At 40.5% G+C, this 72,089-nt stretch overlaps 1 protein-coding gene and 1 gene segment (V, D, J or C); both read right to left on the reverse strand.

Moving 5' to 3' along the window:
* Positions 1 to 2,992: 2,992 nt before the first annotated feature.
* On the reverse strand, positions 2,993 to 32,398 carry LOC133105256 (immunoglobulin kappa light chain-like). Its single transcript, XM_061211235.1, has 6 exons — positions 32,350 to 32,398; positions 31,871 to 32,162; positions 21,953 to 21,961; positions 6,611 to 6,619; positions 6,284 to 6,321; positions 2,993 to 3,315 (listed from the first exon to the last, which is right to left on the reverse strand). The coding sequence occupies exons 1-6, from the start codon at positions 32,396 to 32,398 to the stop codon at positions 2,993 to 2,995; spliced, it is 720 nt and encodes a 239-aa protein (XP_061067218.1).
* Positions 32,399 to 59,523: 27,125 nt separating this feature from the next.
* LOC133105017 (immunoglobulin kappa variable 3-15-like) lies at positions 59,524 to 60,471 on the reverse strand. The segment is given in 2 exon segments: positions 59,524 to 59,864; positions 60,423 to 60,471. Coding segments are annotated over 2 exon segments (390 nt in total).
* Between the last annotated feature and the right edge of the window lie 11,618 nt (positions 60,472 to 72,089).

A 72,089-nucleotide genomic window follows, 5' to 3' on the forward strand; every position in this document is an offset into this window, starting at 1 on the left:
TCATAATTTTACAGCTCGATAAAGTTTCACAAAGTGGCACACATCGCATTATCAAAACTTCATAAGCCCCTTCTTGTCTCCTTCTAGGCACTACCTCACCCCACCCCCCAGCCAAAAGTAATCCCTATCTCAATTTCTAGTTGTATTTTTCCTGGTTTTGAACTTTATATAGATGATAATATATAGGACATGTCTTTTGTGTTTGGTTTCTTTTGCTTATGTCATGTTTATGAGATTCATCATTGTTGTTGGGTACAGTTGTAGTTTATTAGTTCTCTTGTTGAATAGTATTCCAATGTGCAAACATGCTACAATTTAATGACCCATTCTCCTGTTGGTGGACATTTGGATTGTTTCCAGTTTTTGGCTTTTATTAATGAAGCTACTCTGAAAAATTCTTGCATGAGTTTTTTTGGTGGACAGGGACACAGTCATTCAGGTGTAGGATTGCTGGGTTATAGAGTATGAATATCTCTCAGCTTTATAGAACCTGACTCACATTTTAATGAACGCTTTTAACCGTGTAACGTAGTGAGAATTAAATTATGTTGTGGAAAACAATCAGCATGGTCTTTGGCAGATAGGAGGCCCTCAATACGTATTGTATGTAAAATGTAATGAAGGCATCATATTCCCATAAGTTGAAGTGCCATAATGGACTTAAACATTTCCTATTGCTTGTTCACTTACGTTGTTATCATTGTTTTGTTATTTTACATAGTGTTGCACTGGATGACTCTCTTTCTAGCTGTTCCCTTCTTTTGATAGATTTGCTTTTGGTAAATTAGATTCGGCTGGATCAAAGAATATGTGATAGTAAGAACCGTCACCCTTAAAAGGACTCCGAGGGCCTGCTGAAGAGGGGAATCAAAGAAGCAAGCATCTCAATCCCAATAAAATAGATAACTAATAAGAACCTACTGTATGGCACAGGGAACAGTACTCAATACTCTGTAATGACCTATATGGGAATAGAATCTAAAAAAGAGTGGATATATGTATATGTACAACTGAATCACTTTGCTGTACCCCTGAAACTAACACAACATTGTAAATTAACTATATTTCAATTTTAAAAAAAAAGGGGGCTTCCCTGGTGGCGCAGTGGTTGAGAATCCGCCTGCCAATGCAGGGGACACGGGTTCGAGCCCTGGTCCGGGAAGATCCCACATGCCGCGGAGCAACTAAGCCCGTGCACCACAACTACTGAGCCTGCGCACCGCAACTACTGTGCACCTAGAGCCCGTGCTCCACAACAAGAGAAGCCACCGCAATGAGAAGCCCACTTGCCGCAACTAGAGAAAGCCTGTGTGCAGCAATGAAGACCCAACACAGCCAAAAATAAAATAAATTAAATAAATAAATTAAAAAAAAAAAAAAAAAAAAGAAGAAGCAAGCCTCTCATACCATGGCCCAGGAGAGGGCTGGGAAGAAAGGTGGCTATGGGTTTCATGGAAGAGTGTCTTATAGAGGACAGTATGGTAGGGTAGAATGGAGGATGATGATTTTTATAAATGATGGTGTAGTTTTTAGCAACTCAATATTTAGTTGCTTAGAACTGCTGGCAGCGGTCCCCAACCTTTTTGGCACCAGGGACCGGGTGGAAGACAATTTTTTCACGGGGTGAGGGGGGGTGGGGGGAGGGGTTGGTGATGGTTCAGGTGGTAATGCAGGCGATGGGGAGCTGCAGACGAAGCTTCTCTCACTTGCCTGCCACTCACCTCCTGCCGTGCGGCCCACTGGGGACCCCTGCCTTGGAAGATAAACTGGGTCATTAGAAAAACAATGTTTTGTTCCTTTTTATGGCTGAGTAATAGTCCATTGTATATATGTGCCACATGTTCTTTATCCATTCGTCTGTTGATGGACACTTAGGTTGCTTCCATGTCCTGGCTATTGTAAATAGAGCTGCAATGAACATTGTGGTACATGACTCTTTTTGAATTATGGTTTTCTCAGGGTATATGCCCAGTAGTGGGATTGCTGGGTCGTATGGTAGTTCTATTTTTAGTTTTTTAAGGAACCTCCATACTGTTCTCTATAGTGGCTGTATCAATTTACATTCCCACCAACAGTGCAAGAGGGTTCCCTTTTCTCCACACCCTCTCCAGCATTTATTGTTTGTAGATTTTTTGATGATGGCCATTCTGACTGGTGTGAGATGATATCTTATTGTAGTTTAGTTTTGATTTACATTTCTCTAATGATTAATGATGTTGAGCATTCTTTCATGTGTCTGTTGGCAATCTGTATATCTTCGTGAGGTGGATGGACCTAGAGACTGTCATACAGAGTAAAGTAAGTCAGAAAGAGAAAAACAAATACCGTATGCTAACACATATATATGGAATCTAAAAAAAAAAAAAAAAAAAAAAAATGGTCATGAAGAACCTAGGGGCAAGACAGGAATAAAGATGCAGACCTACTAGAGAATGGACTTGAGGATACGGGGAGGGGGAAGGCTAAGCTGGGACAAAGTGAGAGAGTGGCATGGACATATATACACTCCCAAACGTAAAATAGATAGCGAGTGGGAAGCAGCCGCATAGCACAGGGAGATCAGCTCGGTGCTTTGTGACCACCTAGAGGGGTGGGATAGGGAGGGTGGGAGGGAGGGAGATGCAAGAGGGAGGAGATATGGGGATATATGTATATGTATAACTGATTCACTTTGTTATAAAGCAGAAACTAACACACCATTGTAAAGCAATTATACTCCAATAAACATGTTAAAAAAAAAAGAAAAGAAAAAAAAAACAATGTTTGAAAGGCTTAAATCAGGAAGGAGAGAGAAATCACAGGTGCAAAGGTTCACTTTATTTATTCATTTTCCCCCCAACATTAGCATGATTAAAGCCAAAGAGGGGGAGGAGGATGAGGTGGGGAGATGGGCTGGAGGATTGCAATAGGGCAAAGGGCCTGAGGCCTGAGGAGGCGAGGAAAGGGGCTGGGACCCAGCCCAGGTGATGCACGAGCCTGCAGGCCTCTCGCTCTAACAGTCGTTCTTATTGAAGCTCTTGACCAGGGCGGAGGCCAGGGACTGGTGACTGACCTCGCAGGTGTAGAGACTGTGGCTTTGGTAGTTGGAGCTGGACAGCGTCAGGGTGCTGCTGAGGCTGTATGTGCTGTCCTTGCTGTCCTGCTCCGTGAAACTCTCCTGGATGTTGCTGTCTTGGACAACTCCATCCACTTTCCAGCTGACTTTGATAGTTTTGGGGTAAAAGCCATTCACAAAGCACACCAGAGAGGCAGTTCCAGTTTCTAACTGCTGTTCAGATGGGTGGAAGAGGAAGGCAGATGGCTGGGCATCAGACCCTGAGGAAGGAAGCACAGAGAGTGGTGTTTAAGTAACAGGGAAGTTCTCCACTTGGGTGCATTGTCTGTGGGTGAGCCTGGAACTGTAAGGGACAGACATGTAGAGAGCAGCATGCTTATTCTGTGGCATCCAGGGAGCAACTAGGGAAGCCATGAAGCATATTTCTCATCGCCATGGTTTGGCGATTTTCCCTATAGCCCCTACCCCTTAAGAAAGTTCTAAATTGCTTTGTTTGAACTCTTTGCAGCCTTTCGAAGCTCTCTGCATGTTCTTCTGACCTTACCTTTCTCTCCTTCATCTGTGTTCTCTGCCTCCTGCAGGGAACCCAGTGCTTCAGGCCAAGAAACAAAACCACTTCATTGGACCCCTCAGAGTTTAGAAGTGAGAACAGGACTTGCACAGATCATTTCCCCTGCGCCTCTCCTAGTTCTGTGCAGTGATATCAGGCTGCCTTTCACTTCCTGGGCTTCCTTTGGGCGTGTTGGGGTCAGACCCACCATGCAGGGTGAGCCCCAAACTCAGTCTGGGCCCGGGTCGGTGGGGGGATCGGCCCCTTCACCCTCTGTGATCAGGCCAGCAACTCACCCACTCCTCGCAAAGGCCTCAAAGGGAGACCTGGGTCCTGGCCTGATGGCTGTCACCATATGGGGCAAGGTTCAGCCAGACCAGGAGTGTCAACTGTAATTTTGGCCACCTGCCCAGGAGGAACTGGCTAGCTTCACTTCTGACCATGAACAGCTGCCAGATGGCCTGCTGGAAATGCTCTTTGTGGGCCTTCAAGCCCTCAGGTGGGAGAGCGTGAGTTAAATAACAAATCAAGAATCTTCTTTTGCTGTGAGAAGTCACAGACAAGTGAAGAGATTTTTATAAAGCTATAAACCTTCATAAAGCTATAAGCCTCCATGTTAACCAAGCAGTTTAATATAAGATACTGAATTTTTAATGTTTTGATACTTTCTTCTCTTTTGACCATCATCACTATTTTTTTCAGAGAATTTTATAAAATAGCCTTAGTAGCAAAATAATATGAATTCTAGAAAAAAAGGAGAGGAAATATTCTATGAAGATACTCCTATTTGGGTCAATTTTTGATAGCTTTAAACTTTCTATCTTGCATTAACCAATTAGCATATTTGATATGGAAACTCTTGTAAGACCTCTTACTAGCTTTCTAATGGAGTTTAAAATTTATTAAAAGATGTTTAAAAGGCCCTAAATACAGTTTTAGAACAGTTTAAAATACTTATATAGTTTAAATAGTTTGAAAAGAGTTTTAAAATGGCCCTAAAATAGTCCTGTCAGGTTGTCACAAACCAAAAATAATCTTTTTCAAGTATTGCTTTTGAAATTACCTGGCGTAAACAACAATGACAATAACAAATAACTAAACTATTTTAAAGGATATATAATTAAAATAGCCAGATTAAAAATGTTCTAATCACAGAATGAGGGGATTGGAAAACATATTCTATTACGTTTTTATCAATGGCATTTATATATGGTTAGATATTTTGTACACCTGAAATATAATCCTACTGAAGCCACTAAATTTCTGAAAATTAAAAACATGTCACAAATTTATCTTATTTTTTGTCAGCGAATATAGCTTAATGATATTTATTTTGAACTCAGTAAAAATTAATTGATCAAAACCTGAACGGCCAGATTGCTGGCCTTCAGTTATATTTTTGCTGGTGTCGATTTTGCCCTAAAAGAATTTACATATATATATATATATATATATTTCATTTGGATTGAGCTTTTATGACGTAAATACATTTGATGAGAAGATATTTAAAAATTACATATCACTGCGAAAAAATAGCTTTAAGTTCTTTGTAGTCTTCTACTGGAAATTTTTATTAAGAGGATATAATAATGTGAATTTCATTTCTGGAATCGCTAATAAAAATCAGGTTTCTCCCTGTTTTCCCCATGTTAACTCATGCCCATCACATTTCTGTTCTCTTCCGTTAGCGACATTATTTGTATCACTGTGTCAGGAAAGAGGGCCACAGCACAGCTGAACGGGCGATCGCGGGGTTGCCGTGGCCTTTGGCGGCATTTAGCGGCCAGGTGCGCCGTCACCAGAGTCCTGGGACCCGGCCGCCAACGTCATTCAATCACGAAAAGAGACCGCCAAGAAGTCTACAGACCACCCTAGCTGTGCCACGGCCTCCTCTGCAGTATAAAAACACCAGCAAGTAATAACAAAGAACATACTCAAAATATTTCCTATTTTTCTACATGTCCGTGGGCATCTAAAAAACGCAAGTTTTAAATTTTCCTTCACTTAAACAAATCACTTCAAAACTGAGCTTTTGGGGACAACCGTCTTTCCTCCATTATGATAAGAGATCATTTCCAGTTTAGTATAATATAGAAATGTGGCTTTTTAAAAAAGAGTAATCTGTCAAGGTATAGAATCTCTATAGAATTTCTAAATATTGACAGTTTAGCACTCATTTTAGCCTCTAAAAATGACATTGCTGCTGATTCGCAATTAAGCGGCAACTTTATCACAAATAAATATGCTTTTCTAACTTCTTACTGATTTTGTAGTGCATCCTATTGATGTTTTTTCTTATAAAATAATATATCGGACAGAAGAGAGAAAACAGACTAAGAAATACATTTCTCTACTTTTCCGTGTTGTACATACGAGCAAAAATCAATACAATATTTGGCAAATTTCAATGAAAATTAATTCGCTTTTGCTCTTTTAGAGCTGCAAGGATTTCTTTTTCATCGACACTATTTTTTTTTCCCTTTGAGTCATTCGGTGTAGATTAATCTTTTTGTCTACAAATCCAGGTTTGGAGCTGAGTTTAACTTTTGAAACTGATAATAAATCTGAAATGTTCTCATTTACCCATCTCCACAAAACTCATACTTAAGCCTCTAAAAGTCAACACTGGCATTTAGACCCAGACACATTTCAGAAGGTAGTAGAGAAAAATTACTTACGTTTAATCTCCAGACGTGTCCCTTGGCCAAAGGTGATCCTCAGCATTAACTTAATTACTTTCCCCTTAACAAAAACCTGTTTTTGCTGCTAAAGTCATTTGACTGCCGGATACAGAGAAAATCTGGCCATTTAGATGCCACGTCAACTAACTAGCTCTTTGCTCTTCCGAGACAACCTGATTTTCAGTCCCTTTCCGATCTAATTTTCAGAAGAATCCCATTCTCTTCGAAAGTGACCTCAACTCATATCCCAAGCATGAAAACCCCCAAATTTCACGACTCTATAAGAAAAAGGAGTAGAAAAGTGCACTTACGTTTGATTTCCACCTTGGTCCCCTGGCCGAACGTAACCCACAGTGAGTGAGCTAACACACCCCCCTGATCAACAACCTCCCTCTGAAGCCACTCACAGGAAAAAGGCTAATTCACAGAAAAATCCAGATTTTTCTTCCCCTTTCTCTCCACAAACCCTGCTCTCCTTACAAATTCAACAACTTTTCTGTTTGTTCAGCTTAAAAATTGACTATCTTCTGGTTTTCTGCCTTTTACTTTTGGGTCACCAGGAATGGCTCATTTAACCAAAATGTCACAAATTTGCACAAATGATACAGCAGGATGAAAACCTCACAAATAACTGAGCAAAAATGTACTCACGTTTAATCTCCACTGTGGTCCCTGGGCTGAAAGTGAACCACAGTGATTCCCCTTAACTTCCACTTGCACAAAACCCTACCCTGAAAGGGCAGCAAGCCCCCTTCCCCAATTCAGTTATTTTGGTTTGGAAATCTTAAAAATTAGTCATCAGTTAGCCTCCTGTAGAACAATTTCCCCTCCCCTGTACCTAATCTGGGAATGAAATTTGTTTTATCCCTGACACCTAATGAATGAAAACATGCAAAATGGAACAAAAAGCAAACCAATTAGACAGAAATGGCAAAGAATCAGTTGAAAAAAATACTTAACGTTTGATCTCTATTTTGGTTCCTGAGCTGAAAGTATACACACAAAGTTTCCTCTTAACCTCGCTCCTGTACAAAAACGGTGTCCCTTCCTGACCATTGAGCAAAGCTCTGTTCAAAACATATGCTTTGCTCCCCAATAAATTTCTGAAACTATCACTCAGACAAGTTATTCTCACCCAATGCCTGACTCTTGTTCTTCATAGAAAACGTGCAATCAATCCTCCAGTTTGATTACGGACTGTAGCTTTGCCCTGGAGGATCTCAGAGTCTGGTTTCAAAGAGTCAGCATACGGATCACTTCAGAGACACAGGGACCATAAGACACAGACAACCGAGAAAGGAAAGTTTAGATTTTACTCACGTTTGATCTCCAGCTTGGTTCCTCCACTGAACGTCCACCACAGTGATAGCTGTCCATTGTCTCACTGTGTAAAAACCCTTCTCACCTAAGGCGAACAGAGCCCTGGGTCAGCTACTGAAGCTTAACTCCCTTCTCAAGCAGGAGTGGAGGGCCTGCGGCTTCCCTGACAGAGAATGTTTGTCATTCTTAGGTGAGCTCTAAAATCCTAGAAGATGATTTATTTATGTCTATGGCCTGATGTCCCATATTTTAGCAGTCTCCCACACCTGGACTGCTGCTTATTTATTTATTAATTTGTTTGTTTATTTTTTGGACAGTAGGTTGAATATAAATTACAAAGAAAGATAAGCACATTAAAAAAAAAAAACCCTGTACTTTTAAGCAATTGAAATATAGTTGATTTACAATGTTGTGCTAGATTCAGGTGTACAGCAAAGTGATTCAGCTATATACACACATACATATATTTTTATATATATATTCTTTTTCACATTCTTTTCCATTATACATTATTACACGATATTGAATATAATTCCCTGGGCTATACAGTGGGACCTTGTTGTTTATCTATTTTATATATAGTAGTGTGTATCTGTTAATCCCAAACTCCTAATTTATCCCTCCCCTGCCTTTCCCCTTTGGTAACCATAAGTTAGTTTTCTACATCTGTGACTCTATTTCTGTTTTATAAATAAGCTCATTTTAAAAAGTGCACTTCTTTATACCTTCTCATGGGGTGGGGGGCTTTTGCAAATGATAAACCTCATTCAATGTCATTATGAAACTTTTTAGCTTCTTTTGTTAATAATATTAATAAAGAATGTTTTCCTATTTGAACCTCTCCTTTGCCACCATGTTGTTTCAAAAAAGACTAAATGCGTATCAAACAAAGGCCCATGTCTTATTTTGAAATCTATTTTGGAATGAAGCTATAGATGGCCTGTGAAACAAAAACAAAGCTCAAAAGAGTAGAAAAGCAGACTTTACTTGGTTGGTTGTCTGTTGTCACAGGATAGGTAGAGCTAGAGGGGTACCCACAATGAGCTGAACCAGGTGCATGCTGTATTTGGAGCTGCCAGGGAATCATGGTGTGCCTTGGTGTTTCCATAGTAACCGCATCAAGGGCCCTGAAGACCTCATTTTGCTGTGAGTCCAGCTTTACTTGTTGCAGTCCTGTTTCCCCCTTAAACTTCCATTCCCACCTTAGCATACATTGCTCCCAGCATCTTCAAGTCCTTACTGTACTTCTGTGACCTCCAGCTTTTACAAAACTCTCCCTCTTCTTGGAGACACTTTTGCTCACCTCCATGAGCTTGTGAACAACAAATTGTCTTTCAAGACTCAACTCAAGAGAGACCTTCTGTTGCGTTATCTCCTAGCAAGTGACTCAACTTTGTAGAGTACAGAGGCAGGTCACTGGGCCTAGAACACCTAGCTGCTCTTATCTGCTGTCAGATTCTTTCTACCCTACTGGATTGTAAGCTGGTTGATGTTTCATTGTCTTATATTTGGAAGGCCCAGTCCAGCATCTTCACTTGGTAAATGCTCAACAAACATTTGCAGAATGAACGAAGAAAAAAAAACCCCAAAAAACAGAAATACAACCCTACCACAAATAGTTGAAAATCAATAATAGATCAGAGCTGATAAATTATAATGAACCAAGGACTAATACAGACCACTGCAATAGTAAGTTTTACAAAAGAAATTGTAATAGTAATTCTGAAGATTAGGGTAGCCTTCATTGATTTTGTCACTGAGAGCTTTGCTAGTTACCTTGAATAGCAGAATCAGCAGTGGATCTCACCAGAAGATGAAGAAAGAGAGAAAGCAAATTGGAGATAAAGAGAGTGGAAGTTAAGTGTAAAAAACAGTTGACTGAGGACACAGTCGACATGGATGTTAAAGAGGATAGAAAGTGATTTTCTCTGCAGAGATGCAAGCAATACCAATCAAAATAGTTGAAATTTATTGAGCATTTATGAAGTGCCAGACATTGTACATTGATCACCACATTTAATTATCCCTCCAAATTTAGGAACTAGAAACTACTCTATCCCTTATTTTGTAGATGAGGAAACTTGAGTGCAGAGAGGTTAAGTGACTTGCTCATGGCAGTGAGTGGCAGAGCTGAGATTTCAACTCAGAGCTCATGCACCTAGTTGCACCAGTCTGCAGATTAGACCCTGGGAATGAAGTCACCCAATGGAAACAATACACTTGGCAGAAAACACTGGGGTGAGGGGAGAAAAAGGAAACTCCTTAGATTGTCCCCGGGTTGGAAATGAGTAGAAAAATAGTCTCAAACGTATATACAAGACTGCTCATTGAAATGTTGTTTAAAAGGTAAAAAAATAGAAAATAACTGACATCTTCACCATAAACCAATTATGATAGAGCTTTGCAGTGGAGCACAAAGCAGCCAATAAGAGGATGAAGTAGGATGATTAACCAGCCTATTTGAGAGGTCTGCCTCCCACCAGTACCATAGAGTAAATCACCCAGCATTTTAGAGACACAATGACACAATTTTGCTCTTCGCAAAGTTTGAAGGATGGGGGCTTCCCTACCTGGCTCCTGAATATTTGTGTCTGATAATCCATCCTGAAGTTTGTGGTTCAAAGGTTTTCTTCGGCTCATCATTCACAGTAGAGTCCCAGGCAGGTGATTCTTCTGATTTCAGTTTGATCCCTCCCTCCTTAGGATCATATTGTCTGTCATTTGTACTTGACTTAAGCTGATATTCCAGAAAGGTAGGAGGAAATTCTGGAGTCCACATTCAGTGGTGCTCAGAATCTGATCAACTGCCGGTCTTCGGGCTAGAGTGCCACAAATGGACATCTGCCCTGCGTCTCCAAGGGGGCAAGGATGGCTCCAATAGCCTGGAAGGAGGGAGACAGAGGAGGTCACTTGAAAACTCACTGCTGCTTTGCTGCTTTGGAGCTGTGTCTCTTTCCATTCATCTCTGAAGAGAGACATGCTGAGAGAAGCAAAGTCCTTTGCCCAACCATGTGCAAACACGTGTGCCGTAAACGTGACCCAAGATTTTGGTCCTCCTCTGGAAAATGTAGACACTCATCTTGTTTCCACGAGGACATTAAGGCTGCAGGTGTTTCTTGACATTCTAGAGTGAAAGAGACAACAGCAGCAACGTACCAGGGCTTATGGACCCTTGGAGATTTACATATTGAGGCTTGTGGTTTCCAGCGGGTTTCCACTAGTGATGAGCCCTTTGAGCTCGGCCCTGGAGTTCCCTGGCTCCCTGTCTGTCTGCTTGGCATCCAGCCCTGCGTCTCCTCTCACCCTACTCAGAGAAACCCATCGCGGACCAGCTCCGCAGACAGCTGTGGAGTACGTGAATTCAGGTTTGGTTCTTCACACTTTTTGCCTTTGTTGTCGAAATCCTCAGGTCCTTTATGGACGCTCTACTCTGCTTTGTGCTGGCTCAGGGACCCTCACTGAGTGCACCTCCCACCCCTCTGACCATGCCCCCACCCCCCAGTCTTGCTCATCTTGACTAAGGACCTGGGCTCTGCATCTTTCCTGCCCACTCTGTGACGTTGCCTCATTCCCTCAATATGTATATCCTGATCCCATTTCAAAAGGATTCCAATCCCTCTCTGCTTTCGAGTTCCGCCAGCTCTTCTGTTCAGCTCCACGGGTCAGTTAACGTGGTTACCACTCAACCTAATATTTTGCTGCTGTTGACTCTGCCCTGTTCTTCTTGTCCTTGTAGGTTTGTTTATTATTATTATTATTATTTTGGCTACACCGTGAAGCTTGTGGGATTTTAGTTCCCTGACCAGGGATTGAACCCGGACCCTTGGCAATGAGAGTGCAGAGTCCTAACCACTGGACCGCCAGGGAATTCCCTGTGGGTTTATTTCTTTAAAATAATTTCTTAAAAAATTTTTTTTGCATCTTAGTCTTTTTTAATTCTGTTTTTTTTTTTTTTTTTTAAAGAATTTATTTATTTATTTATTCATTTACTTTTTGGCTGTGTTGGGACTGCTGCTGCGCACGGGCTTTCTTTAGTCGCGGCGAGCGGGGGCTGCTCTTTTTTGCAGTGCACTGGCTTCTCATTACGGTGGCTTCTCCTGTTGCGGAGCACGGCCTCTAGGCACACAGGCTTCAGTAGTTGTGGCTCACAGGCTCTAGAGCGCAGGCTCAGTAGTTGTGGCGCGCGGGCTTAGTTGCTCTGCGAGATGTGGGATCTTCGCGGACCAGGGCTCAAACCCGTGTCCCCTGCATTGGTAGGCGGATTCTTAACCACTGCGCCACCAGAGAAACCCCTTAATTTTGTTTTTAAACAAGGGGGTATTGTGATTGAATGTGTGAGTTTAATTCATCATCTTAAACTGTATCTTTCTTAAATTGGCTCCTTTGGGTTCTAAGTGGGGTTAAACTAGGCTGGTTCCTGGCTCTTCTCCCAATACTAATCAGCATCACATTTAAGGGCTGTTAGTCTGGTGCTGGGGAAAGAAGCACAGATCACTCCCTTCCCCTTAACGCACCCTCCACCCCAAAGTGCCCTGATCATCCTGGCTGAGACTAGAGTTCCGAACCTAAGAGGGAAGGATGGGAAGAGGGCAGGGTGGCAAGAAAACAAACAACAAAGAAACAAAAAGAAAAATCAAGAAACCCAACAACTGAAGCAAGGAATAATGTGGACTTCTACATTGAACATGATGGACCTGTCCACCACTCTCAAACTCCCTTTGCAATGACAGAAAAAATATTAAAATAAGAATAAATGTATTCCATGATTGGAGCATCACAAAGGATCCTGTTAGGAGAAAAAAAAAATTGGGGGAAAACTGCACAGATTTAAATTACATGATTGAAATGATGGAGCAACTAGAATCTAGAATCTTCCATTCCATCACAAAAATAGGCAGGGGTCCTTGAAGCAGCCAATACTAGTTTTTCCTACAAAGCCCTCAAAAAAGCACATGCACCTCCGAGTTAAAAGACATTGGTGCTGGAAGTGGGATGGGGGCTGGTGGAAGGTAGAGTAACACCCGGGATGCCTGGCACTTGCCCTTCAGGCCATGTGACTAGTGATGGAAATAAAAAGGGATCAAGTGACAGGCATTCAACAGCAATGGGATAAACGTCTTCCAAAGCACCAGAAGAAGAAAAACAATTAATAAACCAAAGTAGCAAAATTCAGGACAAGGAAATAAAAAATCAAGAGAAAAATATGATAAACAGAAATATAAAATAAGATGGGCGGGCCAAGTCCAAATAGAACAAACTATAATAAAAGTTAAGTTATCCAAAGCTTGAAGGTAAGGCAAAATGATGACTACTGAGAAAAATTCTCTCCTTGACCAAACTCTACTCAGGCTCCTCTGAACTCTCTTCTCAAGCAGGCCCTGAATTTTGGGCTTCTGTGTTTATCACTGCATTGTCCAGTTTTAGCAAGAATCCTGCTAAGTCAATTTAACCAGAATTCCCCATCCTGCATCCTCCTTGGTATCTAATTGAGTTCCTTATATTCCATCATCTCCCAGGTAATGTCTGAGGACCCTGGCCTGCCTTCAGCAAGGCTCCCATCAGGTTGGTTCAGCCAGAATCAGAATTACCTCTGATGTTTCCTCTTAGAAATTTTCTATCCACTGACCCCTACCCTGCTCCTTGGCTATAAATTCCCACTAATCCTTGTATTTGAAGCCCAATCTCTCTCCCCTTCTGTATAACCCCATCGCTGCATGGTGGTCCCTACACTTATGATGGTAATGGTCCGGAATAGGGTCTGCCTTACTATTTTTTTTTTTTTTGGCCGTGCTGCGTGGCTTGTGGGAGCCTTGACCAGGGGTCGAACCTGGGCACTTGGCAGTGAAAGCGAGGAGTCCCAACCACTGAACTGCCAGGGAATTCCCAAGCCTTACCATTCTTTAATAACTGTCATACATGATTTTTCTTCAAGGTCTTCAAGGTTTCTTCTTCTTTCAAGGTCCTTTGATTTGCTAGAGAAATAAAGTTTGTTTGACTTGTATTTATTACCGATTAAAGACTAGATTCCAAAAAGTTAGATACTAGCCTAGAAAAAAACTGATATCATGAAATTGACAAATGATTTTTGTCTGGGAAGACCACTCCAGGGCTTATGGTTTTATTGCTCTGTAGGACATTAACCAGTTTTGAATCTTGTTTAGCAATCTTATTCTAGCCTTGATAGGGGTGTGTGTGTGTGTGTGTGTGTGTGTATCTATGACCTCCTTTCACCAGCTTTATCATCTGGTTCTGTCATCAAAAAATTGAATGAATCTTTGACACATGCTCACAATATATATGCATGAGAACTTTAATTTTTTTGGAAAAATTTGTACCTTGACAATATAAATGAGAAAAACTTTACAACTGAAAGACCAAGAACAGTGAATGAAACACACAAATCTGGCCATATGTTGTTGAAAAGAGATGTATTTAAAACGAATACATAAAATGATTGGAACAACTAATGCAATGGATGAGGATTGTCAGGCAACTGCTAACTGAAGGAAGGACAATATGTAATATTGGAGAAATAGAATTAGAGGAAAGAGCACTTCCAGGGACAAAATCAAATATAATAAATGATATAAGACTGAAGAGCTCAGACTGTGGGAAATACATTTATATCAGATTGATCTGTTTTTGTGAATATCATTTGGAAAGCATGATAGCAAGGCAGTGGGTATTGAGACTGCCAATTTTCCTAAGGACAGGAAATGGGTGGGCTTGGGGCCCAAGGAGGGGTGTGTCCCTTGGGGCTCAGGGACCATTAGGGGCTGAGAGAGAGGCTGGTGGTGGCAGTGGTGGTGAGGAAGGTGAAGAGGGTCAAAACTCACTTGAAGTCATGGCAGTGCCTCCAAGTCTCTAACTTATATTCACGCTCATCCTCAAATGTTCTTATGTCAGGAACAGCCTGCTCAGGTCGAGTGATTAGATAGAATGAAAATGCTTTCAGTCTCTGGGTCCTTTTCCTCAAGATTCAGCAAGCAGGGAGGTTTGTTTAGCCTAGCTTGGGTCAAGGGCTACCCCTTGGCTAAGGAAAGGGTCGGTCCCATGACATCCTCAGCTGACTCCACCTAATCAGAAAGAAGTAATTCCTCAAAAGGGGAGGTTAGTTTGCTCTTAGGAAGTGCAAGGATGCAGTTAGGAAATGGAATGTCCATTGCTCTCTGTTCTTCTGTGAATTTTGAACCCTAAGCTGGTGAATTAGGATATTTTGACTATAGATAAAAGATACAATTCACCAAGAAGACTTAATAGTGATGGACTTTTATACTGAGTCAAAATGCATCAAAATACGTTAAAAATTTTTATTAGAGACACAATAAGAACTTGAGAAAATGACAATTACACCAGAAGACTTTCTATATATACAAAGAAGTTGGGACCAACACAATGAAAACTGGAATCTCTCTCCCTTCTTCATTCCTTCCCAGGCCCATCATCCTATCCTGTGTGGAATAACAGAACTGACAGTAGTGTGAAATAATTTTGCTGGCATCAATGTGTTAAAGATTATTTGCCTCTTTCCCAAGTGTGTTTATGTAATAAGGGACATTTCCAAAAGTAGCTGAGAATATTTCTGTCTAAGTTCCCTGGTTGAGAAGCACAAGCTTCAAATAGTTTCTTTCTAATCCACATACTGACCCCCTTTAGAAAAAGAAAAAGAGATATATGTCTCAATTCATTTTAATATATATATATAATACACACACACACACATATATATATAATATATATATAATATATATAATGTGTATATATATATATACACATTATATATAATATATATAATGTGTATATATATAATACACACACACACACATATATATCAGTAGATACTTGGGTATATAACATTGAAAACATAATCTTTTCAAATGCCTATGGAATATTTATAACATTTAGCTGTGTACTGGGCCCAAAAGAGAATGAAACATTTATACATTGTCCCAAAGTAGAAATCATTTTGGTCACATTATCTTTACCACAATGCAATAAACCTAGAACTTAGCCATAAAGTAGCCAACTAACAAATTACTGACTTGGAAATTAAAAAAATACCACTCTAAAAATCTTAAAAAGGAAATATATCAAATTACAGAACAACGAATTATTGAAGCATCAACAACAGCGGGAATACTGCATATTAAAATGCAGTATTTTATTTATTAAATATTAAGTATTTATTAAATACTCTTAGTATTTAATACTGCATATTAAAATTCATGGGATGGAATCAAACTGGGTCTCAAATGAAAATGTGTTTTCTTTACTGATAAAGAACCAAGAGGACTTCCCTGGTGGCACAGTGGTTAAGAATCTGCCTGCCAATGCAGGGGTCACATGTTTGATCCCTGGTCCGGGAAGCATGCCGGAGCAACTAACATGCCGCGGAGCAGCTAAACCCGTGCACCACAACTTCTGAGCCTGCACTCCAGAGCCCGCGAGCCACAACTACTGAGCCCACGCACCACAACTACTGAAGCCTGCGTGCCTAGAGCCTGTGCGCCACAACAAGAGAAGCCACTGCAATGAGAAGCACACACACCGCAACGAAGAGTAGCCCCAGCTTGCCGCAACTAGAGAAAGCCCGTGCATAGCAACGAAAACCCAACGCAGCCAAAAATAAAATAAATTTATTAAAGAAAAAGAGCCAAGAGATCAAACATAATAAACTAAGCATTAAACTCAAGAAGCTAGCCACAGAACAAGATAAACCAAAAGAAGGTAGAAGGACGTAATTAGTAAAAATAAAAAACAGAAGCACATAAAAAACAAAGCTATTTTGGTGAATAAAACCAAGAGATATTTATTTGAAAATGATCAATAAAATAGACAAATTTCTAGACAGCGTGACCAAGGAAAAAGAGAAAAACACATATAGACATTGAGAATGAGAAAGAGATTATAGAATACCAAGAAGCTTTTAACAATTAAAGCACGTGCTGCCTGGATTTCCCCCATTCTTCCAGCCTTCAGGGGCTATCCTCACTATTATTTTTTTCCATTTCTTTTTTTGGTAGTGATTTGGGGGTAACATCACTATTGAGATATAATTTACATGCCATACAATCCACCCATTTAAAGTACACAGCTCAGTGTTTTTTAGTATATTCACCATATCACACTACAAATGCAACCATCATCATAATTTGGGAATTTTTTTTTTTTTTAAATAATTAGTAAGTTTCCAGTCAATTCTTTTTTTTTTTTTGGTGAAATAGAAAGTCTTTTATTTATTTATTTATTTATTTATGGCTGTGTTGGGTCTTCGTTTCTGTGCGAGGGCATTCTCTAGTTGCGGCGAGCGGGGGCCACTCTTCATCGCGGTGCACAGGCCTCTCACTATCGCGGCCTCTCTTGTCGCGGAGCACAGGCTCCAGACGCGCAGGCTCAGTAATTGTGGCTCACGGGCCCAGTTGCTCCGCGGCATGTGGGATCTTCCCAGACCAGGGCTCGAACCCGTGTCCCCTGCATTGGCAGGCAGATTCTCAACCACTGCGCCACCAGGGAAGCCCGGGAATATTTTCATCACCTCGAAAAAGAAACTCCGTTCTCCTTCTCTATCACCTCTTAGTATTCTCATCCTTCCCAGCTGCTGGCAACTGCTAATCTACTTCCTGTTTCTCTATATTTTCTCATTCTAAACGTTCCATAAAAGTAGAATCATAATATGTGGTCTTTTGTGTTTGGCTTCTTTCACTTAGCCTAATGTTTTCAAGGTTCATCTCTGCTGTAGCATGTATCAGTGCTTCCTTCTTTTTTATTACTGAATAATATCCCACTGCATGGATATACCACATTTTGTTTATTCATTAATCAGTTAATTCACCCTTTTTTGTTATTCAAATAAAACTGCCCGGGCCTCCCTGTGACATGTTGGTGAAGGCTGCACCTTTTCAAGGATTCTCAGAAGCTTCTCAAACGTGTGGTCTCTTCCTGATTCAGATTCTTATTGCAATGGGATTATTGATCTCCCTGACTGCTGTCATGATTCCTGTACCATTGCCTTCTCTCTGCCCCTCCTCACCTCATGCTTGACTCGTCCTCTTACTTCATTTTCCAGAAACCCACTCGTCCAGGGTTTCTAGGTTAGGCAGGGTTGGTTTGATAGAATGTTTATTCTTCTCATTTTCTACCCATGTTCAGATTAAAGCCCCCATAGGCCATTGCTTTTTTTAAATTTTATTTTTGTTTTAAAATTTTTAATATTTTCTTCCAGTTTTATTGAGATATAATTGGTGTACAGCACTGTGTAAGTTTAAGGCAATCAGCATCATGATTTAACTTACATACGTCATGGAATGATGATCACAATAAGTTTAGTGACCATCCATCATCTCATACAGAGACAAAATTAAAGAAGTAGAAAACACATCCTTTTCCTTGTGATGACAATTTAGGGTTTACTCTCTTAACAGCTTTCATATGTAACACACAGCAGTGTTAATTATCTTTATCAGGTTGTACGTTACATCCCTAGTACTTATTTATCTTATAACTGGAAGTTTGTACCTTTTGACCACCTTCATCCAATTGCCCCTCCCCCCAGATAAGCTTTTGCTTTTTGAACATCTAAGTGAAGGGCACAATTCCTTATCTCCCAAAATAAATGGAATAATTTGCCCAAGAAGAGATAGACACTAATTTTAGAAGAAATTGAGGAGTTTGTCAAAGACCTACCTCCTCCAAAACAACTTAATACAAGACAGTTTTCAAGCAGTTTCTTTATAAGCTTTTTTTTTTTTGTAACTGATAATTCCTATGTCAAGGAGATACACAGATATGGAATACTTTTCAATTTATTCTCTGAGTTGGCATGACTGTGATACTGCAAGTGGATTGGAGTAGTCCTCAAAAGAAACCTAGGACCCTTACAGATTAGAAAGGCTCATCTCTAGTCCTTGAACCCCAAATTTCATGGCCCTTTAAAGTGAAGTGAGGAGAAAGGGTAAATATTTAGTCAATCTTGTAATTGACATGGCTGGGAATTTGGATAAGTACTAGACAAGGGGTAGCTGCCGAAATTAATAACGGAAACCAGGAGGAGTCCACCCAAATGTAAGGCACATACACCGGGACACATCAACCTAGGGAAAAACCAGGATCGCAAAAATAACCACGCACAACGTATCATTGACACTTGTCTCTGCCCAGGATATCATATCTTCCACTTCCATGAAAAAGAATAGTCTTCACATCCCTCATTATTTCTTGCATTGCACAGGCATCTTATGAGGGATCGCACTCACCACTGCGCTCTCCGTGATTAACAAGTGTCTGGCATACACTTGGTGTCCAATACATGTTTACCCAAATGAATGAGTGAAATGAACAAGGATTGTTCAGCAGTCACGTGGTACTTGCTGTTTTCTCCTCTCTTGCTCTGGCGCGCCCTCTGGTGATCACTTTCAGTAATTTCTGAAGCCCTGAAAACTGCTTCTGAAGGTGGTGCCTTAACTGGGACTGTCTGGGCTGCAGCTGAGTCTGGGACCATGTTAGACTGAATAGTATATAGACTTAGTGTGATCTTGGAGGGTCTTTGTAGATTTGCGGACTGTTTGAACTGGAAGAGACAAACCATGTCTAGCTCCATTCATTACAAACAGGAGAAAATTGGGTCCCTAAGAGAGGAAGTGATTCACTCCAGGCCACAGAGGTGGGGAAGATCTGGGCTGCAGGAAGAACACGGTGCCTTGCCTCCCAATTAAAGTACTTCCATTACATTTCCTGAGGCACTTGGCAAAACCTTCGTAAACCAGGAAAATTGTTTGCACAGTTGCCATCTGTTTCCCTTAAGTCAGAGGAGACATTTTAATGCATTTTCTGAAATCCAGTGACAGAATGAAAAATGAGTCTGTGCAGCATGAAAATACGTTTCTTTCTTCAGCGTGACAGCTGCTCCGGAACTCAGTCAGGATACAAACATCATATTTAATATAGAAAAGAGCCTTAACTATTGACTTTTATAACTGAGGAAACAAAGGCCCCCTTAATGATACCGTGGTTGTAGGAGCACAGTCAGGGTCTAAACCTTTGCCTTCTAAGAACCAGTTTGTGATTTCCACTAAATGCTGCCAGTTGGAATAATCTTCAGCCTGATAAGTGTATTTACTAAGAGCAATGATAGCTACTCTAATAGATATGATCCAAAGCTTGAGTGGCTTAATGCACTGGAAATCTGTTTTTCACTTGTGTGAAGTTCTAATTGGCAGTGGAGGGTAGGGTTTCTGTCCCATGCTGTCTCTGAGGGACACAGGCTGACAAAGGCCATCTTCAGCTTAAAGCTCCCGTAATGAGTTACAAGACTACTGATTATGAAAGGAAAATTGACCTCACAGTCACAGCCACTGAATCAGGCTGGAGTTCCAGACTACAATGGAGGCTTTGTGGATGATGAGCTTTACACATAATGAAGTTCTCCATTGCTACTTAAGAGATTTTGGCTATTTAAGGAGAGAGTAAAACCTGAGTGACCCAAACTCTCCAGGTAGGTAGGCAATCACTTTGGTAAAGTGGTATTTTTCATACTTCCCACATCCTGCCTTGCATCATGGAATTTTATGATCATATTTGAACAGCTTGAAATACTTCTGTATTCGCCATCGTGCCTCGATACTGAGTACTCAGTGATTGCTCTTCAAACTGAATTTGATAAATATGTGTATTTGGGAATATGTCACATTGAAACTACTTGGATATATAATTTAATTAGAAAAATTAGAATTTTTATGGATAAATCAACAAGTATCTCCTCCCCCCCTCCCTTCCTTCCTTCCTTTTTTCTCCACACTAGTATTGCTGGGGTCCACTGTTGTGCAGACAGCAGTAACATAACGTCATGAGGACATGAGGTATGACAAAAGATGTACAGATCCTTGAAGAACATGGAGAACCACATATCTTATCAAATATTCTCTAGATGGGTGCAGGGTCTCTCCTGCCCAGTGCCATGCAGGCTTCATCCCAAGGGCTGCCACATCCTATTTATACCTCCCAGGGCAGTGACTGAGGTGGGGAGAGAGATGTAGCACTTAGATTTACATGGAATAATTAAACAGAAAGGAGATGACAAATACAGAAACTTCTTTCTTCTGGACAGGTCTTTACTATTATAGCCTTAGAAAAATTACTGCTGATTATTTTGTCTTTTTGTGAGATTGACTCCTTCTCATAGTCTTGGCAAAGTGATCTACTGATTCAATACAATGCCTATCAAAATTTCAATGGCATTTTCCACAGGAATATAAAAAACAATCCTAAAATTTGTATGGAAACACAAAGACCCCCGAACAGCCAAAGCAATCTTGAGAAAGAAAAATAAAACTGGAGGCATCATACCTCCTGACTTCAAACTATAATACAAAGCTTTAATAGTCAGAACAGTATGGTATTGGCATAAAGAGACAACAAAACAAAACAAAACAAAAACAAACTATATGGAGCTAGAATGAGATTGTTTTATAGAGTCCCTACATTTAACTGGTTCACATCCTCAACTTGAAACCTGGGAAATTTAAATGACTGGACACCCTGTTATTTTTAAGGCATTCAGCAACAATGTTTAATTATTAAAACACTTTATGTTCTTAACAAACAATATTTAATTGTTAAGGAACTGATGATTCAGTTCCTAGATCAGGAATCCTGTAGTGGGTGGATGGGCAAGGGTGCCACCCTCTCTACTTTGCCCTCCAGTGACCTGGCAGCTGAACTGCTAAGTCACATTTTGCAGGGAATGGGTTTTTGCTTTCTTGTCAAGAACAAGATAGGTGTTTAGTAAATATAAGGTGTCTTCAGCTTTTACTATATGAGTAGTTATGCATATAAATTTATTAAAAACCCTGGATATTCAGTTGTCTTCACTATTGAACTGTGGATGTATATTTGGACCATTGAATATTCCACCTAAAGCTGATACTGGTTCCTTGTTTTATTGTTGCTGCTATGTTTTGTTTTTGAAAGTTTAAAAAATATACAAGGTGACTTCCACTTCCCAAAAGAAAGAAGTACTTTTCCTTATTCCTCCCACTAAGTACAGCTAAAAACCCCAGGCATCATGTTAAAAAAAATAATACTCTGAAAGGTGATGTTATGGGGTGGATTGTGTTCCTCCCAAGAGATACGTTGAAGTCCTAACACCCAGTACCTTAGCATGTGACTTAATTTGGAAATCAGGTTGTTGCAGATAAAATTAATTAAATTAAGATAAGGTTATACTGGAAAAGGGTGGGTCCCTAATCCAATATAACTGGTGTTCTTATAAAAAGAAGAAAATACACAGAAACCTAGATGGGAGAATGCCATGTGATGACAGGCGGAAATGGAAGCGATGCAGCTGCAAACCACGGAATGCTAAAGATTGACAGCTACTGCCAGGAGCTAGGAAGAGGTAAGGGAAGATTGCCCCTGACAGGTTTCAGAGGGAGCATGACCCTGCCCACACCTTATTTGGAGCTTCCAGCCTCCAGAATTGTGAGAGAATAAGTATCTGTTATAAAAGTCACCCAGTTTGTGGCTTAAAAAGCCACCCAGTTTTTGGTACTTTGTTATGGTGACCCTAGGGAATTAACACAGGTAGAGAGAATAAGGCAGACCATGTAGGGGTCTTGGGACCTGAAAAATGATAGAAAACTGCCTAAGTTTTCTTTTTGCCTCATATATCACAGAGCAGGTGTTGGAGAAACTAGCAACTTGGGAACACAAATGGGCTTAGACAAAAAAGACCCCTAACAAATGCTGGCTCTTTCTTGCCAAAGGACTAGGAAAAGGGCAGCCTAGAAAGGGAGAAAGCTTTTAGACAATAACCACAGAGACAGCCAAATGTCACAGAAAAGACAGTGGCCCCACCTCCACCCACACCAGTAAAGTCCAAGTGGTTCTGCCTGGAACACTGGAAAAGTCATCTTGTGATAAGTAAGGTGAAGGTCACAAACTAGGGTGAGGGAGCAGGAAGGAAAGGAACCTGTTCCGTCCCTGAGACCCCTGCCCTAGGTTCTGTGAGAAAAGAACACTCCCTCATGTTATCAAGATTCCCTGGTTAGATTCCAACTGAGTGCAGCCAAGTGAAATTCTAACAGATACAGCTTTCTAATATTTTCTCTTAGAGTTTTACATCGAGGACTATAAATGAGTTTGGGTTCTTTCTTCATGTTCAGTCTTTAATTTTGGTTTCAAGATTATCCTAGCCTCATGACATGATTTATAGTTCTAAATACTGGTAGTTTACTCTCTTTTACTATTCCCTGGACAATTTTCATAAAATACAGGGATTTTTTTTTTTTTTTTGAGGTTGTGGTAAAACTTAACCGTACAGTTATCTGGACCTGGACATTGACCGAAGTGAAATTTCTGTAACAACATATTTAGAGAGAATCAAGGAATTTGAATAGAAACTGGTTATTAGATATGTTAGGGAATTACTCTTAATTCTGTATTATAGTGGCATGGTGGCTGCTTGGGAAAAGCAGTGTACTGAAATTCTTAATGGATTAGCTTCAAAATATTCCAGTGTATGTGTGTTTTATATATCTTTGTATAAGGTTGACCATTTCTATAAACATTAAAAATGAAAATAATTAAAAAGAAATAGTGTCACATTGCTGACTGTGACTTGCCTCACACTGAAGTCAGGGTGCAGTTATGAAGTTCTGTCAGTAAATGGCAGTGCTGTATAAGCCAACAAGACTGCAAATGGCTACCTAGTCTTCCCTGGATCCCTGAGGTTGCTAGGTAACAAAAGCAGTATTACGAGCCACGTCAGATTTTATTGTTTTTAGTCAAAAAGTCATGGTAAGATTTGCAGAGAAAAAAAAACAGGTACAGAGCAATCTTAAATTATTTTAAAAACCATATGAGATTTATGAATGCTTTATGGAGAATTTAGGTAGAAAAGTAAAATAAAACAAAACCCCTATAAACTGGTAAACTTATTACCCTTATGTAAACATTTTGGTCTCTCTGTGTGTCTCTCTCTCTTCTTTTTTCTCTACCTCTATCTCTCTTATCTCCCTATCTGTAGTTTAACATATATATGTATATTTTAATTTAACATATATGTATTATATACATATTTGCATACTTTTGACTATGATTTTGAGCTTTGCTTTTAAAAATTGTGTAATAATGACCACCACTTTTAGTTTAATCTATAGAAAGAGCTGCATATTTTAAGAGATTTTCTGACTGTAATATAGGCTATATTTCATAGATCCTGAAATATTTGGTCAACTAATACAATTGTATTTCAACTTAAGTTAACTTAGGTTATATAAGATAGCTCTAAGGAGTGGCTGTGGAATATGATGTATAGAAATAATATAGACCCTGTCACTAGGCTAACCTGGGTTAGAATACTTTCTTGTGTAATTGTGGACAAATTATTCTTTTTGAACCCCAATTTTGTTATCAGAAAAATGATCCTGTAGTATAAGAATCATTATGTAGTAATGAAATCTAAAATTAGGCAAACAATGTAGAAGAGCTAATTTCCATTCTTAGGATTTTCTCTTTGATTTTATCATTAACCCATTGATTTTTTTAGTAGCATGTTGTTCAGTCTACATATGATTGTTTTTTTCCCATTTTTCTTTCTGTAGTTAATTTCTAGCTTCATACTGTTGTGGTCAGAAAAGATGCTTGAATTAATTCCTATCCTCTTAAATTTGTTGAGGCTTGTTTTGTGACCTAGTATGTGTTACCTAATATGACCTAGAGAATGTTCTATGTGCACTTGGAAATAATGTGTATTCTGGGGTTTTTTTGGATGGAATGTCCTAAAGATATCAATTAAGTCCAACTGGTCTGTTGTGTCATTAAGGGTCTCTGTTGCCTCATTGATCTTCTGTCTGGAAGATCTGTCCATTGATGTCAGTGGGGTATTAAGAGTCTCCTACTATTATAGTATTCCTGTCAATTTTTCCCTTTATACCTGTTAGTATCTGTTCTATATATTTATGTGCTCCTATATTGGGTGCATATATGTTAACAAGTGTAGTATCCTCTTCTTGTATTGATCCCTTTATCATTATATAATGTCCTTTGTCTTTCTTTATGGCCTTTGTTTAAGGTCTACTTTGTCTGAACTGAGTATTGCTACCCCTGCTTTCTTGTCATTTCCATTTTCATGAAATATCTTTTTCCATCCACTCACCTTCAATCTGTGTGGGTCTTTTACCCTGAAATGAGTCTCTTGTAGGCAGCATATTGTAGGTTCTTGTTTTTTTTTTTTTTAATCCAATCTGCCATTCTATGTCTTTTGATTGGAGCATTTATTTAGTCCATTGACATTTAAAATAATTATTGATAGGTATGTACTTATTGCCATTTTAAACCTTGTTTTCCGGTTGATTTTGTAGTTCTTCTTCGTTTATTTCTTCTTCTTTTTGCTTTTCCTTTTGTGATTTGATGGTTTTCTTTGGTATTATGCTTGAATTCCTTTCTTTTCTGTTTTTGTGAATCTATTGTATGATTCTGATTTGTGGTTACCCTGGTTTTCAAGTATGTTGACCCATAACTATAGCTACCTGCTTTAGACTGGTAGTCATATAAGTTCAAACACATTCTAAAAGGTCTACATTTTTTTACTCCCCTCCCTCCATTTTGTGATTTTGATGTCCTATTTTACATCTTCATGTTTATCCTTTTACTGTTAACTGTAGTTACAATCACTTTTATAAAAATTTTTGATTGTTTTTTAATCTATGTACTGGCTTATTTAAATGATCTTTACTCCTTTTATATATTTGCCTTTCCTGTTGTTATTTTCCCTTCCTTATAGAATGTTGCTCCTTTTCTCTTTAGAGAAGACCTTTCAATATTTCTTTTAGGGTAGGTTTAGTATTACTGTATTCTTTTAGTTTTTGCTTGTCTGTGAAATTCTTTCTCTCTCCTTCCATTCTAAATGATAATCTGGCTAGGTAGGGTATCCTAGTTTGCAGGTTTTTCCCTTTCAGTATATCATGCCACTCCCTTCTGGCCTGCAAAGTTTCTGCAGAAAAATCAGCTGATACCTTTTTCGGGGTTCCCTTGTAACTGACTCTTTAATTTTCTCTTGTAGCTTTTAGAATCCTCTCTTTATCTTTTAGCTTTTGCCATTTTAATTATGATATGTCTTCATGTGGGTCTGTTTGGGTTCATCTTATTTGGAACCCTGTGTGCTTCCTGTACCTGGATATCTATTTCCTTCTTTAGGTTTGGGAAGTTTTCTGCCATAATTTCTCTGAATATGTTTTCAGGAACAACTATTATGCATAGGTTGGCATGGTTTATATTATCCTGTAGATCTTGTATGTTGCTTTCTTTTTTTTTTTTTTTTCATTTGTCTTTCTGTCTGCTGTTCTGCTTGGGTGATTTCCATTATTCTATCTTCCAGATCACTTATTGATTCATCTGCATTGTTTAGTCTGCCATTCATTGCTTCTGGATTGGTTTTTATCTCAGCAATTGTGTTGGTTGGTTCCTCTTTATAGTTTCTACTTCTTTGTTACAATGATCTGTATTTCAATTGATAATCTCTCTTAATTCTTCTAGCATTTTTATTACATCCTTTTTGAACTTGGGGTCTGGTAGACTGGAGAGGTCTGTTTCATTATTTGTTCTTTCAGGGGATTTCTCTTGTTCTTTTACTTGGGAGTAGTTCCTCTGCTTTTTCATTTTACTTAACTTTCTGCATCTCTATGAATTCAGGAGAAACAGTTATCTACTCTGGTCTTGAAGGGGTGTTTTCATGTGAGAGCATCCTTGTGTAGACTATGTGAGTCCAATATTTTTGGTGCGAGGGTTGTTTTTGGCATGGATGCCAACCATACCAAAGACAGAGTGTGCTGGTCATTATCCCCTTTATCAGGGGTTTGATTGGTGTTGTGATGTCCAGAGCCTGCACTGGATGTCAGGTGGGGCCTCCTCTTTTCTCCATGGCTGTCACAGCCCTGTTGCAGGTGGAGTCAGCCATTATTTCTATAATTAAGTGTTCCACCCCTTTCTTGCTCTTACTTTTGGTACTCCAATAATGTGTGTATTGATTCGAGGGGTGTCTCATAAGTCCTGTTAGCTTTCTTCACTCTTTTTCATTTTGTTCCTCTAACTGGCTGATTTCAAATGATGTGTCTTTAAGTTTGCTGTTTCTCTCTTCTGCATGATCAGGTCTGCTGTTGGTACTCTCTCTTAAAATTTTCACTTCCAGCATTTCTGTTTTTTAAAATGGTTTTTATTTCTTTATTAAATTTTCTACCTTATTCATGTTTGTTTTTCTGATTTCATTTAGTTGTCTGTGTTGTCTTATAGCTCAATAAGATACTTTAACACCATTATATTGAATTCTTTGTCAGAGAGTCCATGAATCTTGTTTCTTTAGGTCAGTTACTGGAGCTTTATGAGTTTCCTTTGGTGGTGTCATGTTTGCCTGATACTTTGTGGTCCCTGTGGCCTTGTGTTGGTGTCTGAGTATTTGAAGGCACAGTCATGTCACTTCTGCCATTTTTTACAGACTGTTTTTTTGGTAGGTAAAGATCTTCTCTTGCTGGGTCCGTGGTCTGATGGGACTGTCTCTGGGGTCTTAGTTGAGTGAAGCTGGAGCCAAGTCATGTGGCTGCTGTTGGGTTCATGACTGAGTTATGATTGGCAGATCTGGTACTGGGGTCATGGGTGGGTGTGATTTATGACAGGTCCCTGGGTAAATGAGAGTGTCTTTGGGACCATGGTCAAGCAGGGCTTGATCTGGGTCATGGGCTGCTTCTTGGTCAGCTGTTGGGTCTTCAGATGGTAAACCTGTTACCAGGGGCATGCATGGGTTTATCTCCTGCTGGTACCTGGGCAGGATCCTACCAGGTCACTGGGTGGGTTGATGAGTGGGCAGGACTGCCTCCAGAACCATGGTCAAGCAGGGCTGGAGCTGGGTCACAGGGCTACTTCAGGGTCTGCAGTTGGGATTAAGGTTGATGAGTCCCTTATAATGGATATGGGTGTGGCTCCTCCCTGATCCCTTGGCATAAAGAGCTCATGGTAGGGCTGCAGCCAAGTAGAGCTTAAGCCAAATCCAGCAGCTGCAGCTGGGACCATGTTTGATGACTCTGCCACCAGACATGTGCCTGCCTCCTCCAAGGGGTCTTCATTGGTCTTGGACTCCGCCAAGATTTCACACCTTCCTACCTGGATCCCAAAGCTCCCACAAAGGTACTTTTGTCTATGGATGGCTGCCAAGTCATTGTTTCTGTGGGCAGATGTGGGAGATTGAGGCCCATGGATGCTGTTTCTGCCACATCTGTGGGAGATGGAGGATCACTGGCTGAACCTCACTGAATGCCCTCAACTGGGGAGCTTATGTGAAGGGATGATCATCACTGACAGATATTTACGTGCTTGACCATAGTAACAAGTTGCCATATCCTCATATTCCAGGTTGCTGACGTTGGGAGTGAAGTCATTCCAGACTCATCACCACTGAACTGAGTGGGAACTCAGAGAACTCAGTTGGAAGCTGGTCCATGAGGAGCACGGGATCTCTCCAGGCTTGTGCTGGAACCAGGCTAGGTTGTCCCTCTCATCAGTGTGCACGAGGCTGGTTCCAGCCCTGCAGCTGATTAAGACTCTCCAGGCCTGTGACTACAGAGTATGAGTAAGAGGAATCTGCACTCACAGAGAGAGATTGGACCTATAATATTATGCAGCTTGTTTAGAAAGAAAAATGAAACAGAAAAGCTCATCTCTGCATTGTGAGAGCTGGCGAATTGAATAACGTTGTGGCATTTTTTTCCTATTACATCTCAAAAACATGTTTCCAATGAAACACAGTTAACACTGGAGGGACCATTCATTGTAGTTCTGTGATTTGGCACAATTTTCCTCACCAGGAACACAGAGCAGCAGGAGTCCAAGGACCTGGGCCAGTGACATCATCTCCTTGTCCCTCAACTGTCCAATGGTGGTGAGCCCCACACCCCATCAAGGTGCAATTAAAAATCTCTTAGCTGGAGGGCAGTGCCTGGGGACCTGGGTGGACATGCAAAGATTAAAGAGATGGAGAAGATGACGCTCCAATGTCTGGAGGAGACTCAGGAGGAGACGTGGGGATGAGAGAGAAAGAACAAATCTATCCATAGTTCTTTCTCCACCTTTTTTGGTCTGATTGCTCATATGCCTTTGAAGTTTCTTTTATGCAAAATACGTAAGACCATGGAGAGGAAGAAGGGGACAGAAGGCTCCAGGCAGTCTGTGCCTGTGCTGTTAGCTTGTTTTTCACTTGTTTGTTTGTTGACTATGCTCAGTTGTTTCTGTCAGAGGAGATCCTGAGCAAGGATGGGGCAGCTGGGCCTGTGGGCTTGCCTTGGTGGGGAAGTTAGTGTTTGAGGCTCAACCACTGTGGGAGGACTCTTCAGGGTTTGAAGACAGAAATAGACTGCATAGTCTTCAGGCTCCAGGTCCCCAATGGTGAGAGTGAAGTCTGTCCTGAACCCACTGCCACTGAACCTGGTGGGTACCCCACTAACTCGGGTGGAAGCATGGTAAAAGAGACTTTTTTCTCACACCAGTTAGAATGGGTATCATCAGAAAATCTACAAACAGCAAATGCTGGAGAGGGTGTGGAGAAAAGGGAACCCTCTTGCACTGTTGGTGGGAATGTAAATTGATACAGCCACTATGGAGAACAGTATGGAGGTTCCTTAAAAAACTAAAAATAGATTTACCATATGATCCAGCAATCCCACTACTGGGCATATACCCAGAGAAAACCATAATTCAAAAAGACACATGCACCCCAATGTTCATTGCAGCATTATTTACAATAGCCGGGACATGGAAGTGACCTAAATGCCCATCGACAGACGAATGGATAAAGAAGTTGTGGTACATATATACAATGGAATGTTACTCAGCCATAAAAAGGAACGAAATTGAGTCATTTGTTGAGACGTGGATGGATCTAGAGACTGTCATACAGAGTGAAGTAAGTCAGAAAGAGAAAAGGAAATATCGTATATTAACGCATGTATGTGGAACCTAGAAAAATGGTACAGATGAGCTGGTTTGCAGGGCAGAAGTTGAGACACAGATGCAGAGAACAGACATATGGACACCAAGCGGGGAAAACTGCGGTGGGGTGGGGATGGTGGTGTGCTGAATTGGGCGATTGGGATTGACATGTATACACTGATGTGTATAAAATTGATGACTAATAAGACCCTGCAGTATAAAAAAACAAACAAAACAACTAATACTAAACTTTCATTGGGTTATTTGTATGGAAATATGTTAATATAAATGTTTCAGACATTACGTGAAATTTCTAAAACTCTTATATGTTCTGGTATAATGTTATAAGTCATAATTCTAGTTATTACTTTAAAATGTATATCTCAGAAATAACTAAATTTCCTTGTCAATTGCACTATTATGAACTTTCATCACATCTTTAACCATGGTCATTTTTAAGTCTTTTGTCATTTACAGACAGTTCTGGGCGTACTCTGATGCTTTTGCAAATATGTTTCTATAAAAGGGTTTCATCTTCAAGGAATTTATGGAAAAGACTGACAAGTACAGGTTTCTGGTAACTGTACTGCTGAACTGAATGAATAAGCATTTTTAGAACTCTAATGAAAAACTAATGAACTCATAAAAGTGCTAACAAAAGATCAAGATGAAAACAAAATTAATTACATGGGACTGAGTGAACTGTTGAGGATGATTATAATTTTTCTGACTTTCTGTTTGAATTAAAAAAAAAAAAATCCCACAAGGACTCAGAGGCAAAGAATATGCAAATCAATTTTCACTGCAAAGTAAAGGAGCTGTTACAGTAGAGGATTACTGGACTGAATGTCAATATTATGACATAGTATGAGTGTGTTTCGTGTTTGGTAATTGCAATCATTGTTGCTTTTGTTGTGGTCATCCATTTACAATGCTTGGTGTCAGTCTATTTATCTCTTGTAAAAATAAAATACAGTGTGTGTGTGTGAAAAAAAAAAATCTCTAGAGACCCTTGAACTTGAAGACCTGATGGAACTGTGCATTCTTTCATATTCATAGGACTATGTAACTCTTGAGGATCTTTAAAATTAGATCCAATTGGATTTTGGATATTTTATATATATACATATATATATGTTTGGTTTTATTTTTGGCTGCGCCACGCGGCATGCAGGATCTTAGTTCCCCAACCAGGGATCGAACCTGTGGCCCCTGTAGTGGGAGCGTGGAGTCCTAACCACTGGACTGCCAGGGAAGTCCTGGATTTTGGATATTTCACATGGTTTTCTTCTGACTCAAGGGCGGAACGTATAGGTTCATGCTACTAATATTCCCTTTGAGTCAGAAAATGTCTCCTAACTGCTATTTTTAACAGTTTCTGTATTCTTCATGACACCAATAAACGAGTTAATAACATGATTGAGTAGCAAACTCAACAGTAATGCTCAACAGTGTTTCTACTTAAATTCTTGATTCTGTGATTGTACTTCCTTTTCTTTTATACTGAAAATCTTGATTCCTAAAATAATACACACAATCACTAGTATGTTCATTCTAATACAAGAAAATGGTTTAAAAATACCATATTAATATGATCAATAAAGCTACAGAATAAAGTCTAAGATTTAAAAAAAAATCCTGTTGAGATTTTGATTTTGACTAGGTTTTTTTCAATTTCTTTGAATAATATTCTGGAGTCTACAGTGTATTTTGTTGTTTTTTCCTAAATATATGACGCTTTGGATGCTCTTGTAGATGGTGTGTTTTGTAATTTTAATTTTTATACTTTGTTGCAGTTATAGAGAAATCAAATTGGTTTTTTTTTTTTTTGTATATTGACCTTAAATCCAGTGGTTGGCTATTCCTCTTATTGATTTCAGTAGTTTTTCTGAAGATTATTTTGAATTTTCTCTGCACACAATCCATTCATCTTGACAGTTTTAATTCTTCCTTTCCAGTTCTGTTCTTTGTTGTTGTTACTGTTGCCTTATTGCACTGGCCAGGACACGTATATCTTTAAAGGCATCCACTCATGTGAGTCTGATCCAATGCCACTGGCAGAGAAATTGTACCTAAACCTGGCTGTGCATTTAAGTCCAAGAAAAATTCCAGGAATCCGCGTGCAAATCTTGTCATGGGGTTACTTTTCAGAACGTTAGGATTTCCAAATAGAGGTAGAGATGCTGAAACTGTGCAGCCATCACAGCAGCTGCTTATAAAGGAAACAGCTGGTATAATGAAAAACCCTCAAAGGTTTGCGGAGGCTTTTGTTTCATGTTGAATCACTGTGGATACCTGCTATAGTACTGATAGCAGTAATAAACAGCAACATTTTCAGGCTCCAGGCTGCTGATGGTGAGAGTAAAGTCTGTCCCCGACCCGCTGCCACTGAACCGGGCCGGGATGCCAGAGGCCCTGGTGGTTGCATCATAGATGAGGAGCCTGGGAGCCTGCCCAGGTTCCTGCTGGTACCAGGCTAAGTAGTTGCTAACACTCTGACTGGCCCTGCAGGTGAGGGTGGCGCTTTCCCCTGGAGACAAAGACAGGGAGGCTGGAGACTGTGTCAACGTGGCTTCTCCAGTGGTACCTGAGATTGGAAATAAAACAAAAAAGTCACTCATGTAATCTAGATCCTACTTGTTGTCTTCCCAACAGGGCTATGATCATCGATCTACACTGAGCTTTAATATTTTGCTTGCTGAGCAAAGGTGCAGGACCCAACTGCATGAACCAAATCTTCACTGACATGCAGAACCACCCCATGTTCCTCTCACCTGGGATCCAGAGTAACAGGAGGCAGAGAAGCTGAGCTAGGGCTTCCATGATCCACTCAGAGGCAGATCTGAGGCAGATCTTCCCCAGAGCACTGACTCAGGCATAGATATGGGCTTTGGGCAACAGGGTGGGCTGGGAGGAACATGCAAAGCAGCTGGGGTGGGGCGAGCTGGGTTTTCAGCTGCAGAAACCACGTGCCTCCTCTTCTCTACACTTGAGCAACCCATCCCCAGGTGGGCAAGTCAGAAAAGCCTTTTGACTTAGTCTGAGGGATGAATTTTTCTCCTCTCGTCACAGAATTTCCTTCCCGTGTCCTCTCACTTCATTATTCATCTAGATTCAGAGAGATGGTGTTTGGTATAAGCCTGCTGGAAACAAAATAAATGCCTTTGGTTCTCTTTTCCTCTTTCTACCAGCGCTATGCCTAGATGTCTCCCTTGGTGCATGCTTGGGGCTAAATGGATTGAGAAGTTTATGGGAACTTTATGTTCCAGATACACCTTTCATTTGCTGCACGGTGCTATTTCCCAAGGGCACTTCCCAAGAAGTCACCTTATTCTTTGTTAGAATTAGGAAAGAGTAATATCAGGTTAGGCCAGGCAACATGGTTGTAAGGGTAACCACAAATGCACAGATGAGGAGGACCCTGGCTCTCCCCTCCTCCCTCCCCCCTCCCCCCTCCAGTGTACTGATACCATATACATGAAGACAGACAATGGTACAAATGCAAGCAGAGTTAATTACTCTGTATCTATCATGAAGGAGAAAGATGTAATATGCCAGATTTACTTCTGGAAGATTACTAGGTTATTTTGTAGTGAATGGATTATTCATTCCTTGTCCAATAGATTTTTAAGAATTTAGAGCCTTTTCACATCTATTCATATTATTTATCTTCTTTATATCACTGAGTTATGGGGACATATCTGAATTTGTACTTAAGATTTGTACTAATATGAGTTGTATCATTTAAGAGTAAAATTTTTCTGTATTGTTGGGAGGAGGTTCTTGATCCCTGATCACAGTTTTGTTAAGGAGAGGCTTACGTCACACACTTTTCACAGTATTATATATGTAAAGGGTGAATAGTCTCATACCCAGAAAAACCAACAGGTCACATAGGCCATACTACTAGTAAGATAGATTTGAAGCCTAGTGTGGTCACTTTTCATTCGTTTGTCAAATGATTGCTATATATTTAATGCAATTTGTTCATTTTTCTGTTTAATCTATGACTTGATGATGTTTTCTTGCTATGAATCCAAACTTGCTGATGATTCTTGGAAGCACATTCAAGTAGAGTTTGGTCCATCCCCTGTCTTAAAATTCTGAGAGTTGGGGAACTAGTGATGATGCTGGGTTGTCTGCGGTCCTATGATTAGAGTGATATTTTGCTCTCTTGAGAGTTCAAAACATGCTTTTCTTGCTGTCTCTCCAACTAAGGCAGGGTTTTTCAGGTATGACACAGCACCAGAAACTGCAAGAAATTTTATAACCTCCTTCAACTTAGAACCTATGGATACTGAGGCCAGAGCGGCTTTCTCTTTGACTCTCTGATGCTCTTAATAAGATAAATTATTAGCAGTACCAATGAGAGATGCTATGAAGTAGAAGGGCAATAAAAATGTACACAGCCATGATTTGTAAAGAAAGGACCAGACACTGGTTATCTGTCATCACCAACTGCTCATCTCCAGCTAAGCATTTATGAATGTTCTGTCCCACCATTTCCATCAAGGCCAGCCAACGTCAGAAATTTTCTATCTCTACATCTGAGAAGTATCAGCCACCTTCCTAACTCTATTTGCTATTACATGCTAGATGCTCTCTGCATTGCACACATCACTGCTTTCTATTCCCTCTTAACCCAAGCTATTCTTCTTTAGAAGTTAAGGTCTTCCTTAGACCAAATGCTCATGTATACCCTTGCATCTACTATGTTACCTAAACCTGCATATTCTACCATACTATCACCAAATCTTTTCCAGATCTTAAGAGAACATAGTTTTCAATGTTTGCATTTAGGACATTAGAGCCCAAGCATGATGAGGAAGCAACCACATAGGAAAAGGAAGGGGGAAGACCCTTGTGGGGTTTGGAGCCCATAATATGGAAAGGGCATCTTTGTGGGGTGGAGTTGGAAGTGCAACATGGGTTGCTGGGGCTAGAGCAAGGAGTGATGGCACTATTTTCCCAGTTTGGGTGCGCCAGCTGATGGGTGGTTAAGGAGGATGCTCACGTGGGCAGGGGCCCACAGTGCAGGAGTCAGAGCGCAGACTGGGTGAGGAGTCCACCCATGCAGGAGGCACAAAATGGTGGTGGTTGTGCAAGGGCTATCAGAGCTGGAGCAAGGTATATGTGTGTGTGGGGAGGGAGGTGGAGTTGTCTGCACAGGAGGTGGAAGGGACGGCCACCACCGGAGATTGATTTCAAATCAACTTGATCAAGTAGTTTGATCAAGTAATTAAATGCAATAATGATACTTGGAGTCAAATTATCACTGTTAGAGAAAGAGTCATGAATAATCGAAGGAGAGTGTTAGAATAAACTCTGTGGTGTTAAATGGGAATTGGAGATAGTGTAAACCCTTGGGCTATTGTAGGTACAGATAGGAATGTGCACATGTATATGTTTGTGTAGATAGATAGATGATAGATAGATAGATGATAGATAGATAGATAGATAGATAAATTTTCCCTAGGCTGGAAGCAATGACACCCCGGTCCCAAATAGCATCCATAGTGCTCAAATCTTGGTTTCTAAATACCATTCTCCACTAAAAGGAACCAATAATTCTTGGAGAAATGTCTGATTCTGGATTTAGGACAGGAAAAAAGCCAGATGAGCCTGGACCATCTAGTTCCAGAAACTAAAGAAATGCTCAAAGAATGATGGGGTTGTGGCAGAAGGAAATAGAAGCCAACTTCAATGGTTCACCAACTGGCCAAATCTGGGAAACTTTGAGTATCAAAATAATTAATGATGGTAACATATTATAACCCATTGATGAAACTAGGAATCCATGAGTTCATACTGATGTTTTGATGAGGAATAGGGATTCATATAGTATCAAAGAACTTATTCATATGTTCTTATTAAGTACAAAGGGGCAAAAGTAACTATGCAGCAGAGATCTGGCAGACACTACCTTAATTCAAGATTCTAAGGAAACATCATCAGTAATGGGACAGATTGAAATCATGCACCACCTGATAGGATGCAGTGAGAAGAGCAGAACATCGCTTCTGGATATTACTGCACATTATGGGCTGAATCATATCCCCCAAATTCATATGTTGTAATAGCCAGTAGTAATTACCTCAGGATGTAACTGTATTTGAAAATAGGTTCATTTAAGAGGTAATTAAGTTAAAATGAGATGTGACCACTAATCCTGTATGTCTGGTGTCCTTAAAGAAGAAGAAATTGGAGCACAGACACACACACATAGGGAAGAACATGTAAAGACACAGAGGGAAGACAGCAATTTGCAAGCCAAGGAATGAGGCTCTGAATTAAGGATTACAAGAGGAAAATATAAGTGCTTCAGGGAGGAGTCACTATAAATCTGAGGCACAAGAAGAATAAGTGGATGTCTCTTTCATCTAGGAAAACTTCATTTTTCAAGAAAAAATGGAGAAGGGTAAAATGGAAGAAGGTTCCCTTCACGAGACATGAATGTTAAACATAAAAAAGTGCTCTTCTAAAACTAGATCCAGGTCATTTTTGTATACAGTGTATTGATTTTTGTCACTGACCTGTGTCTTGTGTAGTTTCATGCTGCAGAGACATGATGCACTGAAAGACCACTGTTTGTAATCAAGAGATGATTTGGTTATCTGACAATTAATGAGACTACCATTGGCTTTATTTTCCCAGGAAACACAAGTGTTAAACTGTACTGATTTTTTCCGCTTTCCTCTGACTCTTTTTTATGATGCAGGATGAGGATAAAATAAGTGCACCTGGACATTCATTGCCCCATTCACCCTGTGTAATGACATTTCTTCAGGGGAGGAATCTCAGAGGGAGTGGGTAGGAGGAACAGCAGAAAGCTTATTTGTTTATTATCTGTCCCTCCCATTAGACTGAAAGCTCTATGAGGTCAAGGGTTCTGATGGAGTTGTCCAAAATGTCCTGTGCCTAGGAGAGTTCATGATAATGTTTGTTATTTGTGTAATTCTCTCTATATATTTCATTTGGAGTAGGAATAAATAAAGAACTGCTCTAGCAGTGCTTGGGAGCTGAAGCTATTTACTTTAGGTCAGTTAGAGAAAGAAATCTGAGAGGACTTAAAATGATATTTGAGAAACTAACTGATTGACCTAAAGATTAGTAACAAGGGTGGTTCATTGGTATGTGGCGATTCGTTTTCTAAGACAGCATATGTGTTGAGGGAAATATGAGAGGTGTAATTTGGATGTATTGAGAGCTTATGAGCTGTCCAAGAGGAACTTCAAATATGAATTTAAAATTGAAAAGAGAGTCTGAGATAGATACAAACGTGTGCATAATATCTTCATTCTATTCAGTGACATGAATATATTTTATATACTGACACCATATTTATACGTTTTAAATAAGTCCTGTATACATACTCACAATTAATTTATTTATTATAAGTTAATTTATGTTTTCAAGTTTCCTTCAACTGTTTTGAAAAAGTACAGCTGTATTAAGAAAATTTTACATTTGGGAATTTTGGCGAATTGTATTGAAAATCACAGTTGTAAGTTGGTTTCTGGGCCTCTTGTAGGCATACAATCACATCTCCTGGGGTAGTGATATTTTTGTCTCCTTATTTTCATTATTTGTCTTCACAACTCACTGCACAGGCACTTTTGATTTCATGCTCTGATGCTTTGCATAGGCTCCTGGAGCCCTAGGCTGGCTGCTCAGGCTCTATTCATGGGGTTTCCTGGAAATGGGGCCTGAGTGCATCAGACGGATGGGCAGCATCAAGATGATGCCAGAGCCACAACTTCTCATCTTCCTGGTCCTCTGGGTCTCAGGTGAGAGATTTAAAGGAGAAATATCTTTATAAAACCAAAAATTGATTTTACAACGCAGAATGAATAAACCATTTTACCTAAAACAGTGTGATTAGGTTTGACAAAGAACAAACCGTACATTTTTAAGATATATATTTTAATATATTAATGAAGCACTATATGGTCACTGGTCCATTGTGATTGCAGCTGTCTCTGGGGCCATCGTGATGACCCAGTCTCCAAGCTCCCTGGCTGTGTCCATAGGACAGAGGGGCACATCAACTGCAGGTCCAGCCAGAATCTTTTTTTTTTTTTTTTTTATAAATTTATTTATTTATTTTTGGCTGTGTTGGGTCTTCGTTTCTGTGCGAGGGGTTTCTCTAGTTGCGGCGAGCGGGGGCCACTCTTCATCGCGGTGCGCGGGCCTCTCACTATCGCGGCCTCTCTTGTTGCGGAGCACAGGCTCCAGATGCGCAGGCTCAGTAGTTGTGGCTCATGGGCCTAGTTGCTCCGCGGCATGTGGGATCTTCCCAGACCAGGGCTCGAACCCGTGTCCCCTGCATTGGCAGGCAGATTCTCAACCACTGTGCCACCAGGGAAGCCCCAGCCAGAATCTTTTATACTCCAACCAGAAAACCTATTTTGCCTGGTACCAGCAGAAACCAGAAGAGTCTCCTGAGCTGCTCATCTCCTGGGCGTCCATCCAGGCATCTGGGAGCCCTGATTGATTTAGTGGCAGTGGGTCCACAACAGATTTCACTCTCACCATAGGCAGCGTCCAGCCTGAAGGTGTGGCAGTTTATTATTGCCAGCAGTATTAGAGCAAGCCTCTTACAGGGCTTCAGCCTCAAACATAAACCTCCTCCCCAGAGCCATGGGTCAGTGAGTATTTGCTGCACCAGCTGCTTCCTTCCGGCTCAGCCCTATTTCTCCCTTAGCCATAGGAGAAGCTATGTCTCCTCTACATTGTTCAAATTTTCTTTTTATTTTTTATTTAAAAAAATTTTTTATACAGCAGGTTCTTATTAATCATCAATTTTATACACATCAGTGTATACATGTCAATCTCAATCGCCCAGTTCATCCCACCACCCCCCCCCCCGACGCTTTCCCCCGTTGGTGTCCATACGTTTATTCTCTACATCTGTGTCTCAATTTCTGCCCTGCAAACCTGTTCATCTGTACCATATTTCTAGATTCCACATATATGCGCTCATATACGATATTTCTTTTTCTCTTTCTGACTTACTTCACTCTGTATGACAGTCTCTAGATTCATCCACGTCTCTACAAATAACCCAATTTCGTTCCTTTTTATGGCTGAGTAATATTCCATTGTATATATGTACCACTTCTTCTTTATCCATTCGTCTGTCGATGGGCATTTAGGTTGCTTCCATGACCTGGCTATTGTGAATAGTGCTGCAATGAACATTGGGGTGCATGTGTCTTTTTGAATTATGATTTTCTCTGGGTATATGCCCAGTAGTGGGATTGCTGGATCATATGGTAATTCTATTTTTAGTTTTTTAAGGAACCTCCATACTGTTCTCCAAAGTGGCTGTATCAATTTACATTCCCACCAACAGGGCAAGAGGGTTCCCTTTTCTCCACACCCTCTCCAGCATTTGTTGTTTGTAGATTTTCTGATGATGCCCATTCTAACTGGTGTGAGGTGATACCTCATTGTAGTTTTGATTTGCATTTCTCTAATAATTAGTGATGTTGAGCAGCTTTTCATGTGCTTCTTGGCCATCTGTATGTCTTCTTTGGAGAAATGTCTATTTAGGTCTTCTGCCCATATTTGGATTGGGTTCTTTGTTTTTTTAATATTGAGCTGCATGAGCTGTTTATATATTTTGGAGATTAATCCTTTGTCCGTTGATTGGTTTGCAAATATTTTATCCCATTCTGAGGGTTGCTTTTTGTCTTGTTTATGGTTTCCTTTGCTGTGCAAAAGCTTTGAAGTTTCATTAGGTCCCATTTGTTTATTTTTGTTTTAATTTCCATTACTCTAAGAGGTGGATCAAAAAAGATCTTGCTGTGATTTTTTTTTTTAACATCTTTAGTGAAGTATAATTGCTTTACAATGGTGTGTTACTTTCTGCTTTATAACAAAGTGAATCAGTTATACATATACATATGTTCCCATATCTCTTCCCTCTTGCATCTCCCTCCCTCCCACCCTCCCTATCCCACCCCTCTATGTGGTCACAAAGCACCGAGCTGATCTCCCTGTGCTATGTGGCTGCTTCCCACTAGCTATCTATTTTACATTTGGTAGTGTATATATGTCCATGCCACTCTCTCACCCTGTCACATCTCACCCCTCCCCCTCCCCATATCCTCAAGTCCATTCTCTAGTAGGTCTGTGTCTTTATTCCCATCTTGCCACTAGGTTCTTCATGACCTTTTGTTTTTTCCCTTAGATTCCATATATATGTGTTAGCATACTGTATTTCTTTTTCTCTTTCTGACTTACTTCACTCTGTATGACAGACTCTAACTCCATCCACCTCATTACAAATACCTCCATTTCATTTCTTTTTATGGCTGAGTAATATTCCATTGTATATATGTGCCACATCTTCTTTTTTTTTTTAAATTAATTAATTAATTTATTTATTTTTGTCTGTGTTGGGTCTTCGTTTCTGTGCGAGGGCTCTCTCCAGCTGCGGCGAGCGGGGGCCACTCTTCATTGCGGTGCGCGGGCCTCTCACCGTCACGGCCTCTCTTGTTGCGGAGCACAAGCTCCAGAAACGCAGGCTCAGCAGCCGCGGCTCACGGGCCCAGCCGCTCCGCGGCATGTGGGATCCTCCCAGACCAGGGCCCGAACCCATGTCTCCCGCATCGGCAGGCAGACTCTCAACCACTGAGCCACCAGGGAAGCCCTGCCACATCTTCTTTATCCATTCATCCGATGATGGACACCTAGGTTGCTTCCATGTCCTGGCTATTGTAAATAGAGCTGCAATGAATATTTTGGTACATGACTCTTTCTGAATTATGGTTTTCTCAGGGTATATGCCCAGTAGTGGGATTGCTGGGTCGTATGGTAGTTCTACTTTTAGTTTTTTAAGGAACCTCCATACTGTTCTCCATAGTGGCTGTATCAATTTACATTCCCACCAACAGTGCAAGAGTGTTCCCTTTTCTCCACACCCTCTCCAGCATTTATTGTTTGTAGATTTTTTGATGATGGCCATTCTGACCGGTGTGAGATGATACCTCATTGTAGTTTTGATTTGCATTTCTCTAATGATTAATGATGTTGAGCATTCTTTCATGTGTCTGTTGGCAATCTGTATATCTTCTTTGGAGAAATGTCTATTTAGGTCTTCTGCCCATTTTTGGATTGGGTTGTTTGTTTTTTTGTTATTGCTTGCTGTGATTTACGTCACAGTGTTCTTCCTATGTTTTCCTCTAAGAGTTTTAGAGTGTCCAGTCTTACATTTAGGTCTCTAATCCATTTTGAGTTTATTTTTGTGTGTGGTGTTAGGGAGGATTCTAATTTCATTCTTTTACATGTAGCTGTCCAGTTTTCCCAGCAACACTTATTGAAGAGATTGTCTTTTCTCCATTGTATATCCTTGCCTCCTTTGTCATAGATTAGTTGACCATAGGTGCGTGGGTTTATCTCTGGGCTTTTTATCTTGTTCCATTGATCTATGTTTCTGTTTTTGTGCCAGTACCATATTGTCTTGATTACTGTAGCTTTGTAGTATAGTCTGAAGTCAGAGAGTCTGGTTCCTCCAGCTCCGTTTTTTTCCCTCAAGTCTGCTTTGGCTATTTGGGGTCTTTTGTGTCTCCATACAAATTTTAATACTTTTTGTTTTAGTTCTGTAAAAAATGCCATTGGTAATTTGATAGGGATTGCATTGAATCTGTAGATTGCTTTGGGTAGTATAGTCATTTTCACAATATAGATTCTTCCAGTCCAAGAACATGGTATATCTCTCCATCTGTTGGTATCATCTTTAATTTCTTTCATCAGTGTCTTATAGTTTTCTGCACACAGGTCTTTTGTCTCCCTAGGTAGGTTTATTCCTAGGTATTTTATTCTTTTTGTTGCAATGGTAAATGGGAGTGTTTCCATAATTTCTCTTTCAGATTTTTCATCATTAGTGTATAGGAATGCAAGAGATTTCTGTGCATTCATTTTATATCCTGCAACTTTACCAAATTCATTGATTAGCTCTAGTAGTTTTCTGGTGGCATTTTTAGGACTCTCTATGTATAGTATCATGTCATCTGCAAACAGTGACAGTTTTACTTCTTCTTTTCCAATTTGTATTCCTTTTACTTCTTTTTCTTCTCTGATTGCCATGGCTAGGACTTCCAAAACTATGTTGAATAATAGTGGTGAGAGTGGACATCCTTGTCTTGTTCCTGATCTTAGAGGAAATGCTTTCAGTTTTCACCATTGAGAATGATGTTTGCTGTGGGTTTGTCGTATATGGCCTTTATTATCTTGAGGTAAGTTCCCTCTATGCCCACTTTCTGGAGAGTTTTTATCATAAATGGGTGTTGAATTTTGTCAAAGGATTTTTCTGCATCTATTGAGATGATCATATGGTTTTTCTTCCTCAATCTGTTAATATGGTGCATCACATTGATTGATTTGCATATATTGAAGAATCCCTGCATCCCTGAGATAAATCCCACTTGATCATGGTGTATGATACTTTTAATGTGTTGTTGGATTCTGTTTGCTAGTATTTTGTTGAGGATTTTTGCATCTATATTCATCAGTGATATTGGTCTGTAATTTTCTTTTTTTGTAGTATCTTTGTCTGGTTTTGGTATCAGGGTGATGGTGACCTCATAGAATGCGTTTGGGAGTGTTCCTTCCTCTGCAATTTTTTGGAAGAGTTTGAGAAGGATGGGTGTTAGCTCTTCTCTAAATGTTTGATAGAATTCACCTGTGAAGCCATCTGGTCCTGGACTTTTGTTTGTTGGAAGATTTTTAATCACACTTTCAATTTCATTACTTGTGATTGGTCTGTTCATATTTTCTGTTTCTTCCTGGTTCAGTCTTGGAAGGTTATACCTTTCTAAGAATGTGTCCATTTCTTCCAAGTTGTCCATTTTATTGGCATAGAGTTGCTTGTAGTAGTCTCTTAGGATGCTTGTATTTCTGTGGTGTGTGTTGTAACTTCTCCTTTTTCATTTCTAATTTTATTGATTTGAGTCCTCTCCCTCTTTTTCTTGATGAGTCTGGCTAATGGTTTATCAATTTTGTTTATCTTCTCAAAGAACCAGGTTTTAGTTTTACTGATCTTTGCTATTGTTTTCTTTGTTTCTATTTCATTTATTTCTGCTCTGATCTTTATGATTTCTTTCCTTCTGCTAACTTTGGGTTTTGTTTGTTCTTCTTTCTCTAGTTCCTTTAGGTGTAAGGTTAGATTGTTTACTTGAGATTTTTCTTGTTTCTTTAGGTAGGCTTGTATAGCTATAGACTTCCCTCTTAGAACTGCTTTTGCTGCATCCCATAAGTTTTGGATTGTTGTGTTTTCATTGTCATTTGTCTCTAGGTATTTTTTGATTTCCTCTTTGATTTCTTCAGTGATCTCTTGGTTATTTAGTAACATTGTTTAGTCTCCATGTGTTTGTGTTCTTTACGTTTTTTCCCCTTTAATTGATTTCTAATCTCATAACGTTGTGGTCAGAAAAGACGCTTGATATGATTTCAATTTTCCTAAATTTACCAAGGCTTGATTTCTGACCCAAGATGTGATCTATCCTGGAGAATGTTCCGTGCACACTTGAGAAGAAAGTGTAATCTGCCGTTTTTGGATGGAATGTCCTATAAATATCAATTAAATCTATCTGGTTTATTGTGTCATTTAAAGCTTCTGTTTCCTTATTTATTTTCATTTTGGATGATCTGTCCATTGGTGTAAGTGAGGTGTTAAAGTCTCCCACTATTACTGTGTTACTGTCAATTTCCTCTTTTATAGCTGTTAGCAGTTGCCTTATGTATTGTGGTGCTCCTATGTTGGGTGCATATATATTTATAATTGGTATATCTTCTTCTTGGATTGATCCCTTGATCATTATGTAGTGTCCTTCCTTGTCTCCTGTAACATTCTTTATTTTAAAGTCTATTTTATCTGATATGAGTATAACTACTCCAGCTTTCTTTTGATTTCCATTTGCGTGGAATATCTTTTTCCATCCCCTCACTTTCAGTCTGTATGTGTCCCTAGGTCTGAAGTGGGTCTCTTGTCAACAGCATATATATGGGTCTTGTTTTTGTATCCATTCAGCAAGCCTGTGTCTTTTGGTTGGAGCATTTAATCCGTTCACGTTTAAGGTAATTATCGATACGTATGTTCCTATTACCATTTTCTTAATTGTTATGGGTTTGTTTTTGTAAGTCCTTTTCTTCTCTTGTGTTTCCCCCTTAGGGAAGTTCCTTTAGCATTTGTTGTAGAGCTGGTTTGGTGGTGCTGCATTCTCTTAGCTTTTGCTTGTCTGTAAAGCTTTTGATTTCTCCATCGAATCTGAATGAGATCCTTGCCGGGTAGAGTAATATTGGTTGTAGATTCTTCCCTTTCATCCCTTTCAGTATATCATGCCACTCCCTTCTGGCTTGTAGAGTTTCTGCTGAGAAATCAGCTGTTAACCTTATGGGAGTTCCCTTGTATGTTAACTGTCGTTTTTCCCTTGCTGCTTTCAATACTTTTTCTTTGTGTTTAATTTTTGCCAATTTGATTACTATGTGTCGGCATGTTTCTCCTTGGGTTTATCCTGTATGGGACTCGCTGAGCTTCTTGGACTTGGGTGGCTATTTCCTTTCCCATGTTAGGGAAATTTTCGTCTGTAATCTCTTCAAATATTTTCTCTGGTCCTTTCTCTCTCTCTTCTCCTTCTGGGACCCCTATAATGCGAATGTTGTTGCATTTAATGTTGTGCCAGATGTCTCTTAGGCTGTCTTCATTACTTTTGATTCTTTTTTCTTTATTCTTTTCCACAGCAGTGAATTTCACCATTCTGTCTTCCAGGTCACTTATCCGTTCTTCTGCCTCAGTTATTCTGTTATTGATTCCTTCTAGTGTAGTTTTCATTTCAGTTATTTTATTGTTCATCCCTGTTTGTTTGTTCTTTAATTCCTGTAGGTCTTTGTTAAACATTTCTTGCATCTTCTCGATCTTTGCCTCCGTTCTTTTTCCGAGGTCCTGGATCATCTTCACTATCATTATTCTGAATTCTTTTTCTGGAAGGTTGCCTATCTCCACTTCATTTAGTTGTTTTTCTGGGGTTTTATCTTGTTCCTTCATCTGGTACATAGCCCTCTGCCTTTTCATCTTGTCTATCTTTCTGTGAATGTGATTTTTGTTCCATAGACTGCAGGATTGTAGTTCTTCTTGTTTCTGCTGTCTGCCCTCTGGTGGATGAGGCTATCTAAGAGGCTAATGGGAGGGACTGGTGGTGGTTAGAGCTGACTGTTGCTCTGGTGAGCAGAGCTCAGTAAAACTTTAATCCACTTGACTGTTGATGGGTGGGGCTATGTTCCCTCCCTGTTGGTTGTTTGGCCTGAGGCAACCCAAAACTGGAGCCTACCTGGGCTCTTTGCTGAGGCTAATGACAGACTCTGGGAGGGCTCACGCCAAGGAGTACTTCCCAGAACTTCTGCTGCCAGTGTCCTTGTTCCCACGGTGAAACAGAGCCACCCCCCGCCTCTGAAGGAAACCCTCCAACACTAACAGGTAGGTCTGGTTCAGTCTCCCCCGGGGTCACTGCTCCTTCCCCTGGGTCCCAATGCACACACTACTTTGTGTGTGCCCTGCAAGAGTGGAGTATCTGTTTCCCCCAGTCCTGTCGAAGTCCTGCAATCAATTCCCACTAGGCTTCAAAGTCTGATTCTCTAGGAATTCTTCCACCTGTTGCCGGACCCCCAGGTTGGGAAGCCTGACGTGGGGCTCAGAATCTTAACTCCAGTGGGTGGACTTCTGTGGTATAAGTGTTCGCCAGTCTGTGAGTCACCCACCCGCCAATTATGGAATTTGATTTTACTGTGATTGTGTCCCTCGTCCCGTCTCATTGTGGCTTCTCCATTGTCTTTGGATGTGGGGTATCTTTTTTGGTGAGTTCCAGTGTCTTCCTGTCGATGATTGTCCAGCAGCTAGTTGTGATTCTGGTGTTCTAGCAAGAGGAGTGAGAGCACGTCCTTCTACTCCGCCATCTTGGTTCCTCCTCCTCTGGTAACACTCTTATCCATCATTTGTAGATTTTTTGATGATGGCCATTCTGACCAGTGTGAGGTGATACCTCACTTGTTCTGATTGGCATTTCTCTAATAATAAGTGATGTTGAGCATCTTTCATGTGCTTTTTGGTCATCTGTATGTCTTCTTTGGAGAAATGTCTATTTAGTTCTTTAGCCCATTTTTTGATTGGGTTATTCTTTTTTTTTGATATTGAGCTGCTTGTTTGTTTTTTGTTTGTTTGTTTTTGTTTCACAATAAGTGGCGAGGAGCTATTAGGTATGGAAATGTAAATAACATGAGAAATTTGAATGAAATTCTGACCCATCTAATACCAGGCAAAAATATGAAGTAGAGTATAGTCTTCATGTGAGAGGTAAAATACTGATGCTTCTAGAAGAAAGTATAGGAAAATATCTTTAGGCCCTAAAGATAGGCAAAAATTTATTGAACAGAACACACACATAAACACATGAAGCAAACACAAGAGAACGAAAGAGATAATAGAGTGCTTTATAATTAAGAATTTCAAATGAAATATAATTTATGTATTATATGTGATTCATATTACATAAATATGCATAAACATGTATAGGTAGATGTAGAAAGAGTCATTCAACACGATTGGTCATCAGGGAAATATAAATTTTAAATACAACATCACTTCAGGTTTACCAATACAGATTTTTTAAAAAAGTCTGACAATACCTTATATTGGAAAAGATTGCAGCAACCTGAACTTTTATACATGGTTGGTGGATTTTAATATGTTCACCATTTTGGAAAACTATTTTGCAATTTTACCAAACCCATCCCAATCCTATGACTTGGCACTTCCAGTCTTAGGAATGTACCCAAGGGAAATGAGTACATAAGTCCACAAAAGACATTGGCAGAATATTCCAAAAACAACTATATTCCTATAAGCTAAAAACAACTCCTTAATTAAAGAATGAATAAATTAATTTTGATATATTCATATACAAGATATTCTGCAGTGAAAAGGAACAAATTACTGCCACACCACCAACATAAATGACGCTTAAAATATATTGGTCCAATAACTGACAGGAAGGTAAGGAGATTCCGCATATGCCCCCAGCCCAGCACATGTACAGCCGCCCCCATTATCAACATCACTCACTAATGTGGTACATCTTACCATTGATGGACCTACACTGACACATCAAGATCATTGAAAGTCCATAATTTACCTTAGAGTTCACTCTTGGTGTTGTACATTCTGTGGGTTTGGACAAATGTATAATGAAATGTTATACATCATTTTAATATTATACAGAGTATTTTCATAGCCCTGAAAAATCTCTGTGTTCTGCCTATTCATTTCTGTCCCCCACTGCACCCAATCTCTGGCAACCACTGACCTTTTTATTATCTCCATAGTCTTTCCATTAAGAATGTCATATAGTTGGAATCATACAATATGTAGCCTTTTCAGATTGACTTCTTTTTTTTTTTTTTTTTAAACATCTTTATTGAAGTATAATTGCTTTACAATGGTGTGCTAGCTTCTGCTTTACAACAAAGTGAATCAGTTACACATATACATATGTTCCCATATCTCTTCCCTCTTGCATCTCCCTCCCTCCCACCCTCCCTATCCCACCCCTCTAGGTGGTCACAAAGCACCGAGCTGATCTCCCTGTGCTATGCGGCTGCTTCCCACTAGTTATCTATTTTACATTTGGTAGTGTATATATGTCCATGACACTCTCTCACCCTGTCACATCTCACCCCTCCCCCTCCCCCTATCCTCAAGTCCATTCTCTAGTAGGTCTGTGTCTTTATTCCCATCTTGCCACTAGGTTCTTCATGACCTCTTTTTTTTTTTTTTTTTTTTTTTTTCCCTTAGATTCCATATATATGTGTTAGCATACTGTATTTGTTTTTCTCTTTCTGACTTACTTCACTCTGTATGACAGACTCTAACTCCATCCACCTCATTACAAACACCTCCATTTCATTTCTTTTTATGGCTGAGTAATATTCCATTGTATATATGTGCCACATCTTCTTTATCCATTCATCCGATGATGGACACCTAGGTTGCTTCCATGTCCTGGCTATTGTAAACAGAGCTGCAATGAATATTTTGGTACATGACTCTTTCTGAATTATGGTTTTCTCAGGGTATATGCCCAGTAGTGGGATTGCTGGGTCATATGGTAGTTCTATTTTTAGTTTTTTAAGGAACCTCCATACTGTTCTCCATAGTGGCTGTATCAATTTACATTCCCACCAACAGTGCAAGAGTGTTCCCTTTTCTCCACACCCTCTCCAGCATTTATTGTTTCTAGATTTTTTGATGATGGCCATTCTGACCGGTGTGAGATGATACCTCATTGTAGTTTTGATTTGCATTTCTCTAATGATTAATGATGTTGAGCATTCTTTCATGTGTCTGTTGGCAATCTGTATCTCTTCTTTGGAGAAATGTCTATTTAGGTCTTCTGCCCATTTTTGGATTGGGTTGTTTGTTTTTTTGTTATTGAGCTGCATGAGCTGCTTGTAAATCTTGGAGATTAATCCTTTGTCCGTTGCTTCATTTGCAAATATTTTCTCCCATTCTGAGGGTTGTCTTTTGGTCTTGTTTATGGTTTCCTTTGCTGTGCAAAAGCTTTTAAGTTTCATTAGGTCCCATTTGTTTATTTGTGTTTTTATTTCCATTTCTCTAGGACCTGGGTCAAAAAGGATCTTGCTGTGACTTATGTCATACAGTGTTCTGCCTATGTTTTCCTCTAAGAGTTTGATAGTGTCTGGCCTTACACTTAGGTCTTTAATCCATTTTGAGTTTATTTTTGTGTATGGTGTTAGGGAGTGTTCTAATTTCATACTTTTACATGTACCTGTCCAATTTTCCCAGCACCACTTATTGAAGAGGCTGTCTTTTCTCCACTGTATATGCTTGCCTCCTTTATCAAAGATAAGGTGACCATATGTGCGTGGGCTTATCTCTGGGCTTTCTATCCTGTTCCATTGATCTATATTTCTGTTTTTGTGCCAGTACCAAACTGTCTTGATTACTGTAGCTTTGTAATATAGTCTGAAGTCAGGGAGCCTGATTCCTCCAGCTCCATTTTTCGTTCTCAAGATTGCTTTGGCTATTCGGGGTCTTGTGTTTCCATACAAATTGTGAAATTTTTTGTTCTAGTTCTGTGAAAAATGCCAGTGGTAGTTTGATAGGGATTGCATTGAATCTGTAGATTGCTTTGGGTAGCAGAGTCATTTTCACAATGTTTATTCTTCCAATCCAAGAACATGGTATATCTCTCCATCTATTTGTATCATCTTTAATTTCTTTCATCAGTGTCCTATAATTTTCTGCATACAGGTCTTTTGTCTCCTTAGGTAGGTTTATTCCTAGGTATTTTATTCTTTTTGTTGCAATGGTAAATGGGAGTGTTTTCTTAATTTCACTTTCAGATTTTTCATCGTTAGTATACAGGAATGCAAGAGATTTCTGTGCATTAATTTTGTATCCTGCTACTTTACCAAATTCATTGATTAGCTCTAGTAGTTTTCTGGTAGCATCTTTTGGATTCTCTATGTATAGTATCATGTCATCTGCAAACAGTGACAGCTTTACTTCTTCTTTTCTGATTTGGATTCCTTTTATTTCTTTTTCGTCTCTGATTGCTGTGGCTAACACTTCCAAAACTATGTTGAATAATAGTGGTGAGAGTGGGCAACCTTGTCTTGTTCCTGATCTTAGTGGAAATGGTTTCAGTTTTTCACCATTGAGGACAATGTTGGCTGTGGGTTTGTCATATACGGCCTTTATTATGTTGAGGAAAGTTCCCTCTATGCCTACTTTCTGCAGGACTTTTATCATAAATGGGTGTTGAATTTTGTCGAAAGCTTTCTCTGCATCTATTGAGATGATCATATGGTTTTTCTCCTTCAATTTGTTAATATGATGTATCACGTTGATTGATTTGCGTATATTGAAGAATCCTTGCATTCCTGGAATAAACCCCACTTGATCATGGTGTATGATCCTTTTAATGTGCTGTTGGATTCTGTTTGCTAGTATTTTGTTGAGGATTTTTGCATCTATGCTCATCAGTGATATTGGCCTGTAGTTTTCTTTCTTTGTGACATCTTTGCCTGGTTTTGGTATCAGGGTGATGGTGGCCTCGTAGAATGAGTTGGGGAGTGTTCCTCCCTCTGCAATATTTTGGAAGAGTTTGAGAAGGATAGGTGTTAGCTCTTCTCTAAATGTTTCATAGAATTCGCCTGTGAAGCCATCTGGTCCTGGGCTTTTGTGTGTTCGAAGATTTTTAATCACAGTTTCAATTTCAGTGCTTGTGATTGGTCTGTTCATATTTTCTATTTCTTCCTGGTTCAGTCTTGGCAGGTTGTGCATTTCTAAGAATCTGTCCATTTCTTCCAGGTTGTCCATTTTATTAGCATAGAGTTGCTTGTAGTAATCTCTCATGATCGTTTGTATTTCTGCAGTGTCAGTGGTTACTTCTCCTTTTTCATTTCTAATTCTATTAATTTGAGTCTTCTCCTTTTTTCTCTTGATGAGTCTGGCTAATGGTTTATCAATTTTGTTTATCTTCTCAAAGAACCAGCTTTTAGTTTCATTGATTTTTGCTATTGTTTCCTTCATTTCTTTTTCATTTATTTCTGATCTGATCTTTATGATTTCTTTCCTTCTGCTAGCTTTGGGGTTTTTTTGTTCTTCTTTCTCTAATTGCTTTAGGTGCAAGGTTAGGTTGTTTATTCGAGATGTTTCCTGTTTCTTGATGTAGGCTTGTATTGCTATAAACTTCCCTCTTAGAACTGCTTTTGCTGCATCCCATAGGTTTTGGATCGTCGTGTCTCCATTGTCATTTGTTTCTAGGTATTTTTTGATTTCCCCTTTGATTTCTTCAGTGATCACTTCGTTATTAAGTAGTGTATTGTGTAGCCTCCATGTGTTTGTATTTTTTACAGATCTTTTCCTGTAATTGATATCTAGTCTCATAGCGTTGTGGTCAGAAAAGATACTTGATACGATTTCAATTTTTTTAAATTTACCAAGGCTTGATTTGTGACCCAAGATATGATCTATCCTGGAGAATGTTCCATGAGCACTTGAGAAAAATGTGTATTCTGTTGTTTTTGGGTGGAATGTCCTATAAATATCAATTAAGTCCATCTTGTTTAATGTATCATTTAAAGCTTGTGTTTCCTTATTTATTTTCATTTTGGATGATCTGTCCATTGGTGAAAGTGGGGTGTTAAAGTCCCCTACTATGATTGTGTTACTGTCGATTTCCCCTTTTATGGCTGTTAGTATTTGCCTTATGTATTGAGGTGCTCCTATGTTGGGTGCATAAATATTTACAATTGTTATACCTTCCTCTTGGATCGATCCCTTGATCATTATATAGTGTCCGTCTTTGTCTCTTGTAATTGTCTTTATTTTAAAGTCTATTTTGTCTGATATGAGAATTGCTACTCCAGCTTTCTTTTGATTTCCATTTGCATGGAATATCTTTTTCCATCCCCTCACTTTCAGTCTGTATGTGTCTCTAGGTCTGAAGTGGGTCTCTTGTAGACAGCATATATATGGGTCTTGTTTTTGTATCCATTCAGCCAGTCTGTGTCTTTTGGTGGGAGCATTTAATCCATTTACATTTAAGGTAATTATCGATATGTATGTTCCTATTCCCATTTTCTTAAATGTTTTGGGTTTGTTATTGTAGGTGTTTTCCTTCTCTTGTGTTTCTTGCCTAGAGAAGTTCCTTTAGCATTTGTTGTAAAGCTGGTTTGGTGGTGCTGAACTCTCTCAGCTTTTGCTTGTCTGTAAAGGTTTTAATTTCTCCATCAAATCTGAATGAGATCCTTGCTGGGTAGAGTAATCTTGGTTGTAGGTTTTTCTCCTTCATCACTTTAAGTATATCCTGCCACTCCCTTCTGGCTTGCAGCGTTTCTGCTGAAAGATCAGCTGTTAACCTTATGGGGATGCCCTTGTGTGTTATCTGTTGTTTTTCCCTTGCTGTTTTTAATATGTTTTCTTTATATTTAATTTTTGATAGTTTGATTAATATGTGTCTTGGTGTGTTTCTCCTTGGATTTATCCTGTATGGGACTCTCTGTGCTTCCAGGACTTGATTAACTATTTCCTTTCCCATATTAGGGAAGTTTTCAACTATAATCTCTTCAAATATTTTCTCAGTCCCTTTCTTTTTCTCTTCTTCTTCTGGGACCCCTATAATTCGAATGTTGGTGCGTTTAATGTTGTCCCAGAGGTCTCTGAGACTGTCCTCAGTTCTTTTCATTCTTTTTTCTTTATTCTGGTCTGCAGTAGTTATTTCCACCATTTTATCTTCCAGGTCACTTATCCGTTCTTCTGCCTCAGTTATTCTGCTATTGATCCCATCTAGAGTATTTTTAATTTCATTTATTGTGCTTGTCATCGTTTCTTGGTTCCTCTTTAGTTCTTCTACGTCCTTGTTAAATGTTTCTTGCATTTTGTCTATTCTATTTCCAAGACTTTGGATCATCCTTACTATCATTATTCTGAATTCTTTTTCAGGTAGACTACCTATTTCCTCTTCATTTGTTAGGTCTGGTGTGTTTTGACCCTGCTCCTTCATCTGCTGTGTGTTTTTCTGTCTTCTCATTTTGCTTATCTTACTGTGTTTGGGGTCTCCTTTTCACAGGCTGCAGGTTCGTAGTTCCCGTTGTTTTTGGTATCTGTCCCCAGTGGCTAAGGTTGGTTCAGTGGGTTGTGTAGGTTTCCTGGTGGAGGGAACTAGTGCCTGTGTTCTGGTGGATGAGGCTGGATGTTGTCTTTCTGGTGGGTTCGTCCACGTCTGGTGCTGTGTTTTGGGGTGTCTGTGGCCTTATTATGATTTTAGGCAGCCTCTCTGTTAATGGATGGGGCTGTGTTCCTCTCTTGCTAGTTGTTTGGCATAGGGTGTCCAGCACTGTAGCTTGCTGGTCGTTGAGTGAAGCTGGGTCTTGATGTTGAGATGGAGATCTGTGAGAGATTTTCGCCGTTTGGTATTACGTGGAGCTGGGAGGTCTCTTGTGGACCAGTGTCCTGAAGTTGGCTCTCCCACCTCAGAGGCACAGCCCTGATGCCTGGCTGGAGCACCAAGAGCCTTTCATCCACACGGCTCAGAATAAAAGGGAGAAAAAATGGAAAGAAAGAAAAAAAGAGGATAAAATAAAATAAAATAAAGCAATTATAATAAAAAATAAGAAAAAAAATTATTAAGAGTAAATTTATTAAGAAAAAAAATTTTTTTTAATTTTTAAAAATAGATTTATTAATTTTTTATACTAAAAATAAGAAAAAAATTATTTAGAAAAAATTTATTAAGAAAAAAATTTTTTTAATTTTTTAAAATAAAAAATATGAAAAAACTTATTAAAAATTTTTTTAAAAATAGAAAATAAGGAAAAAATTATTAAGAAAACATTTATTAGGGAAAAAAAAATTTTTAAGCCAAAAAAAAAAAAAAAACAAAAAAAAAAACGGACGGACCTAACCCTAGGACTAACGGTGAGAGCAAAGCTATACAGACAAAATCTCACCCAGAAGCATACACATCTACACTCACAAAAAAAAGGAAAAGGGGAAAAGTTAATATATCCTGCTCCCAAAGTCCATCTCCTAAATTTGGGATGATTCGTTGTCTATTCAGGTATTCAACAGATGCAGGCACATCAAGTTGTTTGTGGAGCTTTAATCCGCTGCTTCTGAGGCTGCTGGGAGAGATTTCCCTTTCTCTTCTTTGTTCGTACAGCTCCCGGGGTTCAGCTTTGGATTTGGACCCGCCTCTGCATGTAGGTCCCCTGAGGGCATCTGTTCCCCGCCCAGACAGAACGGGGTTAAAGGAGCAGCTGATTCGGGGGCTCTGGCTCAGTCAGGCCGGGGGGAGGGAGCGGTACGGAGGAGGCGGGGCGAGCCTGCGGCGGCAGAAGCCGGCGTGACGTTGCAGCAGCCTGAGGCGCGCCGTGCGCTCTCCCGGGGAAGTTGTCCCTGGATTACGGGAGCCCGGCCGTGGCGGGCTGCACAGGCTCCCGGGAGGGGCGGTGTGGAGAATGACCTGTGCTCGCCCACAGGCTGTTTGGTGGCGGCAGCAGCAGCCTTAGCGTCTCATGCCTGTCTCTGGGGTCCGCGCTGATAGCCGCGGCTCGCGCCCGTCTCTGGAGTTCGTTTAAGTGGCGCTCTGAATCCCCTCTCCTTGCACGCCGCGAAACAAAGAGGCAAGAAAAAGTCTCCTGCCTCTTCGGCAGCTGCAGACTTTTTCTCGTGCACCCTTCTGGCTAGTTGTGGTGCGCTAGACCCTTCAGGCTGTGTTCACGCAGCCAACCCCAGTCCTCTCCCTGGGATCCGACCGAAGCCCGCGCCTCAGCTCCCAGCCCCCGCCCGCCCCGGCGGGTGAGCAGACAAGCCTCTCGGGCTGGTGAGTGCTGCTCGGCGCCGAGCCTCTGTGCGGGAATCTCTCCGTTTTTCCCTCTGCGTCCCTGTTGCTGTGGGATCCGCGCTGATAGCCGCGGCTCGCGCCCGTCTCTGGAGCTCGTTTAGGCGGCGCTCTGAATCCCCTCTCCTTGCGCGCCGCGAAACAAAGAGGCAAGAAAAATTCTCCTGCCTCCCTGGCAGCTGCAGTCTTTTTCCCGGACTCCCTCCCGGCTAGCACCGAAGCCCGAGCCCCAGCTCCCAGGCCCCGCCCGCCCCGGCGGCTGAGCAGACGAGCCTCTCGGGCTGGTGAGTGCTGGTCGGCACCGCTCCTCTGTGCGGGAATCTCCGCTTTGCCCTCCGCACCAATGTGGCTGCGCTCTCCTCCGTGGCTCCGAAGCTTCCCCCCTCTGCTACCCGCAGTCTCTGCCCACGAAGGGGCTTCCTAGTGTGTGGAAACCTTTCCTCCTTCACAGCTCCCTCCCACTGGTGCAGGTCCCGTCCCTATTCTTTTGTCTCTGTTATTTCTTTTTTCTTTTGCCCTACCCAAGTACGTGGGGATTTTCTTGCCTTTTGGGAGGTCTGACGTCTTCTGCCAGCGTTCAGTGGGTGTTCTGTAGGAGCAGTTCCACGTGTAGATGTATTTCTCATGTATCTGTGGGGAGGAAGGTGATCTCCGCGTCTTACTCTTCCGCCATCTTGCCCCTCCCTCCCGATTATTTTTAAAAAAGCAAATAAAAACATATTGTCGGTTTTAAAACATCTGCATGTTTTAAAATGCATGACAAAAATAGCACAAAGAATGGCAGGGGCTAAATGACAGTAGACAGCTGTAAGTGTGTCACATTAGAGCGTGTCGTGGAAAAATATTAATTTATTGGAGACTGGTATAGTTATGGATACAAATAACCCATAGAACAAGATTTCTCAGTGTGGGTCTATTGACATTTTGGACCATGATAATTTGTGTGTGTGTGGTGGGGAGATGTTTTGTGCCTCATGGGATGTTTAGCAACATCCTGGCCTCTACCCATTGGAGGCCAAGGCCACAGCCCACCACCTTGCCTTCCAGTTGTGACAATAAAATTGTCTCCGGAGGTTTCCAAATGTTCCCAGGTTAGAAGGGGTAAAAATTTCCCTAGATGAAAACGACTACACTACAATAACTTCTAGGAAAAAAATCAGTCAATCAGTCAATCAAGATGTAGCCAAAGAGTCAATTGAGAGATAAAGTGTAGACCTAAAAAACACTCAGTGAAGCAGTCATGCCATAAGTGATCTGAATAGTACTATTAAATATCTTGAACAAATAGACTTTGCGAAACAATACTCCCACAAATAAAGTATATCCTTTTTAAAGTAACAATAGAGCATTTACCAAAATGGACAATATGCTGGGCTATAAAGTAAAGTTTACTAAATTTCTTAAGTATATTTTACCTGGCAACAACACAATCAAACCAGATATAAAAAGAATCTGAAAACAATCCCCAGATATTTGAAATCAAGCAACGGAATTATAAATACCAAGTGGATCAGAAAGAGAAAATTAGAAAACATTTTAAACTGAAGGATAATAAAAACACAAAATGTCAACATTTGTCAGATGTTGCAAAAGCAGTGTTTAGAGAGTAATATAGTGTTTTAAGAGGTTTTTTTTTAATAAAATAGATTTAAAATCAGTTATCTAAGTTTCTACCATAGAAACAAGAAAGTATTAGAAATTAAAATGTTTGTTTACTGCCCACCCCTACCCAATACAATGTAACCTTGATCTGCTAAAACTGCAATCCTTAGATCAGTGCCTAGCACATCATCAGTGCATACAAAAATGAAAGCTGAATACATCAGAGGAGCAGAGTAATTTTTAAAATTTGGAAAGAAAATTAATTAATCAAAATGACTTTAAAAAACAGGTTGCGAATTAAGCCCTTTCATGTACTTTTATATCACCTCTGAAATCCTCACTCTAGCTTACTCTGGACTTACCAGGTTTCCTGCTATCAGATGCATGAGCTTTTCCTTAGCTACTCTGTTTCTTGCTTACTTTAGTGCAATAGCACAGCACAAATTTAATACCTTAATGATATACTGTCTTAGAGGAGATGCTTTTACTTTCTTGGTGGTCATTTTTCTTCATAATGAGAATGTACAACCTTCATGCAGCGATGTTTATTGTGCACCTTGAATATGCCAGGTACTCTTGTGTAACACTGAGATACGTCAATGCTCACAGGAAACAAATGTCCCTGACCCTATGGAGCTGAAATTCTACTAGAGAGAATCAGACTCTAAAGGGTAAACATCATAAAGAGATAAATGAACTTGGGAATTCCCTGGCAGTCCAGTGGTTAGGACTCCAAGTTTTCACTGCCAAGGGCAAGGGTGCAATCCCTGGTTGGGGAACTAAGGTCCTGCAAGCCACAGGGTGTGACCAAAAATTTAAAAAAAGAAATAAGTAAACTTGAGAAGTGCTTTGAACAAAAGTGTGGAGCAGGATGTACTATTCATGCGGGATTGGGGTGATCATTGAGAAGGGAAGCTTTGGGCTGAACTGATGGATGAGGAGTTAACACAATGCATGTTTGGAGGAAAAGTTTTGCTGTCAGAGGGACCAGTAAGACCAGAGGTCCAAGGGCAGGACTGTGTGTGGCTTGTTCAAGGCAGAGCCAGGTGGCCAGTGAGGCTGAAGCCCAGTGAGTCAGTGGACAGAGCCATAGGAGATGGGGTCTGAGAAGTAACAGGGAGGGGCCTGGTCAGTTGGGGCTTGATAGGCATTGTAAGGATTTGAGCTTTTCCTCTGTGTGAAGTAGAATCTAGTGCAAGATTTTGAACAGAGGACAAGCTTAACTCACATTTTAAAAGATTCCCCTGGCTGCTGACTTGAGAATAGACATGTTGATCTTTGGGGAGGTTGTGGCCCTGGTCCAGGTAAAAGATGATGGAAGCTTGCACCAGGATGGGCAGTGAAAGTGGAGGTGATCAGGGGTGGTCTGATTTGGGATATATTGGCGATCTGGGATTATTTGTCCACTTCTCTTTGCTCCAGGATTCCCAGCACACTGTGTTGAGTATGCTGTAACTATAATCACTCTTAATTATTTATTTTTGAATGAGAATATTCCTTCTGCCTGTTGGCACTCAGGAAAAAGAATCATCATTTCCTCTTAGGTTTCCTTTGAGTAACCAAGATTGTGCCTTTATTTCACATCTCCTTTCCTGGTTTTCTCTGTCTTCTGCAAGGAGAAGGTCAATTTACTCCCTACTAAGAGTCTTAATCTCTGATCAAAAGGCCTCAGTCTAGTGTTTTCTCTATTGCTTGTATGTTATTTTCTTGTGGGTTTTTTTTTTTTTGTCATCATCTTAATAAAATAAAATATCACATTTTCCCTCTGGTTCTAAGTGATTACAAATGTCATCTTAGTTAGTCACACTGATTAGCTTCAGAACTGTCAATGAAGGTACAAAAAGGTATTAAGAACCGTATGCTAATGCATATATATGGAATCTAAAGAAAAGAGTACTGATGAACCTAGTGACCTAGTGGCAGGACAGGAATAAAGACGCAGACGTAGAGAACAGACTTGAGGACACAGGAGGGGAAGGGGAAGCTGGGACGAAGTGAGAGAGTAGAACTGACATATATACACTACAAAATGTAAAATGGATGGCTAGTGGGAAGCTGCTGCATAGCACAGGGAGATTAGCTCGATGCTTTGTGACGACCTAGAGGGGTGAGATAGGGAGGGTGGGAGGGAGGCTCAAGAGGGAGGGGATATAGGGATATATGTATGCATATAGCTGATTCACTGTTGCACAGCAGAAACTAACACACCATTGTAAGGCAATTATACTCTAACAAAGATGTTAAAAAAAAAAAGGTATTAAGAGATCCAAAACCCTGTCCTTAGCAAGTTACATGTGGAACCTTGTCTAGTACCAGTGTCCTTGCCTCTCACAGAATCTTTCCAATCAGCTACCTACACAGAATCCTTCTGTATTCTCATAATACTCACTCCCTTCTATGAATTGGATTTTCTGATTAGAATCTGGCCTTACTCTCTGGATGACCTTGAACACATTTTATAACCTCTCTCTGCCACCGGGTTTTCTACTGGAAGATGGGAATAAAACATCCTTCTCATACCAAGACTTAGCTCAATTCATGGAACATAATAAGCATTTGATAAATATTGCAGCCATTCTTCTTTGTCATCCTTAAATTTGTAACTCAGACAGTTATGGTAGATCAGAAAAACATTACTGCATGTTCCTCTAATCAAGACTGCAGTCTAGGGCTTCCCTGGTGGCGCAGTGGTTGAGAATCTGCCTGCCAATGCAGGGGACACGGGTTCGAGCCCTGGTCTGGGAAGATCCCATGTGTCGCGGAGCAGCTGGGCCCGTGAGCCACAACTACTGAGCCTGCGCGTCTGGAGCCTGTGCTCCGCAACAAGAGAGGCCGCGATAGTGAGAGGCCCGCGCACCGCGATGAAGAGTGGCCCCCGCTTGCCGCAACTAGAGAAAGCCCTCGCACAGAAACGAAGACCCAACACAGCCATAAATAAATAAATAAACAAATACTTAAAATAAAAAAAAAAGGAAAAAAAAAAAAAGACTGCAGTCTATTTCATCAAGTCTTGAATCAAGTTGGGTTTGGGTCTTACTTTGACAAACAGAATGTGGTTAAAAGAACCCTGTGCCAGTTTTGGATAGCGGGTCTCAAATAGTGTTGCAGCTTCCATCTCCCCTCTTGAATGTAAGAAAGCAGATGTAGCCTATTAGAGGATGAGAGTTCACATGGAGGAAAACTGAGGCTCCAGGCAAACAGCCGGCACTGACCACCAGACATGCGAGCAGGCCATCCAGTGGCATGACAACGGTGGCTAGGTGAGTGGGAGTGGTCCTTCCTGCGGGGAGGAGAATTGTTCAGAATTTTCTGTGCACAGTGATAATAAAAAGTAGCATTATTATTAATTTAAAATTCTCTATAGTCAATTCACTCTTTAGAGCCTGCACCTGAGGTGCAGGTCGCTCACCAACCTCCACTTCCCTTACATGTGCCTAAGAGAAAAACCAAGACTCCCCACTCATCAACCAGAACCAATAGGCAGACTTGTGGCTGAGAACAGCTTGGACCTTTCAGCCCAGGTGACCTTCAACTGACTGCAGCAGCATGGGTGAGCCCCTGGCAAAGCAGCAGAGAAAGCACCCAGCCAGCCCACAGAATCATGAGAAATAATAAATTGTTGCTTTTTAAAGCTGTGATTTGGGGGTGTTCTTTTACGCTGCAGTTGATAATGGAAATAACAACAACAAAAAAATCAATTTAAAGCTTCTGTCTGGATCACAGCTTGGCTCTAATCTCCTCCACCTTTTCCCCTATGTAGATCCAGTTTAAATGTGAGGTAATACCTCTTCAGCCTGCCCCTGCTTCACCCAGCATGGAAACTTAGACTCTGAGAATATGGGCATCTAAAATATGGACATTTTACATCTCACATTGTGGCTTCTTGCAGGAAGCAGGTGTCTTTTCACCAAGTGGGCATCATTAGACCAGAGAGGATATTTTTATTTGAGGGCCTGTCACTGTGAGAGGCGGGCTGATGTGCTGCTGACAGTAATACACCCCAACATCTTCAGCTTGTACTCCATGGATGGCGAGGGAGAAGTCAAAGCCAGAGCCACTTCCTTGGAACCTGGACGGGGTTCCTGAGGCCCGGGCAGAAGCTCCAAAGATGAGCAGCCTGGGAGCCTCCTTGGGTTTCTGTTGGTACCAGGCCATGGAAGTACCTACCTCCATGCTGCTTTTACATGTTATGGAGACAAAGCTTCCTCGAGATGCTGCCAGGGTCTCTGGAGACTGGGTCAGTGTGATCTGTCCCAAGCAGCCTGTAAGGACACCCCACCAAGGCAACACAAAGTATTACTTTTCTCAAAGGCTCAGAGAAAACATTTTCTTTAGAAGAACCATGCTCCTTAGGACAACCATGTCATGCTTAAACATGACCAAAAATTAAGTGCCCCTGGGCAACTCTACCTTTGCCTGTGACCAAGAATCCACATCAAAATGGCTATTGATATGTCCTCAGGACAAGGGCAAGCTGTGAAAGGTGACAGAACATGGGACAGTCCCATCCTGGGGGCCTGAGGGATGAGTCCATTCATTCTGGTCTAAATGGGTCCCTGGTGCACCTCTAAGGAGAGGGTGGACATGGGGTGGGGGCATGGACAGAGGGCTCCATCGTCCTCAGGGGAAGAGGACAGAGTCAAGGTTCTTTGTGCCTCTGCCTCATTGTCAGCCTTGGACTCTGCCTTGGATGCTAATAAGAGTTAAGTCAAAACAACTCTACATATTGCATTGTAATTTCTAAAGACCCTATGAGCACCTGATCTCTTTGTCAAGGGCTAAAGTTCTAGCTCAGAATCTGCAGTGGGAAACATGCTTACCCTGAAAACCCATCACCAGGATACAAAGGAGCTGGGTCTGGGAGCTCATCTTGGAGTGTCCCTGGAATCCGTTGCTTCTGTACCAAAGGGCAGGAGATAGTACTGCTTTGGAATTGAGGCTGAGCCCTGGGACTAAATAAACACTGGCTTCCTTGGAGTTGATTTGCAAGTCTGATGGCCTGACCAGAGCTCTTCTCTAGAGCCCTCTAAGGGCAGCAGGCTTACTGCACCTACAGCTGGCGGAGGACTTGGAGGTGAGGGAGGTGCCTCTGGTCCCAAAGACTCTTAGGCTGGACTGAGCGGTACCAGTGAGGCTGCCCCCTTCAGAGGCTCCTCTCCAGAGGCTGGGACAGAGGTCACTCCAGAGCCAGCCAGATGCCTGCAGAGTGGTCACTCAAGGGTCTATTCTTACAGAGATGGCGGCTTGTTTTACTTTCCGCTCTAACCAGTTTCCAAATTTACCCTTGATTGAAGACCAAACCAGCCAATCAGATATCACAGGAAAGCCAAGTCAGCCAGCCTTCATCACAGAGAATGTATTTCCAAATATACACAACCACTACCAACAAAGACTGGCAATTAAAGTTAAGTTGTTGCTGAAGGAAAAAGTTAATATGGGAAGCCACATACTGACAGAGAGAATATGGGTACATGTTGCTGACCTAACAATGCAGTAGCCTGTCCAGCGCACGTCTCCAGAGAAAGGATGAGGGTCTGCTGCCCTCAGAGACCACAGTGGGACCCTTGGGTTCTTTCCTGTGTGTTGTAAGTTGGGGAGTCTCAGGGTCTCAGATCAGGTCCTCTGTACCATTTTCAGGTCTTTGGGACAAGTTTGTAGCTCTGGGGTTCCCATGGACAAGACTGAGTGATTATTATGGGAGTGAGTTTTGTGAGGACCTCCTGGGATGTCAGGAATCTCCTTTAGTCTTCTGGCACCTTCATGGAGTATGCCTGTCTGTCTGGTTTAGTCTGGTCCCCTTCTTTCTTTCTGTGGGTCTATCTGTCTGTGGGAACCTTCCTTAGGAGGACCCTGTCAGTTACCATAAGGGGTGAACTGAACACAGCAGGGAAATGAGGTGGTAGGCAGTTCCCCAGGGACAGGACACAGTCCTGTGGTTACTCTGACTGTTTTGACTTTAGAACTACATGTTCCCAGAGAACATGAGACCTGGGCAAACAAGCAGGTGGACAATCCCATTACTGTGGCATGTAGAATCCTCAGGAATTTAAGAAAGCATTTTGAACTGGAATATTCTTTCCTCCCTGTAGGTAGGGACTTTTGCTGATTCTACAAAAGCATCTTTAATGACCAAAGAAAGGAATCAGCAGGTTGAGATTGATTTTAATGGAAAAAATGAACCTGGGGTCTGAGAGTGGGAGGAGTTCTGTGTGGCCCTGTGTGGTCATGGAGGTGACAGCTCATTGATGTCACCCTGACCTCCAAGGAATAGTCCATGTGAGTGCCAGAGCCTTGGAGCAGAGAGAGCCAGCATCAAGCTGCAGACAGATTCAGTAGCCTTCTCTGCGGCAGACCTGCTAGTGGTCAGCAGAAAATCAGCTCCATACCCAACCTGGGTGATCCTGCTGGGGCAGGACCAGGACCTGAGTGTTGTGTTATGTGTGATGGAAGCAACCTCACTGCTCTGCAGGAAAATGGGACGAGCTCTGTGGGAGACAGGAGCAGAGGACACAGTCTGGGTTTGCACAAGTATATGTGGCCTGGTGAAAACTCCTCATTGATCATCCCTTTCCTACAAGTTTAACTGTTTTAGATGCCACATATAAGTGATATCATACAGTACTTGTCTTTCTCTTTTTGACTTACCTCATTGAGCATAATGGGTTCAAGGTCCATCCATGTTGTTGCAAATGGCAGGTTTTCCTCCTTTCACACCTCCTTTTATATATTATATATATAATATATAAACTGGAATATATCATATATAATATATATAAAATGGAATATATATATAAATATATATATATATATTATATATATATATATATATATATAATATATATATATATATATATATATATATATATATATACTGCATTTTTTAATTAAAAATTTTCCCTTCCTTGAATCCCACCCCTCGCCATGGTCATTGCCCATGTGAGAGATGGCATGCCCACTGGAAACACAGATTCTCAACCATTTAAATTTTGGAACTCCTCAGCATCCAAAGTTGAGTCAGCCTTTCCCTAAAGTAGGTCATAGTCTAGAAAACAGAGACATGAGAAAAAGAACGCAGTCTGACCCTTCGAGGGCACTGAGGTTATGGAAAGAAGGGTAGGGCCTCCCTCTACTTTGCTTCCTTGCAAGAGTGAAGAATATTTCTGTGATGCCCTAGGGAAGGGACATCCCTAAGGTGAGACTTCATAACAGCAGTGAGATGCTGCCCCAACCTCTTCCCAGGGAAAAGAAATACTCTTCCCCATCTTGTACCCATGAAAATCCCCTTTCCTCTGTAAAAGCTTTCCTCATGCAGTATCTCTTTTGTGCAGTGTTCCACCCTTTTTCCACTACAGTCCCTTTTGTCTTTATCTATAACCACAGCCTAAATCAGTTATGCTGCAATCATTTGTTTATCTAAGGGATCATCTTCCCCAAAAGGCAGTGTCTTCCCTGAAAGCAAGGGCTAAAGTTTTCAATATTTTTATCTATAGGACCTATCAAATGCCAATAGCCCCAGCCTGAGCGAACAAGGACTCACCAGCAGGGGTAAACCAGAGATAATCCAGGATAATTTCCCTGTTTTAAGATCCTGATGTATCTCTTTATCCCATAGTCCTAATTTATCCCTCCCCCACCTCTTTCCCCTTTGGTAAACATTAGTTTGTTTTCTATTTCTGTGAGTCTGTTTCTGTTTTGCAAATAAGTTCATTTGTGTTATTTTTTAGATTCCACATACAAGTGGCATCATATAACATTTGTATTTCTCTGTCTGACTTACTTCATTTACTATTATAATCTCTGGGTCCACCCGTGTTGCTGCAAATTGCAATATTTTGTTCTTTTTCATGGCTGAGTAATATTCCTTTATATCTATCTATATCTATATCTATCTATATATCTATATCTCACATCATCTTTATCCATTCATCTGTTGATAGACACCTAGGATGCTTCCATGTCTTGGCTATTATAAACAGTGCTGCAGTGAACATTGGGGTGCATGTATCTTTCCAAATTACAGTTTTCATCTTTTCTGGATAGATGCCCAGGAGTGTTATTGCTGGATCATATGGTAACTGTATTTTTTATTTTAAGGAACTTTATACTATTTTCCATAGTGGTTACACCAATTTACATTCCCATCAACAGTGTAGGAGGGTTCCATTTTCTCCACACCCCCTCCAGAAGTTATTATTTGTAGACTTTTTTTTTTTAACATCTTTATTGGAGTATAATTGCTTTACAATGGTGTGTTAGTTTCTGCTTTATAACACAGTGAATCAGTTATACATATACATATGTCCTCACATCTCTTCCCTCTTGTGTCTCCCTCCCTCCCACCCTCCCTATCCCACCCCCCCATCCCACCCCTCTAGGTGGTCAAAAAGCACCGAGCTGATGTCCCTGTGCTATGCGGCTGCTTCCCACTAGCTATCTATTTTACATTTGGTAGTGTATATATGTCCGTGCCACTCTCTCACTTTGTCCCAGCTTACCCTTCCCCCTCCCCATATCCTCAAGTCCATTCTCTAGTAGGTCTGCGTCTTTATTCCAGTCTTGCCCCTAGGTTCTTCATGACTATTTTTTTGTTTTGTTTTTTAGATTCCATATATATGTGACAGCATACGGTATTTGTTTTTCTCTTTCTGACTTACTTCACTCTGTATGACAGACTCTAGGTCCATCCACCTCACTACAAAAAACTCAATTTCGTTTCTTTTTATGGCTGAGCAATATTTCATTGTATATATGTGCCACATCTTCTTTATCCATTCATCTGTCGATGGACACTTACGTTGCTTCCTTTTTCTGGCTATTGTAATTAGAGCTGCAATGAACATTGTGGTAAATGACTCTTTTTGAATTATGGTTTTCTCAGGGTATATGCCCAGTAGTGGGATTGCTGGGTCGCATGGTAGTTCTATTTTCAGTTTTTTAAGGAACCTCCATACTGTTCTCCATAGTGGCTGTATCAATTTATATTCCCAACAACAGTGCAAGAGGGTTCCCTTTTCTCCACACCCTCTACAGCATTTATTGTTTGTAGATTTTTTGATCATGGCCATTCTAACTGGTGTGAGATGATATCTCATTGTAGTTTTGATTTGCATTTCTCTAATGATTAATGATGTTGAGCATTCTTTCATGTGTTTGTTGGCAATCTGTATATCTTCTTTGGAGAAATGTCTATTTCGGTCTTCTGCCCATTTTCGGATTGGGTTGTTTGTTTTTTTGATATTGAGCTGCGTGAGCTGCTTGTAACTTTTGGAGATTAATCCTTTGTCAGTTGCTTCATTTGCAAATATTTTCTCCCATTCTGAGGGTTGTCTTTTGGTCTTGTTTATGGTTTCCTTTGCACAGCAAAAGCTTTTAAGTTTCATTAGGTCCCATTTGTTTATTTTTGGTTTTATTTCCATTTCTCTAGGAGGTGCGTCAAAAAGGATCTTGCTGTGATTTATGTCACAGAGTGTTCTGCCTATGTTTTCCTCTAAGAGTTTGATAGTGTCTGGCCTTACATTTAGGTATTTAATCCATTTTGAGTTTATTTTTGTGTATGATGTTAGGGAGTGTTCTAATTTCATTCTTTTACATGTATCTGTCCAGTTTTCCCAGCACCACTTATTGAAGAGGTTGTCTTTTCTCCACTGTATATTCTTGCCTCCTTTATCAAAGATAAGGTGACCATATGTGTGTGGGTTTATCTCTTTATAGTCTGAAGTCAGGGAGCCTGATTCCTCCAGCTGCGTTTTTCTTTCTCAAGATTGCTTTGGCTATTCGGGGTCTTTTGTGTTTCCATACAAATTGTGAAATTTTTTGTTCTAGTTCTGTGAAAAATGCCACTGGTAGTTTGATAGGGATTGCATTGAATCTGTAGATGGCTTTGGGTAGTATACTCATTTTCACAATGTTGATTCTTCCAATCCAAGAACATGGTATATCTCTCCATCTGTTTCTATCATCTTTAATTTCTTTCATCAGTGTCTTATAATTTTCTGCATACAGGTCTTTGGTCTCCTTAGGTACGTTTATTCCTAGGTATTTTATTCTTTTTTTGAAATGGTAAATGGGAGTGTTTTCTTAATTTCACTTTCAGATTTTTCATCATTCGTGTATAGGAATGCAAGTGATTTCTGTGCATTAATTTTGTATCCTGCTACTTTACCAAATTCATTGATTAGCTCTAGTAGTTTTCTGGTAGCATCTTTAGGATTCTCTATGTATAGTATCATGTCATCTGCAAACAGTGACAGCTTTACTTCTTCTTTTCCAATTTGGATTCATTTCATTTCTTTTTCTTCTCTGATTGCTGTGGCTAAAACTTCCAAAACTATGTTGAATAAGAGTGGTGAGAGTGGGCAACCTTGTCTTGTTCCTGATCTTAGTGGGAATGGTTTCAGTTTTGCACCATTGAGAACGATGTTGGCTGTGGGTTTGTCATATATGGCCTTTATTATGTTGAGGTAAGTTCCCTCTGTGCCTACTTTCTGGAGGGTTTTTATCATAAATGGGTGTTGAATTGTGTTGAAAGCTTTCTCTACATCTATTGAGATGATCATATGGTTTTTCTCCTTGAATTTGTTAATATGGTGTGTCACATTGATTGATTTGCATATATTGAAGAATCCTTGCATTCCTGGGATAAACCCCACTTGATCATAGTGTATGATCCTTTTAATGTGCTGTTGGATTCTGTTTGCTAGTATTTTGTTGAGGATTTTTGCATCTATGTTCATCAGTGATATTGGCCTGGAGGTTTCTTTCTTTGTGACATCTTTGTCTGGTTTTGGTATCAGGGTGATGGTGGCCTCATAGAATGAGTTTGGGAGTGTTCCTCCCTCTGCCATATTTTGGAAGAGTTTGAGAAAGATGGGTGTTAGCTCTTCTCTAAATGTTTGATAGAATTCGCCTGTGAAGCCATCTCGTCCTTGACTTTTGTTTGTTGGAAGATTTTTAATCACAGTTTCAATTTCAGTGATTGTGATTGGTCTGTTCATATTTTCTATTTCTTCCTGGTTCAGTCTCGGAAGGTTGTGCTTTTCTAAGAATTTGTCCATTTCTTCCAGGTTGCCCATTTTATTGGCATATAGTTGCTTGTAGTAATCTCTTGTGATCCTTTGTATTTCTGCAGTGTCAGTTGTTACTACTTTTTCATTTCTAATTCTATTGATTTGAGTCTTCTCCCATTTTTTCTTGATGAGTCTGGCTAATGGTTTATCAGTATTGTTTATCTTCTCAAAGAACCAGCTTTTAGTTTTATTGATGTTTGCTATCATTTCCTTCATTTCTTTTTCATTTATTTCTGCTCTGATCTTTATGATTTCTTTCCTTCTGCTAACTTTTGGTTTTTTTTGTTCTTCTTTCTCTAATTGCTTTTGGTGTAAGATTAGGTTGTTTATTTGAGATGTTTCTTGTTTCTGAAGGTAGGATTGTTTTGCTATAAACTTCCCTCTTAGAACTGCTTTTGCTGCATCCCATAGGTTTTGGGTCATCGTGTTTTCATTGTCATTTGTTTCTAGGTATTTTTTGATTTCCTCTTTGATTTCTTCCATGATCTCTTGGTTATTAACCATTGTATTGTTTAGCTTCCATGCGTTTGTATTTTTTACAGAATTTTTCCTGTAATTGATATCTAGACTCATAGTGTTGTGGTCGGAAAAGATACTTGATATGATGTCAATTTTCTTAAATTTACCAAGGCTTGATTTGTGACCCAAGACATGATCTATCCTGGAGAATGTTCCATGAGCTCTTGAGAAGAATGTGTATTCTGTTGTTTTTGGATGGAATGTCCTATAAATATCAATGAAGTCCATCTTGTTTAATGTATCATTTAAAGCTTGTGTTTCCTTATTTATTTTCATTTTGGATGATCTGTCCATTGGTGAAAGTGGGGTGTTAAAGTCCCCTACTATGTGTTACTGTCGATTTCCCCTTTAATAGCTGTTAGTATTTGCCTTACGTATTGAGATGCTCCTATGTTGGGTGCATAAATATTTACGATTGTTATATCTTTTTCTTGGATTGATCCCTTGATCATTATGTAGTGTCCTTCTTTGTCTCTTGTAATAGTCTTTGTTTTAAAGTCTATTTTGCCTGATATGAGAATTGCTTTTCCAGCTTTCTTTTGATTTCCATTTGCATGGAGTATCTTTTTCCATCCCCTCACTTTCAGTCTGTATGTGTCCCTAGGTCTGAAGTGGGTCTCTTGTAGACAGCCTGGATACGGGTCTGGTTTTTGTATCCATTCAGCCAGTCTATGTCTTTTGGGTGGAGCATTTAATCCATTTACATTTAAGGTAATTATCAATATGTATGTCCCTATTACCATTTTCTTAATTGTTTTGGGTTTGTTATTGTAGGTCTTTTCCTTGCCTTGTGTTTCCTGCCTAGAGAAGTTCCTTTAGTATTTGTTGTAAAGCTGGTTTGGTGGTGCTGAATTCTCTTAGCTTTTGCTTGTTTGTAAAGGTTTTAATTTCTCTGTCAAATCTGAATGAGACCCTTGCTGGGTAGAGTAATCTTGGTTGTAGGTTTTTCCCTTTCATCACTTTAAATATGTCCTTCCACTCCCTTTTGGCTTGTAGAGTTTCTGCTGAAAGATCAGCTGTTAACCTTATGGGGATTCCCTTGTGTGTTATTTGTTGTTTTTCCCTTCCTGCTTTTAATATTTTTTGTTTGCATTTGATTTTTGATAGTTTGATTAATATGTGTCTTGGAATGTTTCTCCTTGGATTTATCCTGCATGGGACTCTCTGTGCTTCCTGGACTTAAGTATTTCCTTTCCCATATTACGGAAGTTTTCAACTATAATCTCTTTAAATATTTTCTCAGTCCTTTTCTTTTTCTCTTCTTCTTCTGGGACCCCTATAATTCGAATGGTGGTGCGTTTAATGTTGTCCCAGAGGTCTCTGAGACTGTCCTCAATTCTTTTCATTCTTTTTCTTCATTCTGCTCTGTAGTAGTTATTTCCACTATTTTATCTTCCAGGTCACTTATCCATTCTTCTGCCTCAGTTATTCTGCTATTGATCCCGTCTAGAGAATTTTTAATTTCATTTATTGTGTTGTTCATCACTGTTTCTTTGCTCTTTAGTTCTTCTAGGTCCTTGTTAAATGTTTCTTGTATTTTCTCCATTCTATTTCCAACATTTTGGATCATGTTTACTATCATTATTATGAATTCTTTTTCAGGTAGACTTCTATTTCCTCTTCATTTGTTAGGTCTGGTGAGTTTTTACCTTGCCCCTTCTTCTGCTGTGTGTTTCTCTGTCTTCTTGTTTTGCTTAATTTATGGTGTTTGAGGTCTCCTTTTCACAGACTGCAGGTTCATAGTTCCCGTCGTTTATGGTGTCTGCCCCCAGTGGCTAAGGTTGGTTCAGTGGGTTGTGTAAGCTTCCTGGTGGAGGGGACTAGTGCCTGTGTTCTGGTGGATGAGGCTGGATCTTGTCTTTCTGGTGGGCAGGTCCACGTTTGGTGGTGTGTTTTGGGGTGTCTGTGGCCTTATTATGATTTTACACAGCCTGTCTGCTAACGGGTGGGGTTGTGTTCCTGTCTTGTTAGTTGTTTGGCATAGGGTGTCCAGCACTGTAGCTTGCTGGTCATCGAGTGGACCTGGGTCTTGATGTTGAGATGGAGATCTCTGCGAGATTTTTGCCGTTTGATATTATGTGGAGCTGGGAGGTCTCTTGTGGACCAATGTCCTGAACTTGGCTCTCCCACCTCAGGGGCACAGCCCTGACACCTGGCTGGAGCACCAAGAGCCTGTCATCCACACGTCTCAGAATAAAAGGGAGAAAAAGAAAGAAGGAAAGAAAGAAGAAGATAAAATAAAATAAAGTTATTAAAATAAAAAATAAAAAATAATTATTAAAAAAATTTTTTTAAGTAATAAAAGAAAAAAAGAAAGTAAGAAAGAAAGAAGAGGGCAACCAAACCAAAAAACAAATCCACCAATGATAACAAGTGTTAAAAACTATACTAAAAAAACCAAACACACCCAAACAAACTAACAAAAACCGGACAGACAGTACCCTAGGACATATGGTAAAAGCAAAGCTATACAGACAAAATCACACACAGAAGCATACACATACACACTCACAAAAAGAGAAAAAGGGAAAAATATATATATATCATTGCTCCCAAAGTCCACCTCCTGAATTTGGGATGAGTCGTTGTCTATTCAGGTATTCCACAGATGCAGGTACATCAAGTTGTTTGTGGAGCTTTAATCCGCTGCTTCTGAGGCTGCCGGGAGAGATTTCCCTTTCTCTTCTTTGTTCGCACAGCTCCTGGGGTTCAGCTTTGGATTTGGACCCGCCTCTGCGTGTAGGTCGCCTGAGGGCATCTGTTCTTCGCCCAGACAGAACGGGGTTAAAGGAGCAGCTGATGCGGGGGCTCTGGCTCAGTCAGGCCGGGGGGAGGGAGCGGTACGGAGGCGGGGCGAGCCTGCGGCGGCAGAGGCCGGTGTGACGTTGCTCCAGCCCGAGGCGCACCGCGCGTTCTCCCGGGGAAGTTGTCCCCGGATCACGGGAGCCTGGCAGTGGCGGGCTGCACAGGCTCCCGGGCGGGGCGGTGTGGAGAGTGACCTGTGCTCGCACACAGGCTTCTTGGTGGCGGCAGCAGCAGCCTTAGCGTCCCATGCCCGTCTCTGGGGTCCGCGCTGATAGCCGCGGCTGGTGCCCGTCTCCGGAGCTCCTTTAAGCGGCGCTCTTAATCCCCTCTCATCGTGCATCAGGAAACAAAGAGGTAAGGAAAAGTTTCTTGACTCTTCGGTAGCTCCAGACTTTCTCGGACTCCCTCCCAGCTAGCTGTGGTGTGCTAACCCCTTCAGGCTGTGTTCACGCCGCCAACCCCAGTCCTCTCCCTGCGATCCGACCTCCGAAGCCCGAGCCTCAGCTCCCAGCCCCCGCCCGCCCCGGCGGGTGGGCAGACAAGCCTCTCGGGCTGCTGAGCGCTGGTCGGCACCGCTCCTCTGTGCGGGAGTCTCTCTGCTTTGCCCTCCGCACCCCTGTGGCTGCGCTCTCCTCCGTGGCTCCGAAGCCTCCCCCCTCCGCCACCCGCAGTCTCCGCCCGCGAAGGGGCTTCCTAGTGTGTGGAAACCTTTCCTCCTTCACAGCTCCCTCCCAGAGGTGCAGGTCCCATCCCCATTCTTTTGTCTCTGTTATTTCTTTTTTCTTTTGCCCTACCCAGGTACTTGGGGAGTTTCTTGCCTTTTGGGATGTCTGAGGTCTTCTGCCAGCGTTCAGTAGGTGTTCTGTAGGAGTTGTTCCACATGTAGATGTATTTGTGATGTATTTGTGGGGATGGAGGTGATCTCCACGTCTTACTCTTCCACGATCTTGAAGCTCCTTCCTATTTGTAGACTTTTTGATGATGGCCAGTTTGACTGGTATGAGGTGATATCTCTTTGTAGTTTTGATTTGTATTTCTCTAATAATTAGCAATGTTGAGCATCTTGTCATGTGCCTGTTGGCCATTTGTATGTCTTCTTTGGAGAAATGTCTATTTTGGTCTTCTGCCAGTTTTTTGATTGCATTGTTAGTTTTTTGACATTGAGTTGTATGAACTGTTTGTATATTTGGAAATTAAGCCCTTGTTGGTCACATCATTTGTAAATATTTTCTCCCAGTCTATAGGTAGTGTTTCATTTTGTTTATGGTTTCCTTTCTGTGCAAAAGTTGTAAGTTTGATTAGGTCCCATTTGTTTACTTTTGCTTTTATTTCTTTTGTCTTGAGAGACTATCTGAAAAAATACTGCTACAATTTACATCAGAGAATGTTTTCCTTATGTTCTCTTCTAGGAGTTTTATGGTGCCATGTCTTATATTTAGGGCTTTAAGTCATTTTGAATTTATTTTTGTGTGTTTTGTGAGAGAGTGTTCTAACTTCATTGGTTTAGATGAGCTGTCCAACTTTCCCAGCACCACTTGCTGAACAGACTGTCTTTTCTCCATTGAATATTCGTGCTTCCATTGCTGAAGATTAATTGACAATAGGTGTGTGGGTTTTTTTCTGGGCTCTCTAGTCTGTTCCATTGGTCTGTCTGTTTTTGTGCCAATACTATGCTGTTTTGATTACTGTAACTTTGTACTATAGTCTGAAGTCTGGGAGGGTTATGCTTCCAGCTATGTTCTTTTTCCTCAGGATTACTTTGTAATTTTGGTCTTTTGTGGTTCCATATAAATTTTAGGATTATTTGTTCTAGTTCTGTGAAAAACGTCATGGGTAATTTGATAGAGATTGCATTAAATCTGTAGATTGCTTTGGGTGATATGGCCATTTTAACAATGTCAGTTCTTCCAATCCAAGAGCATGGAATATCTTTCTATTTCTTTGAATCATCTTCAATTTCCTTTATCCATGTTTTATATTCTCAGCATATATACACATTTTAAGTTATAGGATATAAAGTTTATTTTGGTAGAGACTGTTAAATCAAATTAAAGTTACATACATTAGTAACATAAATCAACATCCTCAAATTGGTAT

The sequence above is a fragment of the Eubalaena glacialis genome, chromosome 14 (assembly GCF_028564815.1).
Source record: "Eubalaena glacialis isolate mEubGla1 chromosome 14, mEubGla1.1.hap2.+ XY, whole genome shotgun sequence".
Taxonomy (NCBI): domain Eukaryota; kingdom Metazoa; phylum Chordata; class Mammalia; order Artiodactyla; family Balaenidae; genus Eubalaena; species Eubalaena glacialis.

Coding starts and splice junctions, on each gene's coding strand:
- LOC133105256 (XM_061211235.1), bottom strand. CDS start 32,398: ATGGAAGCCCTAGCTCAGCTTCTCTGCCTCCTGTTACTCTGGATCCCA. Junction 32,163..32,349: donor CCTGTTACTCTGGATCCCAG/GTGAGAGGAACA, acceptor TTCCAATCTCAG/GTACCACTGGAGAAGCCACG. Junction 3,316..6,283: donor GACACGTCTGGAGATTAAAC/GTAAGTAATTTT, acceptor TTCCTTCCTCAG/GGTCTGATGCCCAGCCATCT.